This window comes from Euphorbia lathyris, chromosome 6, assembly GCF_963576675.1.
Source record: "Euphorbia lathyris chromosome 6, ddEupLath1.1, whole genome shotgun sequence".
In the NCBI taxonomy this organism is placed as follows: Eukaryota; Viridiplantae; Streptophyta; class Magnoliopsida; order Malpighiales; family Euphorbiaceae; genus Euphorbia; species Euphorbia lathyris.
Genome location: NC_088915.1, coordinates 19581295 through 19653383, shown reverse-complemented (window position 1 = coordinate 19653383; position 72089 = coordinate 19581295). Strand labels below are relative to the sequence as shown.

Below are 72089 nucleotides of genomic sequence, written 5' to 3'. Positions count from 1 at the left end.
GAAGCTACCTCCCGATTCACGGTAGAGAATTTAAAATTCTCGGTATGAACAGAGAAATCCGAACCTGTTTGGACTATTCTTAAAAAGGGGATTCTCAGCAGGGAATTCTAAATTCTCGGCAGAGAATTGCCTGAAACTTCAAATTCATCTTAATTTCCTAAAAATTAAATCTAAAATCATGAAATAGAAATATTTTATGCATTAAATCATAACATAAAGTCATCTAATTATAAAAATGGCATTTTGGAAAAAATAAAATAAAATAAAATAAATGAACAAAAATATAAAAACAATAAAACAAAATAAACTGTGTAAGATAAACTGAGTAATTTATACGTCAGATAATCTTGTTACGAACGGAATTTCAATTTGTGAAATATTTTCGTAATAGATTTTACATCGATTACCATTAACTTTGAATCGAACTCCGGTAGGACTTTCCAGTTCTAAAGAACCATAATCGAATGTTTTGACGACTAAATATGGTCCTAACCATCTGGACTTAAGTGTTTGACTTTAATTTTGGCATCGTGCCATTTTTTCACTTTTTCTTTATAAATCTTTGCATTTTCGTAAGATAGATGACGTAACTCATCTAACTCATTCAAATTGAGCAAACGTTTCTTACCTGCTTGTTGTAAATCAAAGTTAAGTTCTCTAATAGCCCAATAGGCTTTATGTTCTAATTCGACTGGCAAATAACATGCCTTCCCATACACTAAGCGGTACGGAGTCATTTCTATTGGTGTTTTAAATGCAGTACGGTATGCCCATAATGCATTATTGAGTTTAGAAGACCAATCTTTTCTAGAAGATGAAACTATTTTCTCAAGAATCCATTTGAGTTCTCGATTTGATATCTCCGCCTGACCATTTGAATGAGGATGGTACGGCGTTGATGCGCGGTGGCGTACTCCAAATTTTTTCATAAGCATTTCAAAACTCTTGTTTATAAAATGAGTACCGCCATCACTAACGATAACTCTTGGACAACCAAATCTACAAAATATATCGTCAAGAAAATTAACGACAACTTTAGAATCGTTCGTCGGGGTTGCAATTGCTTCAACCCACTTTGAAACATAATCAACGGCAACTAATATGTAAGTTTTACCATTGGAAGGGGGAAAAGGTCCCATGAAATCTATTCCCCACATATCGAAGACTTCAACTTCTAATATGGTTGTGAGGGGCATCTCATCTTTCCTTCCTAGATTTCCTGTTCTTTGGCACTTATCACAACGAGTAATAAATGAACGGACGTCTTTAAACATCGTAGGCCAAAAAAAACCACATTCAAATATTCTATCTGCTGTTTTGGTAGCTCCATTATGTCCTCCATAAGAGCTAGAATGGCATTCCGATATTATGGATTCGTATTCATTTTCACCAACGCATCTCCTAATTATCCCGTCACCACAAGTTTTGAACAAAAAAGGATCTTCCCAAAAATATTGTTTAATATCGAAGAAAAATTTCTTCTTTTGTTGGAAATCTAATCCTTCCGGAACAATATTGGCTGCAAGATAATTAGCAATATCTGCATACCAAGGTGACATGGCACTTTTTATTTGATAGAGGTGTTCATCAGGAAAATCATCTCGTATACCGATAGTTTCACCTATAGGACCGTTTTCATCTTCAAGTCTCGATAGATGATCGGCGACAAGATTTTCTACTCCCTTTTTGTCTTTTATTTCTATATCAAATTCTTATAACAATAAAACCCATCTAATTAGACGTGGTTTTGCATCCTTTTTAGCAAATAAATATCTTAATGCTGCATGATCAGTATAAATAATAACTTTTGAACCTAATAAATATGACCTAAACTTGTCACATGCAAAAACTACGGCTAACATTTCTTTTTCTGTTGTGGTGTAGTTTAATTGTGCACCAGACAGTGTGTGACTTGCATAATAAATGACATGAAGTTTCTTATCTTTCCTTTGACCTAGAACACATCCGACAGCTAAATCACTTGCATCACACATAATTTCAAATGGTAAATCCCAATCGGGTTTAGCAATAACAGGTGCACTGACTAAAGCTGTTTTCAATGTTTCGAAAGCTTTAACGCATTCTTCATTAAAATCAAAGGTAGAATCTTTCATGAGTAGATTAGTGAGTGGTTTGGAAATTACAGAAAAATTCTTAATAAATCTTCTGTAAAAACCAGCATGTCCTAAAAATGATCTCACTCCCTTAACAATAGTTGGAGGGGGTAATTTCTCTATTACTGAGGTTTTTGCTCTATCTACTTCTAATCCTTTTTCAGATATTTTGTGACCTAAAACAATTCATTCGTCAACCATGAAATGACATTTTTCCCAATTTAATACCAAATTTGTTTCTTCACACCTAGACAAAATTTTATCCAAATTTTCTAGGCACGAATCAAAAGAATCTCCATAAACTGAAAAATCGTCCATAAAAACTTCCATGATATCTTCAATGAAATCATTAAAAATCACAGTCATACAACGTTGAAATGTTGCAGGTGCGTTACATAGACCAAAGGGCATTCTTCTATATGCAAATGTTCCGTAAGGACATGTGAAGGTTGTTTTATCTTGGTCATCCGGGTAAATGTATATTTGAAAGAATCCGGAGTAACCATCAAGAAAACAGTAGAAAGCATGACCAGCTATCCTTTCGATCATTTGATCAATGAAAGGAAGAGGAAAATGATCTTTCCTAGTTGCTTTATTTAGATTTCTATAATCTATACAAACCCTCCAACCAGTGGTGGTTCGCGTAGGTATTAATTCACCTTCTTCATTCCTTACAACTGTTATGCCTCCCTTTTTAGGAACACAATGGATTGGACTAACTCATTCACTATCCGAAATAGGATAAATAATTCCATTGTCCAGAAGTTTAGTAATCTCATTTTTTACTACTTCTTTCATGTTCGGATTTAGGCGTCTTTGCCTATCCGCTTTAGGTGGCTTATCTTCTTCTAAGTGAATTCTGTGCATTACAATACTTGGATTAATACCTTTTAAGTCTGAAATTTGCCAACCCATATTTCCTATCCTATTTCTAACAACTTCTTTCAATTTCTCTTCTTGGACTTGTGTTAATTTGTTAGAGATAATAATAGGTAGAGAATCGCCTTCGCCTAAGAAAGCGTACCTCAAATGACTTGGTAATTCTTTAAGTTCTAATTTAGGTGGAACTATAATTGAAGGCGGAACTGGTCCATCTTCTCGAATCAAAGGTTCTGGGTCCTTATCTTCTAGTTCCTCACTCATTATAGGTTCTATTATTTCTTCTTTTTGAATAATGTCATTTACACATTCTTCAATTAAATCAAGTTTCATACAAGCGAAATCCTCCATAGGATATTTCATCGCTTGATTCATATCAAACTCAATCTTATCATCGCCTATTCTTAAAACTACTTTCCCTTCCGACACATCAACTAGAGCACGTCCCGTGTTCATGAACGGTCTACCAAAGATTAGCGAACAGTTTACGTCATAAGCAAAATCTAAAATAACGAAATCGGTAGGAAAAATAAATTTGTCAACTTTAACTAAAACATCCTCAATTATACCGTATGGTCTTTTAGTGGTTTGGTCCGCTAATTGCAAAACCATATTGGTACGTTTGATGTCTTCTTCTAAGCCTAACTTATTAAAAATAGATAATGGCATCAAGTTAATGCTTGCTCCTAAATCACAAAGACAACTTGGGAATTCAATATCTCCCAATTTACACGGAATGGTAAAACATCCGGGATCCTTGAGTTTTGTGGGCAAATTACTTGACACAATCGAACTACAATCTTCAGTTAGTGAAATGGATGAAATTCCTTCCCAACTGATTTTCTTTGAAATTAAATCTTTGAGGAATTTACCATAATTGGGAATTTGCGTAATCGCATCCATAAACGTTAAATTAATATGCAAATTCTTAAGTTTGTCTAAAAATGTTAAAAGTTGTTTGTCATAGTCCTTATTGCGGACTTTGTGTGGAAAAGGTGGTTTGGGTACAAAAGTTTTTGTACTAGAGTCAATCGGTGCATCTTTTTGTTTTAATGTATCTTCTCTGGGCTTCGATAAATCAGTTCCAGGTAAGGTCGAATTTCCGAGCATTTCCGGGCCTAAGTAATTTTTCCCTGAACGAAGAGTGATAGCCTTAACATGCTCTTTCGAATTTTCTTCCATATGGCTTGGAAGACTTCCCTCTTTGCGGGATGGAATTGATTTAGCGAGTTGTCCAATTTGAATCTCCAAATTATGGATGCTGGATGATTGGTTTTTAATAAGCTGATCGAATTTTTTCTCGATCCGTTTAAAACCATCGTCGTGATTACTTATTTTTCCGCTCATAGCATCAATAAATTTGTCGATTTTAGAAGATAAAGTGCTAATCGTGTCTCTGGATTGATTTTGATAATTAGTAGTACGATTTTGATTAGCATTAGCATTATTATTATCTCTCCAGTTAAAGTTAGGATGATTTCTCCATCCAGGATTATATGTATTGGAATAAGGGTTATTATTTTGGTTTTGCCCTTGGACAAAATTTACCTGTTCAATTTCACTCATACCTTCGTAATCCACATCCGTTTGGATTGGTTGACCATTAGGATCACACGGTGCCATAAACCTATCAATTTTGTGCGATAAGGCAGAAAATTGGGCTTGCAACATCGCTACTGGATCAAGATTCATTATACCTTTAACTGATGAAGTAGTTGAGGATGATGGTTTCGCTGATGGTACGTGTCCACGTTCCGCGGGCCACATATTGCTGTTGATTGCCATTTCCTCCAAAAGTTCTCTTGCTTGGGCAAATGTTTTCTTCATGAATAACCCTCCAGACATAGCGTCCAATGAACCTCTAGTTGTAGGATTTAGTCCATTATAAAATGTTTGCATTAAAAGTTCAGCGGACAATTGGTGGTGTGGGCATAAACGTTGAAGTTCTTTAAAACGTTCCCAAGCCTCATAAAGAGTTTCACTATCATTTTAAGAAAAAGATGTTAACTCTTTAATGACTCTTGCGGTTTTTGCTAAAGGAATTTTTTTTTGATAAAAATGCTTGGGCTAATTGCTCCCAAGTCTCAATTGATGCGGCTGGCATAGAAGTTAACCATTCTTTGGCTCGATCCTTCAAAGTAAAAGGAAAAAGGCGAAGTTTGATTGCTTCTGCAGTTACATCAGTAATTTTAAAAGTGTCACAAATTTCTAAGAAATTTGTCAAATGGGTATTAGGATTTTCGTTAGGTAACCCGTAAAACGTTACATTATTTTGCAACATATTAAGCAACGCAGGCTTAATTTCAAAATAATGTGCATTAATTTGGGGTCTAACTATACTGTTTGTTACACCGGCCACTCGTGGCCTAGCGTAATCCATAAGTGTGGCCATAACTTCTGGCTCGGTAATTTTAGTTTTTATTGGGGTTTTGTTTTTCTTTTTCTTTTCTTTCTTGTTCTTTTTAAGAGTTCTTTCAATTTCTGGGTCAATAGGATCTGGTGACGTGCCTGAACTTCGAGAACTGCGCATGAACTTGAAATTTCGCACGAACCGAAACTACCTACAAAACAGAATTTGAAAAATAAATATATTAGTAACCTGATATAATTAAAATATAAAAGTTTGAATAAGTATAAATAAACCTAGATTCGAAATAAAATACGAAAAATCTAAATTTTTGTCAAAAATTTTGGCGTTCCCCGGCAACGGCGCCAAAAACTTGTTGAGCGATTTCCGCAAGTGCACGGTATACGCTTGTAGTAATAAAAGATATCGATCCCACAGGGAACGTTTTTCAACAAAACTTATTTATAATCGGTTAAATTTACTTTAAAGGTTTATAATATGGAAAATCGTTTAATCGGTTTTGGTTTTGAAATTGCTAGAATGAGAATTAGATTAGAATATGAAGATGTTAGAAAATATTCTGATTTAAAAATGAATTTGCAAAACAGGAACGTTTTAGTACTTTAGAAAAGTAAACAAGTATATTTGTTTGCATTAAGCAAAGAAAACAACTTTAAACTTTGTACGAATTATAAAAATGAAATAAATGACGGAACCTCTAATTAATTGGCTTTGAACGCGACAAAACCCTTTCGGGATAGTTGCCCTTAATCAAATTAAAACTCTTTCGAGATAATAATTTGCCTAAGTGTTCAACAAAGTTTTCTTGTAAAAATTTTGGATTAAATACGTTTTAATGAAAACACCAGCAGTCACTTTAGTGGATTGGTTACCATAAGTGCTGCATAAAAATCTATCGAATAGAACGAACTTTATTAGATGAAATATAAATTGATACAAGTTTACAGAGAACATGGAGCATTGAATTCTTCGACGGCGTGCAAGTGAACGGGTTGTCAATCCTTTCCTTGGGTTTCGTTAGAGTTTGTCAGGCTCAGGGGCGAATCCTCTACTCAATCTTCTCGTTGAATCTTCGTAATAGAGACTGGGTCGGTCTACTACCAAAATGAAAACTAAACTGGAACAATGTCTAAACGCTACTGAGTTTGTTATTATTTAGTAAACAATGTGTGTACATCATATTGCTTTTTACAGAATCGAAATCTAACTTCTGAATCACTTGACTCGGAATTTCTGCATAAATTCTACACTAATCTCTTTCTTCTACACATATAACATTATTTTTCAACTCTCCATCAACTCTTTATTTATAGATGTTGAAGAGTCTTGACTGAAGTGTCGTGTCCGTTGTGAAGGATCGTGTTCGCTGCGAAATGACGTCTTTATCCACCCGAACGATCGCGTTTCGTCGAAAACGAAAGTGTGTAACTAGGCTTCTAAAATCTCCTGCTCGTACCGAGAATATTAAATTCTCTACCGAGAATGGGGGAGCAACAATTTGTACTTCGGACGAAGGGAAGGAGGGCTGCGGGACGCGTGCCGCGACCGTGAATATTGGGGGCCGCGGTCACGGCACGGAGCGTTTTTCACCTCTTCGGCTCTCGTTCGTGTCCTCGACTTGGCGTTATTAATTTTTGTCGTCTTCGACTCCTTTTGTAGGGCTTTTCTTCTATTTTTGAGCTCTTTTTACTCCTATTTGGATTTTACCAAATATTTATGTACCTTGCAAGAAAGAAACATATTCGGGAGTAAAAGTATTCTAAACAGGTATAAATAGCATAAATTCGTAGCAATATTGATGTAATTATTGATGATATTTTAGGTATATTTTTGGCTTAACAATCCCTCAGGGAGTATCTGTGTTGTTTGGTTCCCGGGAAGGAAACGAGTGCTATTCTCAGCCATTTATCGGGATCAGCTCAAGATAGTTATATCTTTGAGTAGTGAGCTTAGGCTCTGATACCACTTGTTGGTCCCGTGTAATTAATCTTGCTGACTTGATAATTTGGTGAGTTTATTAACTCAGCTTTTTGGTCAGCTTGGCCGATCTTAGTGTAAGACAGCTTTAGTCAGATGTTGACTAAGACTGTTTCACTTGTGAGTTGAGAATTGACACGTTAGTGGTCAGCTTCCAACTCAGCACTCTAATTTACTCAGTGTCAGCTTTAAACAGTTTATAAGCTGAGTAAATACAGCAAGCAACACATGCACATATATATATTTTAAGAGAGTTAGAAATTACTCAGTATCACTTATCCTGGTTCGACCTCTCCGCCTACGTCCAGTCCCCAGACTTCTCCGGGCTTTTGGAATCCAATACTGAGCTCTTTAAAGGTAGAGCACAAACCGGTTACAAGGCAGTTGAATATGCAAGAGTACCTTCCTCTATTCGTCTACTCAACTCCTACTAAGTGCTATAACCCAACACCTAGATTTCTCTACCACTGAGTATTTACAACCAAATACTCAGCACAACACTCTTAATTCACAATTGATACAATTTGCTCTTTTTCAACTAAAGAACACTTTAGATGATTACAAAACAATCAATCTAGCATTTACACAGGAATAAAAAGTTGGTGTAAGATTTCTTTCTTGTTTTTGAGTGCTTTGAACTTGTATTTTTCTCTCTTGTATTTTCTGTAATTCGGCAATGATCCAAGAGGATTGCTTGTCCTTTTATAGTTGAACTTTGAGGATCAAATGATTTGAATTTGATTTTTCCGTTGAATCCAAAACGGCTCTTTTGGGGGACAAGCTTCTGGTCAGCTTCAGATGTGCTGGCCAATCATGTTTTCAGATTTCTTCAGATGTAAGGCTTGTCTTTTTCCTTCAGGCTTTGTCTTCTTGCGGCAGTTTGTCTTATAGCAAAGAATAGTTGACCCATACACCTCGAAATTTGGCTTTTGCGTAATTCCAAGGCTTCTATTATTGGTGCAGACAGTTGTCGAATTTGTCTTTTAGCTAACGGATCATTCTTGCTGTCCTGAAGATCACTCAGCTTCACTTCGATAGTCATTATCTTTTATTGTCGCCAATTCTCATACTGAGTTCTTTTTCACTCAGCTTCCATGGTCAGCTTCGTTCTGCAAGATCTAGTTCTGAAGCAAACTTCTTTTATGATGAGTTCCGTTCCACTCAGCTTCTTTGATCAGCTTCTTTGATCAGCTTCTTTCTTGAGCTGTTGTTTTGAAGATGACTTATCTTCTCTTATGCTGAGTCGCTCTTCACTCAGATTGTGTTGTGTTCTCATGCTGACTTTGACCTATCTTAATTTTTATTTCCTTTTGCATTTATACTCAATATTGAACAGACAGATTAGTACAATTAAATCAAAGCACTTAAATTTAATTGTCTCTTAATCATGGATTAAACTTAAATGATTTTGTCAAATCAAAATCTTGTGGAAAGGTGTTTCAACAGAGAGAACCAAGGGAAGGTCCAAAGTTAGACGGTCAGATAATCTTTGCTAGACAGGCCAATAAGGTATTATCAGATTGCACTAATATGAGAGCAGGGACAACTTCAGGGAGTTGCAAGGAAGGTTGGATAGGGACGACATCAGGGCCCAAGAAAGTTAGCCTAAATCCTCAAACCCTTGAGAAAGCGGGTAGCTTTGTTTGCAACTCAGAAGACTCTGACACTGATATGATATTTGATGAACATTTGATCCTTGAACTCCAGGAAGAGAAGAAAAGACGCAGAGAGACACCACCTCTCAACACATCTTTACCCCAACTTGAACCTGTTTTGACCCCTGTCAATCTAAATTCCTCTACTAAACAACATTCTGGAAACCCTGATGGCTCTATTTCCTCGAATATGGATTTGCCCCCATCAACTGAATCTGAAGCGGCGAGGCATGGAATCCAGGTCCGCCGAGTGCTATGAGTTGCCTCAGCTGGAACTGCCGAGGGTTGGGGAACTCTCGGGCAGTTCGGAGTCTCGTTGAGATTGTCAGAACCTATTCCCTATCCATTGTTTTTTTGATCGAAACACTATGCGATAAACAAAGAGTGGAGTTTGTTAAACGTAAACTTAATTTCAGTAATTATTTTGCAGTTAATAGTCGAGGACACAGTGGGGGACTTTTCGTTCTATGGAAGGAGAACTCGAACTTCTCTATCACGGGTTTCTCGAATCGACATATTGAACTGCAAGTGCATGATTTGCAGAAAGGAGACTGGAGACTTATTTCTTTTTATGGTTATGCGGATAGAAATCAACATCATCTATCCTGGAATTTGATACGGCAACTAACGGAAACCTCCATCCTCCCTACTGTCATCATTGGTGACTATAATTGCATCTTGGCTCAGCATGAAAAGAAAGGAGGCCTTGGTTTCCCTCAATCTCTTATTAACAGTTTCGAGGAAACATTGACGAGTTGTAATCTTCATGATCTGGACTTGCAGGGAGAGAGTTTTACTTAGGAAAGGGGTCGTGGATCTGGGAATTGGATTAGAGAACGCCTTGACAGAGCACTTGCCACCGACCAATGGCTGTTCAATTTTGAGAATCACCAATTATCTACAGCTATTTCAGCCTACTCTGATCACAAGCCATTACTGCTGGAATTTGAACATAGACATATATAATATCTGGAAACAGCATCGCTTCAGATTCGAATTAGCTTGGCTACAGGTCCCAGAATTCCCTGATATTGTGAAAGAAGGTTGGCAAGGGGGCTGAGGTAGGGAGCTGGCGTCACGGCTGGACGAGGTTTCGATTAAAATGGAGAATTGGGGTCGCAAATACCACAGGCGGTTCACCAGGCAAGTAAACCAATGCAAAGCGGTTCTGACCAAACTTCAGAACAACGAGGATCCGAGGGCGGTTGAGCGGTTCCTTGAGGCTAGAAGACAGCTAAACATTCTCCTTGAGGAGGAAGAAGTCTTTTGGAAGCAGAGAGCCAAATCCTTTTGGCTAAAAGAGGGGGACAGCAACTCAAAATACTTCCATGCGTGCCTAAAGGGTCGAAGGAGGAAAAATCAAATTAAACGCATTTGGGATGGGAACGGTCAGTTCGTGGAGACTCAATCAGAAATGGAAAGAACAGTTCAACCGTACTTCATATAGGTTTTCACCGCTTCACCGTCGGTTGACTTATCCCCGGTAAACGCCCTTAACACTGTTGTTACTAATGAGATGAATGATCTATTAATGAGCCCTTTCAACCATGAGGAGTTCAAAGCGGCAGCCTCCCAGATGTATCCAGATAAACATTATCAAATTTTCAAGTTCGAGTCAATTTAGTCCAAATCAATTTTCACCATTATAAAATTCAATGATTTATACTTTTTAGTAATTTTAATATATTTTCATATTTTCTTATAAATGGAATTCTATGAAACAATAATAATAAAATAGGAGATTAATTAAGAAATATATTATAATATAATAAAAAACTAAAAATTGGATTAGACTATAATTAAAATTAAATATTATATCTATGATACAAAAGAATTACAATTTATTGATTCAAAAAAAAAATAATTACAATTTATGTTAAACAAAAATTAAATTAAACTACAATTAAAATTAAATACTATATCTACGATACAAAAGAATTACAATCTATGTTCAAATGGAAGCAACATTAATATGTTATGCTATAAACTGTTATCATCAATAATTTTCTAATATTACACATGAAGAAACTTTATAAATTCTATATATTACATATAAAAAAATAAATTCATAAGAATTAGTCACAAATTCATTTTGATGATAATCATTTTGCTTGATGGAATTTCATGATCACCAAGTGATCGAATTCAATTATTCATTATGCTACAACAACTCAATATATCCAATTGAATCAGTTTAAGGTGATGATTTGTCTTATTTTTATCGCGTAATATCTCATCAAGACATTCAATCAATTTGTTTTTCATTCTTTCACTTTATAGAATATCAGTCACGCTCGTAGATATCACTTATTTGACTTTATTAATTAATATTTTTTAATAATTATATATTTTTGAATTTCGTAACCAAGAAAAACAAACAAAAGAATAGAAAAAAATGAAGGGCTAAAAAAGATAATTAGGAGAGAACTATCTTCCTCTCGTAATTTATTTTTTTTTTGAAAATAAGAGAGAATGTAAGATATAAGCATATAAAGAGGAGAGTGGAAATTTTTTTTACCCATTAATTAAAAATTTTATTTTTTCTTAATGAAGTATTAAGTCCATAAATTAACTTTTAAACAAAATTCTAGAGACAAGAATTCATAGATAATTTATGGAAATGAGGAGTAAATCAAGGAAAAATCAAATCTGCCTGATTCAAGAAATTAATTAATTAGTGTTTTGACTAATTTAAAGAGTAAAAGAGCCGTTTGAGTCTCTCCTTCATGGAGTGTTTTTTGTCTTCTCTATGTGAGATGCAGCCCTAAATCTAGTTTTAAATCCATAATCACAAATTATCCTTATCTATTCCTGTTCAATCACCGCATATCACCCATTAGAAAACATACTTCTATTCTTTTGATTATACAATTTTAAACCTAACCCTATTCCTTTGATCACCGCACATCATCCCATCCACCTAACCTATTCCTTTGATTATCCCTGTTCAAATAATTTCTGATTATACTGTTAAAATCGAAACCTATCCCTTTGATTACCGCACACCATTCCATTGCAGCCATATTCAGATTTACTGTAAACCTAACACCTAGCCTTTCGTTTTTCGCCATTCACCTGTTTTTTCAAATAAAAAACACATAGTGAAAAATTATCATGGAGACTGCTAAGCAACTCACAGCCACGTACGCCAGATTACAAATTAATCCGTCTGAAACCGACGAACTAGAGGTTGGGGATGAAGCTGTAATTAATAAGGAAATACAATTCTGGTTTGTGGTGGGAAGATTTCTGACTGCACGTGCAATTCACTTTGAATCTATGAAAAATACATTGGCTTCAATGTGGAGGCCAGTAAAAGGAGTTACCATTACTGAAACTGGTGAGGAAGGACGATATCTGTTTCAATTCTATCATGAACGTGATGCTGCTAGGGTGTTAAATGATGGACCATGGACCTTTAACCAAAATGTATTGATCATCAGAGCCCTGGACATACAGGAACAAGCAACACAAGTGGATCTATCAGAATTGATAATATGGGTGCAAGTATCAGACTTGCATATTGGCTTCCAAACTCTGATGATATGTACTATACTGGGAAATAAGTTAGGTACTTTTATAGAAGCAGACCCAAGAAACTTCACAGGTCAGCGGAGAAGCTATCTTCGAATCAAAGTTGCTATTGATATTACTTTGCCTATCCGCACAGGTCAGAAGATGAAGAGAAGTGGAGGAACCTGTTTTTGGGTAGACTTTCGATATGAAAGATTACCACAGTTCTGTTTTTACTGTGGAGTTATTGGAGATACTGGCAAATTTTGTAGCTTGTTGTTTGATAACCCTGACAATCCTACAGAAAGAATGTATGGCACTCACTTACGAGCACAATTGAGGAAGACAGGAGTGCAAGTGGGTCGGGAATGGTTGAGAGAGAAACCTTCAGATGGAGAAATGCATTCTAAACCTGATGGAGAGGCACAAAATCGGAGCCAAAGTGATAAAGAAATGGAGGAGGCTATAACTATTGATCCTAAACGAATTAGAAGAGATGGAAATACAAGTAACAACACCACAAACTATATCGTACAGTTAAAACACGGTCAAGTAGCGGGTTCTGGTGATCAGACCCGTGAAACCTCATGAGTTGTTTAAGCTGGAACTATCGTGGAGTGGGCAATCCACGAACAGTAAATGTGCTACGGGACTTAGTTCGAGCCCACAAACCGTTGATTCTATTTCTTATAGAAATAAAGGTTAAATCGGAGAAAATAAAAAGAGTATGCACCCAATTGGGATTTCAACAATGTTTTAGTGTGGATAGTCAAGGAATTGGAGGGGGTTTAGCTTTGATATGGAAAGATTCAGTATCAGTACAGATTTTATCCTCTACACAGAATTATATTGATACACTAATCTCCACACCTCAATTGCAATCGTGGAGGTTGACTGGTTTTTATGGATTCCCTGAAAGAAACAGAAGGCGAGAATCATGGGATTTATTGAGATCTTTAAATTCCAATACGGATCAAGCATGGTGTTGTATTGGAGATTTTAACGATCTTCTATCACTTGATGACAAGCGTGGAGGTAATCGACATCCGAATTGGTTATTTGAAGGATTCCGTAATGCTGTTGCGGATTGTCAGTTATCAAGTTTGAATATGTATGGTCACCCATATACGTGGGAAGTAGGGAGAAACACAAATCACTGGATTGAGGAGTGACTTGATAGGGCTTTGGTTAATCCGGCTTGGAAGGAACGGTTTGCAGATTCGAAATTACACAATCTGACCATAATAGCATCAGATCATTCAGCCTTATTTGTTGAAATAAGAACATGGATACCAATCAAAGGAACTAAACGTTTTCATTTTGAAAATGGTTGGTTACGTGAATAGCATTGTGGCGAGGTAATTAAATCGACATGGGAAAAACTGGGTACTGCAGATTTACAGACCAAAATCAATGCCTGTCAGGAAGCGCTACAAACATGGAGCCGAAAATTGGCACTAAATTTCTAAACTGAGATTGACATATGGCGACGTCAAATGGAAAGGTATCGGGGCAGTAGGGATCGGTATGGAGTTGAACAATACAGAATCGCATCAAAGGAATATGATAGAGTGATTCAACAACAGGCCGATTTCTGGCAACAGAGAGCAAAGTTATTTTGGTTACAGGGAGGAGATACAAATTCCAAATATTTTCATTTATATGCTTCATCAAGACAGAAACGAAATAACTTCACTCAACTACGTGATGATAATGGTGAATGGCGGGGATGGAATACCGGAATGCCGTAACTGCTCAGCGATTATTACAGTGATATTTTCACCTCTCGGGGCTGTTCAGACACCTCAATTCTCCCATTAATCTCGTGTAAGGTTACTAGGATGGATAATGAAGCCCTTACTGCAATAATTACTGAGGAGGAGATTAAAGCAGCCTGTTTTTCCATGCATCCAGACAAAAGCCCAGGGCTTGATGGGTTGAATCCGGCCTTCTACCAACACTTTTGGGGGATAATCGGGAATGATGTAGTCAAAACTTGCCAGATGATACTACAAAATACACACATGCCAATGCCGATGAATGATACATTAATTGTTCTAATACCAAAAAAAGTGGCTATTGACAAGGTAACTGATTTACGCCCTATCGCTCTATGTAATATTGTTGTTCGGATTCTTTCTAAGGTTCTTGCAAATCGCTTCAAACAAGTTTTGCCTAAGCTAATTTCAGAATTTCAAAGCACTTTTTTATCTAATCGGTTGATTACTGATAACATCATTGTGGCATATGAAGTAATACATAAGTTGAAAGGCATGAGGCAAGGGAAGCATGGTATTGCTGCCCTTAAATTAGATATGAGTAAGGCTCATGACAGGATAGAATGGAAATTCTTACAGAATATGTTGGAAAAAATGGGTTTTTGTACAGAATGGATTAATTGGATAATGATGTGTGTCAGTTCAGTTAGATATACTATTACTCATAGCGGTAATGAGATTGGGCCAATTATACCTTCAAGAGGTATACGCCAAGGGGATCCTTTATCTCCTTTTCTATTCTTGGTTTGCACTGAAGGTCTATCCGCACTTATCCAGGCAAAAGAAAATCTAGGCGAGCTTCATGGATGTCGAATTGCTAGCACTGCACCGTCAATATCTCACTTATTCTTTGCTGATGATAGTTATCTATTCTTCTGTGCAAATTCTCAAGAAGCTTCTGTTATACAAGGAATTCTCCAAGTCTATGAATCTGCATCAGGTCAAAAGGTTAATTTTGATAAATCTACACTCCTTTTCAGTCAGAATTCAAGTTCTGTGGAGAGAGGAATAGTATCTTCAATTCTTGGAGTGCAGGAAGTAACAGATATGGGTTGCTACCTGGGTGCACCAATATCAGTTGGCAAAGACAAACTACGAGTCTTTAAATACTTGACAGAACGGATATGGAACAGAATCAATGGATGGACAGAAAAATTTCTTTCTCATGCAGGCAAAGAAGTCTTAATTAAATCTGTTATGCAATCTATTCCGGCTTATATTATGAGTGTCTTCTTAATGCCAATAACAATATGCTCAGATATTAACCGTATGCTCAACAAATTTTGGTGGCAATCGTTTGGCACATCACAATCTGGTATTCACTAGCAGCGGTGGGAAGTACTGTGTAGGCCTAAATGCAATGGTGGAATGGGGTTCAGGAATTTACACACATTTAACTTAGCCTTGTTAGCCAAACAGGGTTGGCGAATATTACAATACCCATATTCTTTGGTTGCACGACTGTTACAGGCTAGATATTATCCTAACGCTTCTTTTTTATCAGCAGATTATGGTCATAATCCATCGTATGTATGGCGGTCATAATCCATCGTATGTATGGCGAAGCATCATCGCAGGTCGCGAACTGCTCCGTAAAGGAATCCGATGCAAGGTTGGGAATGGTAGATCGATAAATATATGGATGGACCCATGGTTACTGGATCCAACGCACCCGACTCCAACAAGTTTAATCCCCATTTCTGATCCACCAGAAACGGTACACAGTTTATTGCTCAACACAGGACAATGGAATCAAATGCTTCTTACTCGGCATTTTAATGAACGCGACAGGCAATTGATTACGTCTATTCCGCAAAGAAATATGGCCCGATCTGATGGTTGGTACTGGATGTTTAATAAAAATGGAATGTACACGGTTAGTAGTGGTTATCATATCAGTAATCCTTCACTCACTACTACACCACAGCCAGTAGATTGGAATGTATGTTGGGCATTGACAGTACCTCTGCGAGTAAAAAACTGTATATGGCATTTTTTCACTAATATGCTTCCTACGGTTTCTAATTTTAATCGCAGGCATTGTGCAATTGATAACATCTGTAATCGATGTCAATCAATTGGTGAAGACGACGAACATGTATTCCTCCAGTGTCCAGTTACATCGGATACATGGAGGCTATTCTTTGGAGATGATCGTATGAACAGAGTGGGAGCAATACAGATCTGGCTGGCCACAGAAGTGAACAGATTGAATAAACCGACAATTGAAAGAATAGCAATGGTGTTTTGGTCTTTATGGAGAGCATGTAATATTTATGTTTGGGAAAGAAAGATCACAACCCCAAGTCGTATTATAAGTGAAGCTCGGTAGGAATTGGAAGGTTGGCGGAATGCGCAAATCAGTCGAACAGTATCAGCGAGATGTCCAACAGCAGCGAATATGTCCTGGCAACGACCACCTGAGAATCAATGGTACTGTAATGTCGATGCAGGTGTCAGTAAGGAGAAGGATTTTTGTTCATTTGGCTTCTTACTCAGAAATCATCAGGGGCAATGTGAATATGCAATGCATGGTGCAATTGAGGGGCATTTTGAACCAATTTTAGCCGAGGCTATGACTATACGTGAAGCTTTGTCTTGGTTGAAATCAATTCCGCATAGACGAGTTACAATACAAACCGAATGTTTATCAGTTGTTATGGCAATCACACAACCATCGGTGCAATTTTCTTATTTATCTGATATTATTCATGATTGTCTTTCTATTATGCAAGATTTAGATTATATAGCTATCTCTTTTATTAGACGTTCAGCGAACCATGCCGCTCATACACTAGCTAGGGCAGTCGGGTCTATGTCTGTACGTAGTGAGTGGGACAGTCCTCCCGCTTTTCTACTTGATGTTCTTTGTTCTGATTTAAGTTTAATATAAAGTTCTTTAGTTTCAAAAAAAAATCCATAAATTAATTTTAGTTAAATAGAATTAAATCGCAATTATAACTACTCAGTACAAAAAAAAACGTTTTATAATTAATATGTGAAATTGATTCTATTAATTAAAATCATTATGCTCAATATTTGAGAATTTGAAGAGATTTAAATAATAATATTTTTTAATTAATATTTTCCAACAACTTTTATCATGTTTATGTTTCATTTTCATCTGTTAAAAACTCTTGAAATACTAACAATTTTGTATAAACCACAATATAATAGTTAAAAACTATATGACCAATGTTGCAAAAGCAAGTATCTCAATATCCCATAATTAATGTACATTTTTAGGATTTTGAGCATCAAAATTTATTTTTATTTACCTTCATTTTGAATTCGTATCTGGCATAATCCAAATTCTTCGATAATAAACATCTTATCAAATGTATTAGACGCTTACAATCTCTTTATCGAGAGAACTGGGAAAAAATAACTCCTTGAGAATTGATAACAACCCAAATTATTCTAGAATCATGAATAATGGAAAATTAATAAAAATAATGGCAAACCATTATTCCTTCTTAAAGAGAGATTTATGCATGATTAATATGGAATTAATGACAATTATTGCAGGATTAATGCAGGGGTGAATATGCAAATAATGAAGAAAAGGAAGGAGTTTCTAGCATTATGCCCCACCACGTGGACCATGGCAAGATACGCCATAATGAGATACGCCCGATGAGAGCGAGTAGTGGAGACCCGCCATAGCTCTCAAAGAGAGCGTACATACGCCTTGACAGATCTAAGAATACCAAAAGACGCCTTTATTACCATCCATGAATGTGAATAAATACAATTAAATGGCAATTAATAGCCATTAAAGGGGAATAAAGACTTGACTGTTCGAATACTCCAACTCTGAGGGTTTCAAGGATAAATGCTGGGATTAATGGAGAATTGATAGCAATTAAAGATAAGTAATGACATGACTATTCATCTACATCTCCATAACATCCAAATATCATACATGGGGAAAAAGGATAATTAGATAAAGAATGAAGGATCCGCCATCAATACTCTTATGGATAAGGATCCACCGACGAATCTCCAGATGGCGTATAAAGCAAGACTCATAGGTGGCGGATCTATGAATTCCTCAACACGCCTCAAAGGGTCAAACGCCTTGGGAGACCGGCCGTCAAACATCGATACGCCCAAGGAACGGCCAAGCCGATTCCCAATAAAGGCAACTAATAACCCATTAATGAGCTAACGGTCATACTTGAATAAGATCAGTAACCGCCATTAATGAAGCATTAATGGAGACTTTCTAATTACCAAGAGTTACAGCTATATGACTATAAATAGCTTGCATCCCAAGCTATTGAGGTACACTTACTGATTCTCTACTTTTGTGCTTACAGTTTATTCTCAGAAATATTACTGACTTTGGAATCAGAGTGTCCCCGGCCGATCCCAACGGCGCCTCACAGGGAAGTGTTCCGATCAAGGATTTTTCCCAAGTTATCAATTGGTGCGGTGAACGTGGATCTCTAACAAACAGGAGATCACAAAATCTTGATTGTATAGAGTTTCACAAAGAACAAAACAATGGAGTCAACGAAATAGAAATCTCAATCTCAAACCTTGGCTCAATCAGTAGAAACAAATCTATCCAAAGATAGGCTTCTCTACAGATTGGTGGGAAGAGTTTTCTACATGAAATCTGGAATTTTATGATAAATAAGATAAGTTTCTTCTCCTTTCTTGTTCCATTTTAATTAAAGAAATTTGAGATTCTCCACCCTTATAAAGTGCTATGAATATCATATATGTTATTATGATAAATCTAATAAATTGCGAAAGATAAAGTCATAGACACAAATCTTTCATTTAAATCTTGCATGCTTACTATGCCCTCATATTTTTATGCATGACAAGTATAATATGTCATTAACATTGAATTAGTACAAGATGCATGTATAAGATCCGTAATCTTGGAATTTTATAAAAAATTCATCCATTCAAGGTGATTTTATCACTTAATATTAAGATTTCATAAAAAGCTCGTGTAATTACAGATGATTTAGGTCTGATCAGTCTTTTGGATGAACATGCATATAACTATTAGAAGAAATTACAAAAAATCATATTTGGTTTTTCTTGTACAATTCACCATCTATGTATGGCTTTTCTCATATATAGTACTTTTAATATCAGAAATTCTTATTTTTGAATATTGTTTTGTCAAACAGTTATTTCATCCATTTTTTTACAAGGATGTGTTTATTCATAATAAAAAATGTTTATCTGACATTGTTAGAATTTCTTTTAGCAACGTAAGAGACTTGAACATATTGAATCTATTTATGATTATCCAGTAATTGTCCTTAACTCTTAAGGCCATTATGAGATGATGAATTACCAAATTGGATAAACAAAACTTTTATGTCCTGAGCTAACTACAAAATAGTGCAAGTGTCAGTTTCGGATCAGAACATTAATTTATGCAAAGTTCTTAGGATATACATGAGAATTCCTTAAAGATTGTTTGGATAATTGTATATGAAGGTAGGTGATGGTGAATTTTGAGTAATTTTCCTTACACCCGAATTGGAGGGGAATCATGGTACACGTATTTTTCTTCCAAAATTACACTTTGTATTTTATTTTATTTATACAAATGAAAGGATATAAGATTAATTTTATATGTAACTATATTATTAAATCATCACTTACCTTACTTTAATTACACCTCATTCAAATGAGGCCTTAATGATCTCTGAATGTCATTAATGAATGGATGCACAATATTAAGTGATGTTTAAAATATAGAATGTCATAACTTTTATGATGTTTAAAATAAATATGCTATCTTGGATATTACTGCGCATTGAAATACAAAAGGACATTGTTCTTAAACCATTCTCATTATGGTTATTTATTAAGAATTCATTATGATATTTATGTGCAGTAGTAATCTGTATGGTTATGACCATTATATGTGGTATTATTAACACAAGCATGAATAAAATTCTATTATGAATTTGTTTGACATATAATATTTACTCGGTTTTATCCTTTGACTAAGTTCATTCTAGAGTCAGGGACCAACGTGAAGGAATTATTTAGTTGATTCCAAGATGAACTAAAAATTCCATAAAGAGACATTGCATCATACATGATATTTGCCAACAAGGCCAATGCAAACAGTCTTTTGCTATGAAGTATGTTCCATGGATCAAGCCATTGATCCCCAAGGTAAGTGAATATAACTTTTATGCCTTACCACAATCTTTTAAATGGATAGGGTATGCCCCGCTTCTGGAGTTCTTTCAGTACTAACCCACAAGTACAAGGGAATTGCTAATACTGCAACCAGTGCCAAACACTGGCATGAAAAATAAAGCTCAATCCAGAGAAGTGTATATTCGGAGTCACTTCAGAAAAATTCATTGACTACATCATTAGCCAAAGAGGATTTAGAGCAAATCCAGATAAAGTAAAAGCCCTACGAGGTAAATGGCGAAAAGAGCGCCTAAATAAAAGCCCTACAAGGAGAAAGGTGAAAAGAGCGCCTAAATGAAAGCCCCATAATGGGTGAGAAAGATCCAGAGGTTGAACATGCGGGTCATCGTACTAGAAAGATTGTCAACAAGCATATCAATGTATAAAACAATTCCTAGCAGAACCACCCTTGGTGAGCAGACCAATCTGAAGGGGAGACCTACATTTGTATCAATCTATCATGGATAAAGCTATGTGCACCGTGGTTATTCAAGAAGAAGAAGGTCAACAGTTCACCATCTATTATGTTAGCAAAATGTTGAAGGATGCGGAGACAAGATATTCGAAGCTAGATAAAATGGCTTTGGCGGTTGTGACAACATCCATCCGCATTAAACTATAGTTCCAAGCATAACTTCAACATGATCTAGATCAAGATCAAGAGCCAGCACCACCACGGTTCAACATTGAACACACGGATGATGAGATTGAAAGGCGAGTGCATGCCGCTCTAGATAGACAAGAGAACAATGCAGAAAGATACGCCATCCAGTTAACAGAAATTCGCCATTCACAGCACGAATCTTGAGGTACGAGGCGGACAGAATGTTTAAAGCTTCCAACTTGCCACAATATAAAGGAGAAGAGTCAATATAAACGGGACATTACATATCCCGAACCCAAAGGAGGGGAGCATGTAACCATTGGAAGAAACGCCAAAGCGTACTACAGGTTCCATAGAAGAAATGGCCACCACACTGAAGCTTGCTGGGAGCTAGCAAACTAGATAGATTCGTCCAGAATAACAAATAACAAGACGACAAGCAGAAGACAGAGCCCAGAAAGAAATTCAAAAGTGTCATTAATGTCATAGCAGATGGACCAGTGTATCAGCCACTCGTGAAAAAAGCAAAAATAAAAATATCCGCCCTGGATAAAACATCCCTCAATTGCCCCTTTTGCAGAAACAGGTCCAGTAATCCCTCCACATGCAGATGCTCTAGTTATTACTATGGTGGTGGAAGGTTGGGAAATGAAGCGAGTAATGGTGGATACGTGCAGTTCTTGCAATGTCATCACCAGAGGTCACACTATCTAGACCAAGGGCCAGGTAACTTTGGAATGCAAGCTGGCGGATGATGATCAAGCGTGGATTGGTGATCTAGAGTTCTCTATTATGGATGGACAATTAGCTTATAACATCAGTCTTGGGCGGCCATTCATCTCAGAGGTTGCAGCCCTAATTTCCATCCGCCGTCTGGAAATGTACATTCCCACCAGCAAAGGAGGAGTAATGATTAGCAGGAACCAAAAGGTGGCTCAAGAGACCTACTCGGCGTCACTATCGATCCGCCCACAATCCAAAGATGATGAAGGTGAGGAAGATGAACTTGTCACTACAGCTTTGGGCGACACAGAAATGTTCCTTATTGCTGATGGAAAGCGGGTGCAGATCGCCAAAGGATTAAAACCTGAGATCAAGGAGAATGTTATGAAAGTTCTCATTAAGTCTGAAAGCGTATTTGCATGGGAGAATGAGATCCCCACAGGAGTAAGCCCAGATGTGATTACTCATAAGTTAAACATCATTGAGGATGTGATTCTAGTTGCTCAGAAAAGACGGAACCATGGGCCTAAAAATCAGTATTTTTACGTATTCTTATATGTGCATTAAACTGTTATAGTATCCTATATTTTATAATTTATTCTTTCTCGCCATACTTCTTATATTCATTTGCCTAGTTTTGTTCTATATCTTTCCAAATTCTATAGAAGAAGAAATAGCAAAGCTGAAGAAGGCGAATGTAATCAAAGAGGTGATATACGTCCAGTGGCTGTCAAATGAAAAGTTCCACAGGCGGATCAATTACCTCAAAGATAGGACAATTGATCCCCATCACGGGCGGATCCCCTTTCCACAAATATAAGAAACACAGACCCTCAAGAGCTTTCAAATGAGCTCAACTCTCTCTTCAAAGATAGGAAAAATATTGGTCACCATCAAAAGCGGGTTAAAATTATCTCAAACATGAGAAAATTACACCCTAAACTTTCTCCTCAAAGATAGGAGAACAATAATCTCAACGGCGGATCGATCTACCTCAAAGATAGGAAACGATTGATCGCCGTTAGGGACGGGTTAAAAAATTCTCAGACGTGAGATCTTTACACCCTCAAGTATTCTTCTCAAAAGGAGAGTATTAAGACCCGCTGGCGGATCGATTTACCTCAAAGATATGAAACAATCGATCACCTGGGGAAGTTTAACTTCCTCACCAGGAATAAAAGCTTATAGCCTTAAAAAAGGCTCATACTCCGAGGTATGGCTGGCCACCTACCTTGAACAAACAAAACAAATCCTAAACCAGATTCTAGAAAATTACTTGCTAAAAGATATAATGCATAAGTAAAAATAGTTCTGGAAAGAAAAGGATTCATCCAAACAATGAAGCCTCGTCTTCATCCAATTAATGAAGCCTCATCTTCATCAAAGCAATGAAGCCTCGTCTTCATCAAAACAATGAAGCCTCGTCTTCATCCAATTAATGAAGCCTCATCTTCATCAAAACAATGAAGCCTCGTCTTCATCCAAATCAATGAAGCCTCGTCTTCATCCAAACAATGAAGCCTCGTCTTCTTCCAATTAATGAAGCCTCGTCTTCATCAAAAGCAATGAAGTCTTGCTTTCACAAATGCAAAGTAAAAACACTTTGGAAAATGAGTAAAGGCTAAAAACGCAAGTGCCTAGAGTGTCAAAAACCCCCACAAAATGCGTAAAAGTCCCTAAATGGCTGAGCATTCTTACTGATCCCTAAGGGCGGGTCATTCTCCTCAATATGGTAGAACTGAAGAAAAGTAGTCCCTAAAGGCGAATCATAATCCTATGCGGTAGGAACAAATGGTCCCATAAAGGGCGGGTTATTCCTTTCTAAAGGAAATATAACTCTCAAGAAGCCCCTAGAGGCTAACAATGGATATAGCTGACTACCTATCCATGAAGAAGAAAAAACCCATAAAAGCGCATCATATCCATATATGATCCCATCTAGGGCGGGTCCACTTTCCTCCAAGATAGAAAAATAAAACACCCTTTAGACAGACCTAAAGAGCTTTTTATACCTTTAGGGGGGGCTTCTGATAACAACCCAAATTATTCTAGAATCATGAATAATGGAAAATTAATAAAAATAATGGCAAACCATTATTCCTTCTTAAAGAGAGATTTATGCATGATTAATATGGAATTAATAACAATTATTGCAGGATTAATGCAGGGGTGAATATGCAAATAATGAAGAAAATGAAGGAGTTTCTAGCATTATGCCCCACCACGTGGACCATGGCGAGATACGCCATAATGAGATACGCCCGATGAGAGCGAGTAGTGGAGACCCGCCATAGCTCTCAAAGAGAGCGTACATACGCCTTGACAGATCTAAGAATACCAAAAGGCGCCTTTATTACCATCCATGAATGTGAATAAATACAATTAAATGGCAGTTAATAGCCATTAAAGGGGACTAAAGACTTGATTGTTCGAATACTCCAACTCTGAGGGTTTCAAGGATAAATTCTGGGATTAATGGAGAATTGATAGCAATTAAAGATAAGTAATGACATGACTATTCATCTACATCTCCATAACATCCAAATATGATACATGGGGAAAAAGGATAATTAGATAAAGAATGAAGGATCCGCCATCAATACTCTTATGGATAAGGATCCACCGACGAATCTCCAGATGGCGTATAAAGCAAGACTCATAGGTGGCGGATCTATGAATTCCTCAACACGTCTCAAAGGGTCAAACGCCTTGGGAGACCCGCCGTCAAACATCGATACACCCAAGGAACGGTCAAGCCGATTCCCAATAAAAGCAACTAATAACCCATTAATGAGCTAACGGTCATACTTGAATAAGATCAGTAACCGCCATTAATGAAGCATTAATAAAGACTTTCTAGTTTCCAAGAGTTACAACTATATGACTATAAATAGCTTGCATCCCAAGCTATTGAGGTACACTTACTGATTCTCTACTTTTGTGCTTACAGTTTATTCTCAGAAATATTACTGACTTTGGCATCGGAGTGTCCCCGGCCGATCCCAACGGCGCCTCACAGGGAAGTGCTCCGATCAAGGATTTTTCCCAAGTTATCAAGAATAATAATAATAATAATAATAATAATAATAATAATAATAATGATATAACATAATTTATAAAAATAAACTTCATTGTAAGCATAATTTATGTCTCAAACTTCAATGAACAACTATTGTGTGAAACTTTATATCTATTTGTACCAAAATGCATGAAAATAAAAAATACAATCCATATCGTTTAGATAAACTCAAACTAAAAAAAATAAGTGGATTTCAATAGGTTCCGAATTAGAAAAATTAATTTAACTTCAATTAAAGCTAACAATTGAGTTCATATAAAGCCGAAAATCTAAATTTTAGACAATTGAAACGATAACACCCAGCAACATATACTAAAAAAGAATGCAAATATATAAAATCTTTAGTTTATTCATTTTGAAAAAAAAAGACAAATAAAAACGAAAACATGGATAAGGTAGCGAGAGGTATAGAACCTGGGTAACGGTAAAAATGGATCTGAAAGATGAAACTATAACAACTATTGTTTAATAAAAATAAAACAACAACACAATTGAGAACAAAATAACTACAACATATGAAAAAAAATCGAATAATTACCTTCAGAAACATAATACTATCTATCATGACCAATGAATATAATGGTGGAATACTATCTATTATGTTTTATATAGAAGTTTATTTGTTGATTTCCTTTGCTTTGTGTTTTTTCATCTTCCTGTAACTCTTACTTTCTTTTATTATTTTAATTAATGAGCTAATAATTGTTTAATATATTATAAATATAAATCTATTATTTTTAATTAATTAAATCTTTTTAATTTTGATTTTTTAATACGTTGACAACTCATCAAAAAGGCTTCTAAAACACTTCTCCTCATTTCTCTCTGCTTCCGCTATTATATATAATAATAATAGATATAATAAGCAGTGTTGGATATAATATGTCTTAGGCACTCTTAAATCACAAAGAGTCAATTATTTATATTATTTTTAGAGATTGCATTAAGAGTCTCCTTGAGATACTCTAATGCGCAATATGACATAAACATGATTTTTTCTAGACAAAGCAAACATTCAAAACGAATTGAAAAGCCTTAAAAGAGTTATTAAAAGCCTAAATGTACTTAGAAAAGTTAAGTAGGAGGTCGATGGGTTCACCAGGTTATTTTGGGGTGTTTAATAAAGGTGCACGTTTTCCATCCACAAATCTGCCAAAGGAAGTCAATTGAGGTAATTGGATTGACGATGAGTGAAAATAGGAGAAAAACGAGGCTAATAGATGTCCAATTTGGCAATAAATGGAGCTTGTGTTCTTCCTTTTATGATCACCATAAGCCAAATCAAACAATCAATCTATCCATAGTTAAATTCAACAAAATTATTGCTTATCTCGTCTAATTGGTGCCTACCGTCTTCAATTTCATGTTTTTTAATTGTCAGATGTAATTAAACCAAAAAACAAAACGAACACAAAAGTATATAAACAGTACATAGAAATAAAAATAAGAGAGTTAGACAAATCTGAGGTTGTATTAAGGTGTTGATAACTTTTTACAGTTGATATCTGCATACAATAAATAGCCAATGTGCCTTGAACCTTCCTTGTGATAGTATTCTTTATTTTATGTAACATGTTGGTTATGGTTATGAAAATTCATACATTTCCATAATTGTTTGTCCAATTCCTAATCATCAATTTAGATTAATTCTGTCCACTAAACAATTTGCCGTTCTTGTCTTCTTCATTGGCTTCAAGCTCCAACTCACAAACTGAGTCACTCAAAACTTTCCAATTGATCAAAACACCCAGAACCAATCTTTTATCAATTATGGATCTCAACATCATAATTCTCACCAAACAACTATTCTAATCAACACTTTTCCAAAATTTATTCCGGCTTCCACCAGCCACAATTCCCAACGAAATCAATCTCAATCTTTTTTTTAATATCCAATTTATATGTCTCAGTTTTTATTTCATTCAAAACCTTCTCAAATAGCCTTCATTTTCTCACTTGAAATCTGCCCCTCTTCATTCGATTTTCCTTCAAATAGCTGTTGAAGTTTTTGTTCAATTTCCGGCTAATATCAGCATTAGCCCTTCAACTGATAAAAATTCCTGTTTAACTTAGATAAACATTGTCCAATTTTCAAGCTCGAGTCAATTTAGTCCAAATCAATTTTCACCATTATTATATCCATCTCGGTTTGGTCCTTCTATTGATTGCTGTCCTATTCTGGTGATAATTTCTACTCTAAGTTTCTACTGTAAGCTGGTAGATGATAGCCAATAACCGCTAAATATATCTTATAATAAGGAATTTCTTAATACATGCCTTGGAACACTGTGTATGACTTTGGGTTAGTCGGTCTTGAATTTCTGTAATTTCATTTATATTATTCCTGAACAATATTTTTATAATGTTATTGTTGTTATTTCAGTTTGGTTTGTCTTAATTAAGGAAAAAGTTTCTTAAATTCTCATAAACTGTTTTTAATATAATAAAATTAAAAATGAAAGTAGTAGTACGTAACAACTTAATTAATAGATAAAAACAAGAAAATGAAGAATAATAGATAAAAATGTAAATTGCTCCTATCCAATGGATGGAGTTAATTTTATTGAATAAAAGTAGTAGTGGATCGAGTTTAAGAACATGGAAATTTATCATTATAATAAGGGGTATGGAGAGATGCACATAAAAACAAGAAAATGAAGAATAATAGATAAAAACGTAAATTGCCCCTATCCGATGGATGGAGTTAATTTTATTGAATAAAAGTAGTAGTAGTAGTATACAACTTAATTAATATTAAGGAGTATACTAGCTAGTAATTATTCATGAAATAGTAGTAGATAGGGATGCTATATATAGCATCAATACAACAAGTAAAGGAGATCGAGTTTAACAACTCGGAAATTTATCATTATAACAAGGGGTGTGGAGAGATGCACATAAGAAGGTATTCTTCAAACACGGGTCACCAAGATTAGCTATTATCTTGAGTGAAGGAGTAGTACCGCATATATATTCTATCCCACCGCACTTATCCTTATTTTCACAACCACAATCTCCAGCATCAGCAACAACAGGATTTATTCCGATTGGATTTGCATCGGCCATTGTTAATTAATTTGGAAAAATGAGATAATATGTTTTTTTTGGTTGGGTTGAGTCTAAAACATCCTATCCTATCCTTGTATATATACCTTATAAATGATATAAATTCATCCGCCTGATCTCATTTTTAATGTTTTCATTCTTATAAACGTTTTAATCATTTTCAATCTTATAAATGTTTTCAATCATTATATGATCATACTGCAACCCTATTAACTAAATTAATTCAGTTTTAATTTATAGTTTGTGTTATTTAATCCATTTTATCCACAACAATGATTCTGAATAAACGAACCAATTTTAGATAAATTTCATCTCACCACCATTTAGATACCTATAGTTATATAAATTCTTTAATTTCGTTCAATTTAATCCTCTTTAATTGGTTTTCAATTTAATTAATTGCTTAGTTTTTAATTGTGTTTCATATATCTGATTCAATAAAAAAAAAAAATTCTGTTTCATATATCAATAAACTTTTCTTTTTACTTTTATTTATTTATATTTTTTAATAACTTTCTTTCCAATCATTTTAATCCTTAAGTTAAATATGTTCTTTTACTTCATTTTAATCCTTAATTTAGAAGTTTTTATTTTATTCGTTTTAATCCGTAATTTAATAATTTTCTATTTTTTCACTTTAATCCTTAAGAAAGTTTGCTATTTCTTTTGATTTGGTCCCTAAATAAACTTTTCAATTTAGTCATTTTTATCCTTTTTTACATCATAATTATTTGTATAATTAATTGTACTTATTTAATTGCTTTTGAGTTGTAATATTTGTCACTATTGGGAAATATAAGGATCATTAATAATTTTAAGGCTTAATACATCATTTGCCCCTTGAACTTGTCCAAAAATCTTAATTGGTCCCCTGAACTTTTATAGTGTTCCTATAACCCTTTCAACTTGTATAAAATGTTCAGTTAGCCCCCTACTTGCGTAAAATGTAATCAATTGATCACTCGGTTGCAAAAAAGTAAGTTAAATGCGGAAGATGTATTGCAAAAATCTTCAAAAAAGTAAAACGACCAAAATCGGGGTATACGGTTCTAATATTAGAAAAGACAAGTTGTATAGTTGAGCAAAAAATAACTTCATTTTTAATCTATTTTTGAATTATGTAATAACATTCTAAAATGCGTGTAATATATCTTCTGCATTTAACTTACTTTTTTACGACCGACTAATCAATTGATTACATTTCATGCAAGTTCGGGGGCTAACTAAACATTTTATGCAAGTTGAGGGGGCTATCGGGACACTTTGAAAGTTCGAGGAGCCAATCATGCTTTTTGGACAAGTTCAGAGGGTAAATAATGTAATAAGCCTAATTTTAATAATAAAATAATAAATTAAGAGTGAACTAGACATGTTCATGGGCTCACGTTTAGATACATATTCAATGAACTCAATCCTTTTATTTCTATGAAATTTTATATAATTTAGATAAATAAATAAATTGATATATTCACTTTTAAATAATTTTATATTATGCTATGAGAAATTTTTATATTATGTATATTTGAAATTAGTATATATTTTTTTATTGATAATTCAAATCAAATTAAATTAATTTTAAAAATAATTGATTAATTTTTTTTATAGAATTTTAATTGAAGGTGAATGATTTATTTATTTTTGTAAAATTCAATGATTTATACTTTTTAGTAATTTTAATATATTTTCATATTTTCTTATAAATGGAATTTTATGAAACAATAATAATAAAATAGGAGATTAATTAAGAAATATATTATAATATAATAAAAACCAAAAATTGAATTAGACTATAGTTAAAATTAAATATTATATCTATGATACAAAAGAATTACAATTTATGTTAAACAAAAATTGAATTAAACTACAATTAAAATTAAATATTATATTTACGACACAAAAGAATTACAATCTATGTTCAAATATGGTAAAAACGAGAAAAAAAAGGACAAAAAAATTGTGAAAATGGTAAAAACGAGAGAAATGGTAAAAATGGGAGAAGCCAGAAAAAGGATAAAAACAAGAAAATATATAAAAACATGGAAAATGAGAATTTGAACAAGCATTTTTCTTGGCAGTCCGAAGTCAACCCATAAAGTAAACCTATTATATTAATAACTCCCTAGTCAGTTAAAGTAAATTTTTCAGAGAACCAAATTAAATTTTGGAAAATCATAGAGATTCGTGTCCCTCGAGAGTGTCCTAACTCACTTTTGCGAACTCAATTTGAAGGTCTGATGAGGAAGTTGCGACTCGGTGAAATTTCGAGTGAAATTCGAAACCAAATTGTACAATAACCTTAGATAGCGTCATTTTTATCCACAGGTCATGCACAAAAAAAGGCTCGTTGAAACGAGCCCAACAGAACAAGAATCATCAAAATCAGAGATCGAAGGGCATTCTCGGACCATAAATCCACGAAAGAGAGTTTTTTTTAGGGGAGGACACGTGTCGACACGTGGATGGCACACGCCAAACACGTGTCTGTGTTCTCTAGGTTGTGCACATCACACACCAGATGCTTATGGCACATGTGTCGTGGCATGTCTGGTGCTCCTCATGCGTGTTGGCAAGCTGCTTGCCAGCACGTCAGACAGTCAGATGTGCAACAACCTGCTGTCTCTCCCTTTTTGCACATTAGGTTTTCTGAATTTAAAGACATTAAAGGCTTGAAAATCCCCTTTTTGACCTTGCTTTATTCTCTTTTTCTAATTGAAACCCTAAAATCCTAATTAAGCCTATAAATATTAGCTCTTAGACCGGTCTTTAGGGGCTGAAAATAGACTGCGTATAGCCAAAACTTTGTCGAAACAACCCCAACAAATTCTAATTTTATGATACATACAATACGTGGTCCATTAGTCGTGATTTTCTAAAAATCTCGTAACATAAATGTTTCTGAGGGAATATATCATGTTTACAATAGTCTTTTATTCAAAAATTGTGTATCGTAAGATATACATTGTTCATCTTTTCCTTTATTCTAAATTAATTTCAATTTTAATTTTCATCAAAAGGTTGTCAATTATATTTTGTTTGTGTATATTTTATTCCTCCAAATTTATTCAAATTAACCCATTTTTTGTGCTTTTATATTTGAATCTAATATTATTGATATTACAAGTTAATATTATTTATTTAATCGATTCATCTTATCCATAAAAATGATTCCGAATAAACGAAGCAATTTTAGATAAATTTCATCTCACGACCATTTGGATACCTATAGTATCCAAATTCTTTAATTTCGTTCAATTTAATCCTCTTTGATTGGTTTTCAATTTAATTAATTGGTTAATTTTTAATTATATTCCTTTTTTCTAGTAAAGGTTGGGACGATTGAGGAGAACTTGGACATCCCAGCTAGGCTGAGACCCCCGGGTTCGGCCCCAAAAACCAAAATAAAATAGAATAAAAAGAAAATGTCTTACAAGCGGACAAAGGAAAAAGTTAAATCAAGTAAAACGAAATTGGACATAATTAAAGTCATGACAGAACACTCAAGCTAAATTCCACCATTGAATGTCAGTGGCCAATACCCCGAACCACAAGGTTTATTTTTGTATTTTCCCCTTATATATAATAGTGGAAGCATAAAGAAATTAACGATGAGAGTTTTAGAGGCCTTTTTTATTTTTTTTTTGTCAAAATAGTAATAAAGGAAAATTATAAATATTATATCTAATCTAATATATATTTAATAGATATAATAAAATAACTTACAAAATATCTCAACGAAAAAAATTAGATGACGATAAAAAATATGTAAGGATCCATTCAAATTCCATTTATTTAAATTTAATAAATAGCATTAAAACCAATATTACTGAAAAAAGTTTATATTTATATTTAATAAATTAGATGACGATAAAAAATATGTAAGGATCCATTCAAATTCTATTTATTTAACTTTAATAGAGATAATAAAATAACTTACAAAATATCCTAACGAAAAAAGAATTATATAACGACAAAAAATATGTAAGAATCCATTCAAATTCACTTTATTCAACAATTTCCAAAATCTATTGTCAAGCAATTAAAGATATGTTTATTAATTTATTTACAATTTTTTTGGTTCGTAAGGGTATCCATCGCCGGCAGCAATGACTATTCTTTTTCACAGATGGTTTGCACCTCTATGGGTGGGACTGCTGGCCACGGAAATTCTTTCCATTCCCAAAAAAATTATTTACAATTTGTAAATTTAAATTATTTTAAAATAAAATATTAATATCACTATAGGTAAATGATATAAAATTTAATAATTTTTTTTTTTTGAATCAAAAAATGAATGAATAAATTAATGTGCCATCAAATGGCAAGAATGTAAAATATCAGCAGTAATGAAACTCGGTAAAGAATTAAAGACAATTGGACAAGTGTTGGTACGGGATGACCGTGCCAGTGCATGAGCCGCCTCGTTTGCTTGCCTTCGGATCCAAATGACTGAGTAAGAGTCATTAACTTCAAGAATTGCTTGACATTGACGGATTAAATCGCCGAACTCAGAATCATCCTGTGCGTTGGAATTAATAGCGTCAACGACTAACTTCGCGTCAGATTCGAATCTAACGCCCCTGTAATTCTGGCTATTCACCCATTCCATTGCGATGATAAGAGCCGCGGCTTCGCATTCATGAATCATCGGACAGCAAGCCAATTTAACTGAACGGCCAGCGATGAATCTGCCACTGGAGTCCCGTAAAATGGCACCAAGCCCCGCGCTGTCGGTTTCTTCAAATCGCGCTGCGTTAGTACAACAAGAAATTTTCCCGGCATTTGGGGTGTGCCACTGTGTACAGTTTCCGCCGCCTGCAGGGATGTTCGATGGGGCCGTAACAGGTGGTCGTTTGAGTTGCTGAGCGCAGAGCCAGTCAGACCTGCAGGAATCCGCAATGACCGAAATCTGGGTAGGAGTTGAGACGGAGTGCTTCCACAGTCTCTCGTTTCTGGCATGCCAAATGCTCTACAGCCGCATCGGAAATGCTTCGAGACTACCTGCAGAAATATCCCGTAAAACAGAATAGAACCAGTCAGTAAAATTCACTGCATTCAGTGCAGCGCCAGTAACCACATCCAGGAGCCCAGCCATATGCCAAACATTCACAGCACACAAACATTCAATAAATACATGCCAGTCATCTTCCCAAGGCCCATTGCAGACCACACAACTGTAAGGAACCAGAATACCACGACGTTGGAGCTTCACACGAGTGGGGAGGCAGCCCCGTGCAAGTTGCCATGTAAAGTATCGCACTTTGTGCGGGATTTCAACGGACCACAACTTCCTCTAGTCCCCCTCGACATGATATCTATCTCCTCCTTCGAGAGCCGTCGCTAGGCGGTATGCACTCTTTACTGTGTACCGACCAGACGGGTGGGCGTTCCATATAAGACTATCAACACTAGTCGATGTGCGGCCAGGCAGTTTATTCATCTCTCTAATATCTCTGCCCTCAAAAATTTCTTCAAGTAGCTCAGTGTCCCACTCTCGAGAGTTCGGAATGAAGAGGTCGCATACTTTAAGGTGCTCCAGACCCGCAATCATCGGGGTTTGGATAAAACCATTTGTTATGTCCCTCAACAATCTAGTATTCCACACATTCACATTGGTTCCATCCCCAATCTTCCACCTTACTCCCTCTCTAATAACCAGTTGAGAGCTCCAAATGCTACGCCAGATAAAGCTGGGAGAATGCCCCAAGGCAGCTCCCATAAAGTCCCCCCGAGGGTAATATTTTGCTTTGTATATTTTGCTGACAAGCGAAGCAGGGTTGGAGTAGAGCCGCCACCCTTGTTTTCCCAACATGGCAAGGTTGAAGGCCGTAAAGTTTCGAAATCCGAGTCCCCCAAATATCTTAGGGGCACATAACTTATCCCAACTCATCCAGTTGAGCCCCCTCTCTCCCGATTTCTTATTGCCCCACCAGAAAAAGTTTAATATTAAGGAGTATACTAGCTAGTAATTATTCATGAAATAGTAGTAGATAGGGATGCTATATATAGCATCAATACAACAAGTAAAGGAGATCGAGTTTAACAACTCGGAAATTTATCATTATAACAAGGGGTGTGGAGAGATGCACATAAGAAGGTATTCTTCAAACACGGGTCACCAAGATTAGCTATTATCTTGAGTGAAGGAGTAGTACCGCATATATATTCTATCTCACCGCACTTATCCTTATTTTCACAACCACAATCTCCAGCATCTCCTCCAGTAGCAACAGCATCAGCAACATCAGGATTTATTCCGATTGGATTTGCATCGGCCATTGTTAATTAATTTGGAAAAATGAGATAATATGTTTTTTTTGGTTGGGTTGAGTCTAAAACATCCTATCCTATCCTTGTATATATACCTTATAAATGATATAAATTCATCCGCCTGATCTCATTTTTAATGTTTTCATTCTTATAAACGTTTTAATCATTTTCAATCTTATAAATGTTTTCAATCATTATATGATCATACTGCAACCCTATTAACTAAATTAATTCAGTTTTAATTTATAGTTTGTGTTATTTAATCCATTTTATCCATAACAATGATTCCGAATAAACGAACCAATTTTAAATAAATTTCATCTCACCACCATTTAGATACCTATAGTTATATAAATTCTTTAATTTCGTTCAATTTAATCCTTTTTAATTGGTTTTCAATTTAATTAATTGCTTAGTTTTTAATTGTGTTTCATATATCTGATTCAATAAAAAAAAAAATTCTGTTTCATATATCAATAAACTTTTCTTTTTACTTTTATTTATTTATATTTTTTAATAACTTTCTTTCCAATCATTTTAATCCTTAAGTTAAATATGTTCTTTTACTTCATTTTAATCCTTAATTTAGAAGTTTTTATTTTATTCGTTTTAATCCGTAATTTAATAATTTTCTATTTTTTCACTTTAATCCTTAAGGAAGTTTGCTATTTCTTTTGATTTGGTCCCTAAATAAACTTTTCAATTTAGTCATTTTTATCCTTTTTTACATCATAATTATTTGTATAATTAATTGTACTTATTTAATTGCTTTTGAGTTGTAATATTTGTCACTATTGGGAAATATAAGGATCATTAATAATTTTAAGGCTTAATACATCATTTGCCCCTTGAACTTGTCCAAAAATCTTAATTGGTCCCCTGAACTTTTATAGTGTTCCTATAACCCTTTCAACTTGTATAAAATGTTCAGTTAGCCCCCTACTTGCGTAAAATGTAATCAATTGATCACTCGGTTGCGAAAAAGTAAGTTAAATGCGGAAGATGTATTGCAAAAATCTTCAAAAAAGTAAAACGACCAAAATCGGGGTATACGGTTCTAATATTAGAAAAGACAAGTTGTATAGTTGAGCAAAAAATAACTTCATTTTTAATCTATTTTTGAATTATGTAATAACATTCTAAAATGCGTGTAATATATCTTCTGCATTTAACTTACTTTTTTACGACCGACTAATCAATTGATTACATTTTATGCAAGTTCGGGGGCTAACTAAACATTTTATGCAAGTTGAGGGGGCTATCGGGACACTTTGAAAGTTCGAGGAGCCAATCATGCTTTTTGGACAAGTTCAGAGGGTAAATAATGTAATAAGCCTAATTTTAATAATAAAATAATAAATTAAGAGTGAACTAGACATGTTCATGGGCTCACGTTTAGATACATATTCAATGAACTCAATCCTTTTATTTCTATGAAATTTTATATAATTTAGATAAATAAATAAATTGATATATTCACTTTTAAATAATTTTATATTATGCTATGAGAAATTTTTATATTATGTATATTTGAAATTAGTATATATTTTTTTATTGATAATTCAAATCAAATTAAATTAATTTTAAAAATAATTGATTAATTTTTTTTATAGAATTTTAATTGAAGGTGAATGATTTATTTATTTTTGTAAAATTCAATGATTTATACTTTTTAGTAATTTTAATATATTTTCATATTTTCTTATAAATGGAATTTTATGAAACAATAATAATAAAATAGGAGATTAATTAAGAAATATATTATAATATAATAAAAACCAAAAATTGAATTAGACTATAGTTAAAATTAAATATTATATCTATGATACAAAAGAATTACAATTTATGTTAAACAAAAATTGAATTAAACTACAATTAAAATTAAATATTATATTTACGACACAAAAGAATTACAATCTATGTTCAAATATGGTAAAAACGAGAAAAAAAAGGACAAAAAAATTGTGAAAATGGTAAAAACGAGAGAAATGGTAAAAATGGGAGAAGCCAGAAAAAGGATAAAAACAAGAAAATATATAAAAACATGGAAAATGAGAATTTGAACAAGCATTTTTCTTGGCAGTCCGAAGTCAACCCATAAAGTAAACCTATTATATTAATAACTCCCTAGTCAGTTAAAGTAAATTTTTCAGAGAACCAAATTAAATTTTGGAAAATCATAGAGATTCGTGTCCCTCGAGAGTGTCCTAACTCACTTTTGCGAGCTCAATTTGAAGGTCTGATGAGGAAGTTGCGACTCGGTGAAATTTCGAGTGAAATTCGAAACCAAATTGTACAATAACCTTAGATAGCGTCATTTTTATCCACAGGTCATGCACAAAAAAAGGCTCGTTGAAACGAGCCCAACAGAACAAGAATCATCAAAATCAGAGATCGAAGGGCATTCTCGGACCATAAATCCACGAAAGAGAGTTTTTTTTAGGGGAGGACACGTGTCGACACGTGGATGGCACACGCCAAACACGTGTCTGTGTTCTCTAGGTTGTGCACATCACACACCAGATGCTTATGGCACATGTGTCGTGGCATGTCTGGTGCTCCTCATGCGTGTTGGCAAGCTGCTTGCCAGCACGTCAGACAGTCAGATGTGCAACAACCTGCTGTCTCTCCCTTTTTGCACATTAGGTTTTCTGAATTTAAAGACATTAAAGGCTTGAAAATCCCCTTTTTGACCTTGCTTTATTCTCTTTTTCTAATTGAAACCCTAAAATCCTAATTAAGCCTATAAATATTAGCTCTTAGACCGGTCTTTAGGGGCTGAAAATAGACTGCGTATAGCCAAAACTTTGTCGAAACAACCCCAACAAATTCTAATTTTATGATACATACAATACGTGGTCCATTAGTCGTGATTTTCTAAAAATCTCGTAACATAAATGTTTCTGAGGGAATATATCATGTTTACAATAGTCTTTTATTCAAAAATTGTGTATCGTAAGATATACATTGTTCATCTTTTCCTTTATTCTAAATTAATTTCAATTTTAATTTTCATCAAAAGGTTGTCAATTATATTTTGTTTGTGTATATTTTATTCCTCCAAATTTATTCAAATTAACCCATTTTTTGTGCTTTTATATTTGAATCTAATATTATTGATATTACAAGTTAATATTATTTATTTAATCGATTCATCTTATCCATAAAAATGATTCCGAATAAACGAAGCAATTTTAGATAAATTTCATCTCACGACCATTTGGATACCTATAGTATCCAAATTCTTTAATTTCGTTCAATTTAATCCTCTTTGATTGGTTTTCAATTTAATTAATTGGTTAATTTTTAATTATATTCCTTTTTTCTAGTAAAGGTTGGGACGATTGAGGAGAACTTGGACATCCCAGCTAGGCTGAGACCCCCGGGTTCGGCCCCAAAAACCAAAATAAAATAGAATAAAAAGAAAATGTCTTACAAGCGGACAAAGGAAAAAGTTAAATCAAGTAAAACGAAATTGGACATAATTAAAGTCATGACAGAACACTCAAGCTAAATTCCACCATTGAATGTCAGTGGCCAATACCCCGAACCACAAGGTTTATTTTTGTATTTTCCCCTTATATATAATAGTGGAAGCATAAAGAAATTAACGATGAGAGTTTTAGAGGCCTTTTTTATTTTTTTTTTGTCAAAATAGTAATAAAGGAAAATTATAAATATTATATCTAATCTAATATATATTTAATAGATATAATAAAATAACTTACAAAATATCTCAACGAAAAAAATTAGATGACGATAAAAAATATGTAAGGATCCATTCAAATTCCATTTATTTAAATTTAATAAATAGCATTAAAACCAATATTACTGAAAAAAGTTTATATTTATATTTAATAAATTAGATGACGATAAAAAATATGTAAGGATCCATTCAAATTCTATTTATTTAACTTTAATAGAGATAATAAAATAACTTACAAAATATCCTAACGAAAAAAGAATTATATAACGACAAAAAATATGTAAGAATCCATTCAAATTCACTTTATTCAACAATTTCCAAAATCTATTGTCAAGCAATTAAAGATATGTTTATTAATTTATTTACAATTTTTTTGGTTCGTAAGGGTATCCATCGCCGGCAGCAATGACTATTCTTTTTCACAGATGGTTTGCACCTCTATGGGTGGGACTGCTGGCCACGGAAATTCTTTCCATTCCCAAAAAAATTATTTACAATTTGTAAATTTAAATTATTTTAAAATAAAATATTAATATCACTATAGGTAAATGATATAAAATTTAATAATTTTTTTTTTTTGAATCAAAAAATGAATGAATAAATTAATGTGCCATCAAATGGCAAGAATGTAAAATATCAGCAGTAATGAAACTCGGTAAAGAATTAAAGACAATTGGACAAGTGTTGGTACGGGATGACCGTGCCAGTGCATGAGCCGCCTCGTTTGCTTGCCTTCGGATCCAAATGACTGAGTAAGAGTCATTAACTTCAAGAATTGCTTGACATTGACGGATTAAATCGCCGAACTCAGAATCATCCTGTGCGTTGGAATTAATAGCGTCAACGACTAACTTCGCGTCAGATTCGAATCTAACGCCCCTGTAATTCTGGCTATTCACCCATTCCATTGCGATGATAAGAGCCGCGGCTTCGCATTCATGAATCATCGGACAGCAAGCCAATTTAACTGAACGGCCAGCGATGAATCTGCCACTGGAGTCCCGTAAAATGGCACCAAGCCCCGCGATGTCGGTTTCTTCAAATCGCGCTGCGTTAGTACAGCAAGAAATTTTCTCGGCATTTGGGGTGTGCCACTGTGTACAGTTTCCGCCGCCTGCAGGGATGTTCGATGGGGCCGTAACAGGTGGTCGTTTGAGTTGCTGAGCGCAAAGCCAGTCAGACCTGCAGGAATCCGCAATGACCGAAATCTGGGTAGGAGTTGAGACGGAGTGCTTCCACAGTCTCTCGTTTCTGGCATGCCAAATGCTCTACAGCCGCATCAGAAATGCTTCGAGACTACCTGCAGAAATATCCCGTAAAACAGAATAGAACCAGTCAGTAAAATTCACTGCATTCAGTGCAGCGCCAGTAACCACATCCAGGAGCCCAGCCATATGCCAAACATTCACAGCACACAAACATTCAATAAATACATGCCAGTCATCTTCCCAAGGCCCATTGCAGACCACACAACTGTAAGGAACCAGAATACCACGATGTTGGAGCTTCACACGAGTGGGGAGGCAGCCCCGTGCAAGTTGCCATGTAAAGTATCGCACTTTGTGCGGGATTTCAACGGACCACAACTTCCTCTAGTCCCCCTCGACATGATATCTATCTCCTCCTTCGAGAGCCGTCGCTAGGCGGTATGCACTCTTTACTGTGTACCGACCAGACGGGTGGGCGTTCCATATAAGACTATCAACACTAGTCGATGTGCGGCCAGGCAGTTTATTCATCTCTCTAATATCCCTGCCCTCAAAAATTTCTTCAAGTAGCTCAGTGTCCCACTCTCGAGAGTTCGGAATGAAGAGGTCGCATACTTTAAGGTGCTCCAGACCCGCAATCATCGGGGTTTGGATAAAACCATTTGTTATGTCCCTCAACAATCTAGTATTCCACACATTCACATTGGTTCCATCCCCAATCTTCCACCTTACTCCCTCTCTAATAACCAGTTGAGAGCTCCAAATGCTACGCCAGATAAAGCTGGGAGAATGCCCCAAGGCAGCTCCCATAAAGTCCCCCCGAGGGTAATATTTTGCTTTGTATATTTTGCTGACAAGCGAAGCAGGGTTGGAGTAGAGCCGCCACCCTTGTTTTCCCAACATGGCAAGGTTGAAGGCCGTAAAGTTTCGAAATCCGAGTCCCCCAAATATCTTAGGGGCACATAACTTATCCCAACTCATCCAGTTGAGCCCCCTCTCTCCCGATTTCTTATTGCCCCACCAGAAAGAGTTTAACATTTTCTATAATTCGTCAGATGTGGAAGCAGGAAGAAGGAACACACTCATGAAGTATATAGGGATAGCCTGACCAGCCGACCTGATAAGAGTAGCTTTACCGGCTTTAGAAATGCCTTTACCTCTCCACCGTTGTAAGCGCTGCCAGAGACGGTTACGAAAATGTGCGAAAATAGCTTTTTTAGTCCTACCCACCAGAGATGGCAGACCCAAATATCTACCTGTGTTCAGAGGCTTGTCTATCCCAGTAATAGCTGAGATACCCTTTGCCAACTCAGGAGCCACATTCCGACTAAACATGATACTAGTTATCATTTCATTTCAGTAGCATTTAATTTAATTTAGTTCAGTTTACTTAATTTCAATTAAAAATAATAGCCTTATATCCTTAAATATAATCAAATCCTGAAGCTCCAGCGTACTAATTCATCAGCTTAATCTTTAGAAAACTAATCATCCTTAAAATTAAGGCTTAATACATCATTTGTCCCTGAAATTGTTCATGAAATTTGATTGGTCTCTGAACTTTTAAAGTGTTCCGGTAGTCCCCTGAACTTGCATAAAGTGTTCAGTTATCTCTCTGAACTTGTATAAAATGTAATAATTTAATCAGTCGGTTGCAAAAAAGTAAGTTAAATAAGGAAGATGTATTGCACACGCCTTGTAATGTTATTATATAATTCACAAAAATAGATTAAACAAGAAGTTCTTACTTGCTCAACTGTAAAACTTGTCTTCTCTAATATTAGAACCGCATACTCCAACCTAATCATTTTACTTTTTTTAAGACGCGTATAATATATATTCCGTATTTAACTTTTTTTTTTGCAAACGAGTGATTGATTGATTACATTTTACGCAAGTTCAAGGGTTAACTAAACATTTTATACAAGTTCATGTGGCTATTAGGACATTTTGAAACTTGAGGGGGCAATCAAGCTTTTTGGACAAGTTCAGGAGGCAAATGATGTATTATGCCTAAAATTAAACATCAACATCCTTACATAAAACACACTTTAAGAAACTAGGAATAGAAAAGGTAATAAAATGATTAGCATTGGAATGAGAATGACGAGCTAACTCATGAGCAATTTCATCCGCTAATCGAGGAGCAAATGTGACCGAACAAATCGGGCCATTCTAAAGAAGTTTCTTTATGTCTTGAACTATTCCACCATGCTCTGTAAGATCCTTGTAGCTCGAGCATAACTATTCACCACTCCTTGTGCGTCAACTTCAAATTCGATATTATTGTAACCTAAGGTAGACGTCCAAGCAATGTCGTATCGTAACACCAACACTGTCGTAATGCCTTGAATTAGTATATCTTGTTTCCTATTCAGAGTAGTATTGGGTTTCGGATTCCTAGTTGGATTAGGATCATGGGTTCCTAGTGGGATTAGCTTAGATTGAGTATTATAAATACCCCATTATGTAAACCTAATCATTGTAATCTGATTTTTGCCTCCTAATAATACTATTCTCCTTCTGCCCGTGGACTAGCCAACACAACGTTGGTGAACCACGTAAATCTGTGTTTTTCGATTGTTTATTATTTTATCTTTCATTAATTCCACACAACAAACTGGTATCAAAGCTTTCGGTTTCCGATCGGGGTTTTGTTTTCTGGAGAGAACGATGTATGCGATGAACGTGAAAATCGAAAAGTTTATTGGGAGAAATAGTTTCAGTCTATGGCAGATCAAGATGCGGGCTTTGTTAAAATAACAAGGTCTGTAGACGTCGTTAAAGAAGGCAACGGGAGAAGTCACATCTGAGATGATGATTCTGGAAGAAAAGGCACATTCAACAATTATGTTGTGCCTCGCAGATTACGTCATCACTGAGGTCTCAGACGAAGAGACTGTTGCTAGTCTGTGGATGAAGTTAGAGAGCTTATATATGACGAAATCTCTAACGAACAAACTTCTTCTGAAACAACGTCTGTTTGGCCTGCGAATGCAGGAAGGTACGCAACTTAGGGATCATTTAGATCAATTGAACACATTATTACTAGAATTACGTAATATTGATGTGAAAATTGAAGATGAAGATTCTGCTTTGATTCTTTTGGTGTCTTTACCACTTTTATATGAGAATTTTGTTCGATCATTTATTGTTGGTAAAGATTCTGTGACCCTGGAAGAATTTAGGTCATCTCTTCATAGCAGAGAGTTGCGCCATAAGGCGAGCAATACAGGTGCAGATAATCAGGCCTCTGGACTGTTTGCCAGCGGCAGTAAGGGAAACGGAAACGATGGAAAGAAGAAGTCTAAGAAGTCGTTCTCAAAGGGTCCCAAGCCAGACGACACCTGTAATTACTGTAAGGAGAAAGGACATTGGAAAACTGATTGTCCAAAGAAGAAGAAGAAATCAGAAAATCAACCAGTTCTGCTGCTGTAGCAGATGGCGACAGCAGCTCTGAAAACGATATTGCTCTAGTTGATGATGGACACACTCATCACTCTGATGTGTGGGTTCTTGATTCAGGAGCATCTTATCATATTTGTCGAAGGAGAGAGTGGTTTTCAACTTATAAGCAGGTAGATGGAGGTAGCATTTCAATGGCTAATAGTCATGTCTGCAAAGCAGTTGGAATAGGCTCGATCAAGTTGAGGACACATGATGGTAAATTCTGCACGTTGAACGAAGCCAGGCATGTTCCATTGATGACGAAGAATCTGATATCTCTGAGTCTGTTAGACAGCAGGGGTCTCAGCTGGTCAGGAAAAGATGGAGTTCTACATGTCTGTAAAGGTTCTGATGTGATTTTGAAAGGTGTGAAGCATGGTACTTTGTATTTCCTGCAAGGTTCCACTGTTACAGGTTCAGCTAATGCTGCATCGTCAGGGATTGACTAGGAGGATATGACAAATATATGGCATATGAGACTTGGTCATATGGGAGAAAGAGGGATGCAGATTCTATCAAAGGATGATCTTCTTGATGGTCATAAGGTCAAGAGTCTGGAGCTTTGTGAACACTGTGTCTTTGGGAAACTACATCGCAGCAAGTTTCCCAAAGCTATTCACATAACAAAAGACACACTTGATTACATCCACTCTGATTGTTGGGGTCCATCTCGAGTTGAGTATTTGGGAGGTCACATATATTTTATGTCTCTGATTGATGATTATTCAAGGATGACTTGGGTCATCATGATGAAGCATAAAAGTGAAGCTTTCAAGAATTTCAAGTAGTGGAAAGCATTAGTGGAAAACCAAACAGGCAAGAAGATAAAGAGGCTGCGAACTGATAATGGCCTGGAATTCTGCTCGTCTAAGTTTGATCAGTTCTGTAAGGATGAAGGGATTGCTCGGCATCACACAGTCAGGAATACACCACAATAGAATGGTGTAGCTGAACGAATGAACCAGACATTACTAGAGAGGGTGAGGTGCATGCTCTCTAACGCTGGGTTAGATAGAAGATTCTGGGCTGAAGCGGTGAACACAGCATGTTATCTGATTAACCACGGATCACACACCGGCATACAGCTCAAGACACCTACAGAAATGTGGTCAGGAAAGGTTGCTGATTACTCAAATTTGAAAGCTTTTGGGTGCACAGTTTACTATCATGTTAATGAGGGTAAGCTAGAGCCAAGAGCCAAGAAGGGAGTGTTCGTAGGCTATAGAGATGGAGTTAAAGGCTTCAGGATCTGGTCTCCATCAGAGAAAAGGGTCATTTTGAGCAGAAATGTAGTCTTTGACGAAAAATCTGTGCTTAGACCCATTGTGAAGCCTACAACTGCAACAGAAACTGATAGCATTGATAAACAGGTGGAGTTTCAGGTCATAAAAAGTGAGAGTGGCTTGAAGGAACAAGAGTTAGAAGCAGAAATAAAGCTACCAGAATCTACACCATCAGTTTCTCAACCATCTGAATCTCCACATTGTAGCTTAGCTCAAGATCGACCAATGAGGGTTGGAGTTAGGCCACCTAAGAGGTATGAGGACATGGTGGGCTATGCACTACAGGTTGCTGAAGAGGTGGACACTCATGAACCATCAACTTACCAGGAAGTTGTTTCAGGCGCCGATTCTGAGAAATGGCTTGCTGCTATGGGAGATGAGATGGAGTCCCTTTATAAGAATCAAACATGGGATTTAGTCATACCACCTCCAGGGAGAAAGATTATTACTTGCAAATGGGTTCTCAAGATGAAGGAAGGGATATCACTTGCAGAGGGAGTCAAGTATAAGGCTAGAGTTGTTGCTAGAGGTTTCAATCAAAAAGTGGGAGTGGATTATAATGAGATATTCTCACCAGTAGTCAGACACACCTCTATTAGAGTGTTGCTAGCTATAGTTACACATCAGGATTTAGAGCTTGAGCAACTTGATGTAAAGACAGCCTTTCTGCATGGAGATTTGGAGGAAGAGATCTACATGACCCAACCAGATGGTTTCCAGATTCCTGGAAAGGAGAATTATGTTTGCAAGTTGAAGAAGTCCTTGTATGGACTTAAACAGTCTCCCAGGCAGTGGTATAAGAGGTTTGACAGCTACATGATGCAGCTGGGCTACACCAGGAGCCCATATGATTGTTGTGTCTATTACAATAAACTAGAAGATGAGTCCTTTATCTATCTGGTGTTATATGTAGATGACATGTTGATAGCTGCAAGGAAGAAGCACGACATTCAGAAGTTGAAGGGTCTTCTCAGCGCAGAGTTCGAGATGAAGGATTTGGGTGCAGCTCGGAAAATTCTGGGAATAGAGATTTACAGGGACAGAAGCAAAAGGAAACTTTTTCTATCACAGAAGGGCTATATTCAGAAGATCTTGTCAAGATTTGGCATGTCTACCGCAAAGCTCATAGATACTCCTAGTGCTGCAAGTGCACATCTGTCTATTGCTTTTGCACCTAAGTCTGCTGAAGAGAAGGAGTACATGTCTCGAGTTCCCTATGCTAGTGCAGTAGGAAGCTTGATGTATGCAATGGTCTGCACTAGACCTGATCTTGCACAGTCTGTTAGTGTTGTTAGCAAGTTTATGGGTGAACCTGGCAAGGAGCATTGGCAAGCTGTGAAGAGGATCTTTCGGTACCTAAAAGGTACATCTGACGTTGGTCTCATTTATGGAGGTGATACAGAGTGTTTGGTGATAGGTTTTTCAGACTCTGATTATGCTGGAGATGTTGACAGTAGAAGATCTATGACTGGTTATGTTTTCACTCTTGACGGTTCAGTTGTCAGTTGGAAAGCTACTTTACAGCCTACGGTTACTTTGTCTACTACGGAAGCAGAGTATATGGCACTGACTGAAGCTGCTAAGGAGGGGATTTGGCTTAAAGGACTGGTTAGTGATCTTGGTCTACATCATGATCAGGCTACAGTGTATTGTGACAGCTTGAGTGCAATCTGTTTAGCCAAGGATCAGGTTCATCATGAGAGGACCAAGCATATAGATGTGAGGTATCATTTTCTGAGAATTGAGAAGAGGGTCAAGGTGAAGAAGGTAGGCACTGTTGACAACCCGGCTGACATGTTTACCAAGTCTGTTCCACAGAGCAAGTTTCAACACTGTTTGGACTTACTAAACGTCAGAGATTATTAGTTGCCCTGTGGGGGCGACTCTGAGGCAGAGGGAGAAGTCTGTTCATTTGGCACTGTCATGGGTGCATCTGTTATGTTTTCAGGAGGATTCAAGTCAAGGTGGAGATTTGTCGTAATGCCTTGAATCAGTATATCATGTTTCCTATTCGGAGTAGTATTGGGTTTCGGATTCCTAGTTGGATTAGGATCATGGGTTCCTAGTGGGATTAGGTTAGATTGGGTATTATAAATACCCCATGATGTAAACCTAATCATTGTAATCTGATTTTCGCCTCCTAATAACACTATTCTCCTTCTGCCCGTGGACTAGCCAACACAACGTTGGTGAACCACTAAAATCTGTGTTTTTCGATTGTTTATTATTTTATCTTTCATTAATTCCGTACAACAAACACTTCAACCAGCTTGGGCAATATCAAGTCATTCAAGACCTATAACAAGCTAGAAACATGCATTCGTGATTACGTAGAACAGCACTTATATTAAAATGAGAGAATGCTTGAAAAATAGTTGCATCTTGTCAGAGATTAATATAAGATCTACGATTAGGTCTTAACTATTAGCTTGAGCTTTTAGTTCAATTGGTTCGATGACATGGTATCAGAGTCACTTAGAACCCAATGGGCATTTGCGTGTGGGGTCGGGCAAAAATTAATATAAGATCTACAATTTGACCTTAACTATTAACTTAGCTTTTAGTTCAATTGGTTTAATGACACATCTATGTTGCGTTTCACCCACCCTTCTAGTGGGTTTCTCCAGAAATTCTACCTCTGCTCACTGTTTAAGTCCCCAATCAGCCAAATTCAATATTGGTCCTCTGTCGTTGCTGTTAATCATGTATAACTGCATCGAACTTCTTACACCAAATTAATTGCAAACGATACTCACCTCCGAAAATTTTGATTACCTAATATAAAACTTAAGAAAAGGTCAAACCTTTTATTTTTTAAGTTGGGTAAATTACACCTACATCCATTAAACTTTACTCATTTTTCCAGTATAACCATTAACTTTCAATGAGTTTTTAGAGAGAGAAAGCTTCAGAAATTGTGATTTTGAAAAAACAAAAAGTAGTTTCATGATAAATATCGTTCTAAACAATCTTAGTTTGAAATCATTAACGATCATTTTGAAACGTTAATTAAAATTTTGTGGGCATAATATTAGAAAGTTTAATTTCATCTGAACCATCTTCAAAGAAATGGAAATGTTTTTTGAAACTAGCTGCACAACAGATATGTATCACATTGGAAATTTCTATTACATCACAACAAAATACACTCTGAAACTCATAATTTACACCACTATGTCAATCAACAATATTAGCTAGAGCTGGTTCAACACTTACAAAAGGTTAGCATTTCTTCTCCACAGATTAATACCTCTCTAATTTTTCAAGGCTCATTGTCATAGTTATATGCATATCGGGGCGGGGAGGATGGATAATACATATAACGAGGCGGCGAGGATGGAACATAGACATGTTGCGGCGGAGAAGAAGAAGGATAATATACGTGTTCCGGAGGAGGAGGATGATATTGATGTGGTTGGGAAGAATGCGTAGATGTTTGATGGGGGCGGAGACGGGGAGCTAAGTTCACTAGTAACGTCGGATTGATGTTTGTCCTTCTCCGATTGCACTTCAACGAGCTCTTCTTCCTCGAACGAATGGAATATCGGGGGCAAGTAAGCATCAGCCAAATCTGCTTTTAAGTTCAGCTCAGGTTCTGAGGTCCGGTCTGCTATATCTTTCGCCATTGCTTCCTGTTCGGTACAAGAGGAAATGAACATTTTATCACAACTTCATAACTGTAGTTCTATCAAACTAGAAAGTGTGCAAAATGTACGTACCTCGAGCGGATACTTTCGAAATGCAGGTTCGAAACGATGCTTGCAGTACTTGTGGAAATACAAGGTCAATACAGGCAAAATAACGAGCAAAGGAGTCGACTTGGCAGCTTTTTTCGTACTCAGTAAACCCAATAATAGCAGCTGGGATATCAATAAGCTTGCTATTACACGGCTATGGAAATGCGGCCAAAACGCACCAGCACTCTCGTATTGTTGATTGTAGACGTTTATTATCTGCTTCGATAAACAGGCGTAAGATACAAATTCACAGAAACCGCATAATAGCATCATAAACATGACTAAAATCACATTACAAACATGAATTCAAGCAGCATAAACAAACGAACCTGATGGCGGTAAACCAAGTATGCAAAAGCGAAGAATACTAGTATAAAGGGAAGTAAGATCGGAGTAACGACTGCATAAACAATGCCCAAAAGGAAGTAGAGCTGCAGACTAGGGAGGGTCTCGGGGAAGTCAACACTTCCCGGGTTCATGGCCCTTTCTCTATCTCTATCCGTTTTTACCAAAAACATGTTCTTAAGATGGAATATGACCAATGGTTTAAGCCGGAGGATCTCACTGGCAATACCAGCCCACCCGTCCACCATTATATATGTAATGAAAAACGTAGCCTTCATTGGTATCGAAACTCCAATCGTTCTTGGAATCCTACAACATAGTTACATATGGTGCATTAGCATATAGAGTGAAAGAGTGTCGTTCTTTTTTGACGATATGAATGTCTTATTCGTTTGCTTCCGATTGTTCGGTTAACATACATCAAGAAGGTCAAATTCAATTTGCTATTTCATCAAAACTTAATAAGAAACCATAGGATAAAGAATATTACTGAGTTGGTGATTGGTGAAGGAAAGAATCGAGCTGCTCAAACGCTGTTCCGGTAATGATGCTTCCCAAAAACACATTCACCAGCATAAAATAGTAGTATTTAGCTGCTGTTCTACGTTCTAGAGCTGAAACCGCAATGTACCCCTCTATTTTCGACATTATCATCAGAAGTGCCGGTAGAAAGTGCAAAAAGATTTTAAGAGCTAGACCGGGAAGGAAACCCTGTAGGAATGACTTGATGAATTTCCTGCACAAATCAATTCATATAGAACTCAAAATCAGTAATTCATGACCAATAAAGCTGCATTATGGATCGGTGTTGATTAGTTCGTTTGTGAACGTGAAATTGAGAAAAAAAAAATGCAATCAAGAACACAAAAGACTTTGCGTGGTTCGAGCAATTTGGCTACATAGGAACACATAATTCACTAGTCACCAGCAGATTGGTACAACAAAAGGAAATCAGATCCTTTATCGAAATCTCGACACTCAAAGCTCGTATATATGATGTGAACTATGAAATATACAAAGTAAAGAATATGATGAGTTGAGTATACTTACAGCTCTATAACTGGTCTTAAGAAAGGAGCAACTCTTTCGAGACCCTCTAAATTTGCGAGTGATTGCACGAAAGCAGTGGGTATCAAGTAGAAGAACACCAAAGCAAACACGGATATGGATATTATAAGCTTCCTAATGGTCAATGAAACAAATGGTATAGCCAAATTACGCCAATATATATCACGAGGTTCCGGGGCCCAATTTATTAACCAAAATGTTGGATTCTTGCTTTGCTGGGTCTGTGCACAAACAGCAGCTCCCCAACGCGAATTAAATGAAATAAAAGCCACTGGCAACATAGATTTTGTATCTTTGAGGATTTTCTCTCGCTCCAAAGTCATCTGTAATAAAGGATGTTCGATAAACTCAGTAAGCACATGACTTAGAATACTTCTAACAAAACTAATCTTATCATCTTGAATAATCTGCAACAATATGTTGGAGATGAAGGAAGTTACAGGTGAATGAAAAAGAAATTACAAAGAGAAAGGGGAAGATTACAGAGGATTTGAGAATAGGAGATGAGCAATGGAAAACTTAACTTAACTATTGTAAACCTTGCTGTGGCTGTTATATAGACCAGCACCATGAGTTGTTTCTTTCTTTGTTACCGTTGACAAGTGAAGCGGTGCGGTTTGCTCAACATGAAACGCATTCGTTTCTATAGTTTGTTACCCCCCCTCAAGCTAGGCATATATGGAAATTAAGCCGAGCTTGATGACATTTCGTTGGAAGGGTCCTGATGCTAATGCTTTGGTGAATATGTCCGCAGCCTGGTTGTTCGTTGTGACTGGAATTGGCTTTATAATTCCTTGCTGGAGTTTTTCGCGAATGAAGTGGCAGTCCAATTCAATGTGTTTACTCCGTTCATGGAATGTGGAGTTCGTAGTTAGATATATGGCAGAAAGATTATCACAGAACAGGGGTACTGGGATGTTGTGATTGATCTTCAGTGCATCTATGAGGTATAATATCCATTGTACTTCAGCCGTTGCAGAGGACATGGCCCTGTATTCTGCTTCTGTGGAGGATCGAGACACGGTGGCTTGCTTCTTGCTTTTCCAGGAAATTAGAGCATTTCCTATGTAAATACAGTAACCAGTAATGCTGCGTCTAGTATCGACACATGTAGCCCAGTCTGCGTCTGAGAAGGCCTGTAGTTTCTGAGTTGGTGCGCTTGAGGGATAGAACAGCCTTTTACCTGGATCATTTTTAACATAATGCAAAATCCTATGTGCTGCTTTCAAGTGAATGTCAGTGGGTGTCTGCAGAAACTGACTAAGAGTGTTGACACCATACATTATGTCAGGCCTAGTATTGGTCAGATATACTAATCGGCCAATCAACCTTCTATACACAGTGGGATCAGGAATAGGGACGCCTACATCTTTACTAAAACGAGCAGTAGGGTCCATGGGGGTTGTAACTGGTTTCGAAGCTAGTAGACCACTATCCTCTAGCAACTCTAGAGCATATTTGCGTTGGGAAATGCAAATTCCCTTTCCTGTTCGAGCTACCTCAAAGCCTAAGAAGTACTTTAGAGTACCTAGATCCTTTATCTTAAATTCCTCATCTAAATGCTTTTTGATGCTTTCTATCTCAACTAGATTGGTGCCTGTGAGTATTATATCATCGACATATACGAGTAAGACAGTGATAAGATTATTATTGTACTTTATAAAAAGTGAATGATCTGATGAACATTGAATGTAATTGTGTTTAAACAGAAATAATGATAACCTTTCGTACCATTGCCTACTCGCCTGCTTCAAACCATAAAGTGACCGTTGTAACTTACATACAAGATTAGGATTAGAAGTCTTCATGCCAGGAGGAAGAGCCATGTACACTTCCTCATGTAAATTACCATGGAGAAATGCGTTGTTAACATCACATTGGTATAAAGGCCAATCCTGTAATGCTGCAATTGCAAGTATAATTCTCACTGTAGTTAATTTCACCACAGGAGAAAATGTGTCTAGGAAGTCCACACCCTCTATTTGGGTATAACCCTTTGCGACAAGCCTTGCCTTATATCGTTCAAGGGTCCCGTCAAAGGTCCATCTACAACCTACCTTTTTCTTTCCTTTAGGTAACTCAACAAGTGTCCAGGTATGATTAGCTTCTAGTGCATCTAATTCTTTCTGCATAGCTTCTTTCCAACAATTATGTTTCATAGCCTCTGTGTGACTCTTTGGTTCAGGCACAATGGTCAAATTCATGACATAATTCCTATGTGGAATGTTTAACATTTGATAGGATAATACACTGGAAATGGGATACTTGATACTAGTGTCTATTTCATGCCTCATAAGTTGATTACAGTGGTAATCAATAAGATAAGAGGGTCGCTTCTTATTTCTAGACGATTGCCTAGTTCCTTGAATAGGTATATCAACTAATGTAGTTGCTTGTGTGTCTTGACTTATGTGAGTATGAGGATGATTGTCAGCACTATCTATAGCGCTAGTTTGCTCAACAGATCTAAAAAATTCAGCAGGAACCTCAAGGGTTGGTATAGTTACAGATGGCGTTGTAAGTGATGGACTAACAGGGACATGATTTTCTATCGTTACTGCAGAAGACTCTAAAGATGACAAACTCTCAATAAAGGAATTGCTCAGAGTCTGATACTCAGGTATTGGCTTATGATCCAAAAACTGCGTATAAGGAAAACACTGCTCAACAAACTTGACATCTCTTGTCAAGGTATATGTCTGTGTGTGAAGACTAAAGACCTTAAAGCCTTTAACATTAGGCTTATATCCCATAAAGATGCCAGGCGTTCCCCTATTGTCCATTTTGTGTTTCCCTAGCCTAAAATTGTAACTGTAAACCAAACATCCAAAAGTTCTTAGACTGGTGTAATCAAATTGAGTTGAGTACAACATGCTATGAGGAGAACTATTGTCTAATAATGGTGTAGGCATGATGTTTATCAGAAAAGCGGCATGCATAATACAGTCGGTCCAAAAAACTAGAGGTAAGGATGCTTGTATTCTAAGTGTTCTAGCAACAGCAAGCAAGTGCTGATGTTTCCTCTCAACAGTACTGTTCTGTTGGGGAGTATAAGGGCATGAAAATTGATGTTTTATGTTGACCTATCTCAAGATCTTGATGATTTCCTTCAGGGGAATAATCCGTAGACACGTTAGCATTGTGGTTGCTATTATATCCTCCTGTGTTATACCCACTACCGCTGCCCTTCTTTTTGGTGAATTTAAACCCTGCCGGAAAACCATGTTTTTTATAGCATTGGTCGATGGTGTGCCCAGGTTTATCACAGTATGTGCATTTAGGCCCTTTCTTTCTATTGTCTTGATATTGCCCTCTAGCCATGTTGACTGTAGACTCAGTAGAAGTAGGTCCTATTTGCCTCTCTTGCTGTGTAACCAAAGTTAAAGCAGTGGTAATATCTGGTATGGGTTTTATAAGAAAGATCTGAGATCTAACAGCAGCAAAGTCAGGTCCTAAGCCTTTGAGGAAACGAATTACACAATCCTCTTCCTGATACTTTTTATACTCTAGTAACCATTTAGAACAAGAACAAGCAGGTGTACAATGACAAGTGTGCAAGGGTCTATAATTGATCAACTCTTCCCATAACGTCATCAATTTCGTGTAATAGTCTGTGACAGATAACGAACCTTGGGTGAAAGAAAACATCTCTTCCTGCAACTCAGCTATCTTCAACGAATCACCTTGAGCAAATCTAGATTTTAGATTCTTCCAGACATCAGACGCATTATCAAACCATTGGATGCTTTGAGCAATGGAAGGGGTGATAGATCTTGTAATCCATGAGAAGATCATGGTATTGCAACGATCCCAAGCTGCTTTGTTTGGATCTGCTTCAGCCGGCGAAGGAAGCGTGCCGTCGATGAAAGAAATGTTGTTCTTGGCCCGTAAAGCCCTTTGAATTTCTCTACTCCAAGAATGGTAATTGCTTCCATTCAATAGCTGTGCTACCAAAACTAAACCTGGGTTCTCTCCTGAATGAAGATAATAGCAGCTTGAGGGGTTTTGTGAAAGATCGGGAGTAACGTTTGTAGCAGTATTTTCTGGTGCCATTTTTCTGATTTTCTGGTAAAAGGAAAGAGGGATCAGCAAAAAGATTGACTGAATTTCTTCAATCAAGAAAAGAAATTGATTGAAATTTTTCAATCAAGAAAGTAATGTTTCAATCCTGATCTTGGAATGAAACAGAAGAACGTATGAATGACTGAGAACTCTGTAACGAAAAGATAATCGAACGCAAAGCGTGGCTCTGATACCATAACAAAACTAATCTTATTATCTTGAATAATCTGCAACAATATGTTGGAGATGAAGGAAGTTACAGGTGAATGAAAAAGAAATTACAAAGAGAAAGGGGAAGATTACAGAGGATTTAAGAATAGGAGATGAGAAATGGACAACTTAACTTAACTATTGTAAACCTTGCTGTGGCTGTTATATAGACCAGCACCATGAGTTGTTTCTTTCTTTGTTACCGTTGACAAGTGAAGCGGTGCGTTTTGCTCAACATGAAACGCAGTCGTTTCTATAGTTTGTTAACTTCTGATATCAACAATTCTCACACAAGCAAAACTAAGTCCAAATAAGGATATAAACCTATGTTGCACGGACACTTCTCTTTAGTAGTGTTTCCGCGTTTGGTGTCCATGTCTGCTTTTGTTTGAATTCTGTTTTATGAAGGTTATGTTTCAGAAATAACGTTGCTGGTGTCCGTGTCCATATCTGTTTTCGTGTCCATGCAACATAGATATAAACTAAGGAATAATGACAGATAAGTACAAGAAACACGCATATGTTTGAATATGAAATGGTAATTATAACTTACTCTTTTTTCGAAGTCCTGCATTTGATGTTTGTAGTAGTCGATCGAGTCAACTCTTTCGCCCCACAGTCCCAAGAATCCTATCTGGTATGGAAGCACTTAAGATCATCAATCTTTCATCAGTTTATACATTTCTTTTTTGTAATTCAATCACAATTAGTAGGAGATCACAAAATAGTACCCCAATTGTATAGCGTAAAATATAATTAAGCTAAAAATGCCCCGTCCGATCACTTAATAAATGGCCTATATTTGAAATACATGATCTACATATATGGCATTATGTAGATTTTATGCCTAAACTAGTTAAAGTTGACCCATATGCAAATATAGAAGTTAATAATCTCATAATTTTGGCAAACCATGTTATTTTTTAAGAAAAAGTTACCTTTCGGGTCGGCCTCTTATCTGGATGCCTTTCAAACTTAAGCTGGTTATAATCCAGCCAATTTTGAAGCCTGTCTCTTTTCCTTACAAGTTTTGCAAACTTATTTGCATTATAGACTGCCTGAAAATATAAATAAAAATCAGATTATCATATAGCAATTGTAGAATCCATATGAAAGGTAAAGAAAAACTAATACTCAATGTCTAGATCATTATGAAACTGTTTTACCTGCTGACAAAGATACGTATTTGGGTGATTAGTTTTGAAAAATTGATCCACAGTATCCGATAGTGCACGACCAGAAACATATGGCACATTCCTCACTACTACCTGCAGAATTTATATATGCATAATATCAGCATAGACAACTTGTCCTGATTAAGTTTTCTGGGAACTTTAAAGGATTCATCCTTGCCTTATCGATTTTATCTGCTTATGATGTGCATCATCATCTTTCGGTAATGTAAGTTTTTGGGTTCATAACAAATATTAGCTTCTAGCTTACCGTGAACTGTTCAGCACGCCTGCCTTGCGAAGCCAAGAAACGCAATCTCATTGATGCTATGTTATCATATTCCTTGTAGAGCATGAAGCAAATCCACACAGTGAACAAGTATAAGAAGACTAGGAGATGCATACGTGGAAGAGTAAGATAGATAAAGATGCATTAAGGAAGAAGAGAAGAAGACTCGGAGAATGATCGTTAGTATAAGAAGACTAGGAGATGATACGTGGAGACAGAGTAGAAAGAGTATCAGAGGATATGATCTATGGAGGAAGAGTACTCGAATGGAAATACGAGTTTATAGGAAAAGAATTTTTCAAAACTTCAAAAACCCTTGAAAAGTACTTTTGCTATCGTCAAGGAATGGAGTTTATAATTGCAGCGCAAGTAAATATCTTTAGTCGAAGATGCTCAAGTTGTAGATTACAAAAATAGCAAAGTGATTGTCGAAGTTGAAACCATCTCCAGTGAGAAGCGAACAACACGAAAGCTCAATCAGAGTTAAAATGCAAGCGGAGATCTGTTGGAAACAAGAATGTCGATAGCTTGGTGGAACCTCAGTAGCATTCAGATAGAAGTGAATCTCTCACAACAGGATTTGAACCCGATCAACGGGGACGTTGATCCTCTGAGCGGGGGAGAGTGTAAAAGGGGGAGTTTGGCCATATGCAAACTCAATCCCAAGCATTGGCAAAGCTACGAGAAGGATTCAGCATGGAGTGGCGAATGGGACATGCCAACGTTCGCTGATGGAAGAGGCAGAGTTGGCATAAGGAACACAATAGGGTCAGGGACTACCCTGGTGTTGGATCTCCGCCACCCCCTGGATCAGTAGTCAGAACTGGCTTACGCGATCCACCCTCATCTCATCCATTAGGGATAGAAAAGTCGGGCATACGTCCTTCGTGAAGGGAGACGGATGTTTCCATAAAGGGGAACTATATGGACAATTTGGGCGGACCGAGCCCATAGTGTGTGCCTCTTTCTAGGGTGAGGATTAACCAAAGGGATACTCTCCGGGACGGAATACCGACATATACATTGGCGGGACCCTTCGGTAGGAGTTGGCTGTCCCATACTTGGGAAAAGTCGAGGCGCCACAGACGGTTTTGGCCTGGCCTAGAGTTGGCCCCGTGACACACAGCACGCGCGTGACACATGTGTCGCGACGTGTCTGGTGCGCCTCATGCGTGTTGGCAGGCTACTTTCCAGCACGTCAGACAGTCAGATGTGCGGCAACATGCTGTCTCCCCCTTTTCGGACATTAGGCTTTCTGAATTTAAATTGATTAAAGGCTTGGAAATCCCCTTTTTGACCATGCTTTATTTTCTTTTTCCAATTGAAACCCTAAAATCCTAATTAAACCTGTAAATATTAGCTCTTAGACAAGTTTTTAAGGGACTGAAAATTAAACTGTTTATAGCCAAAACTTTGTCGAAACAACACGAACAAATTCCAATTTTTTGATACATACAATTCGTGGTCCATTAGTCGGGATTTTCTAAAAATACCTTGACATAAATGTTTCTGAGGGAACATATTATATTTACAATAGTCCTTTTTTCAAAATAATTGTACGGTAAAATATACATTGTTCATCCTTTCTCTTATACTAAATTAATTTCAGTTTTAATTTTTATCATAAGATTGTCAAATATTACAAGTTAATAGTATTGATTTAATCGATTCACTTTATCCATAACAATGAATAGAATTTGAAAAAAATTACAAGTTAATAGAATTTGAAGAGGGTGAAAAAAATTTGAAGAGAGAGAAAAAAATGGAGGGAAGAAGATGAATAGATGGAGAGATAAGGGTATATAAGTGATTTTATATTAAGTGGTTGGATTTTTTTACTTTTTGACAGGTCAAAGCTGAGGTGGCGCGTTGACTGAGTGTTGACCGGTCATTTTTACCTGCTGTACACTATAGTGGGAGGTCACCTATAAGTTCGTACACATTAGTGAGACAAAATGAAGGTTGTACACCAAAGTGTGAAATGGAGCAAAGGTTGTACACCATTGATGAAATTTATCCGGCAAAATATACATTGTTCATCCTTTCTCTTATACTAAATTAATTTCAGTTTTAATTTTTCTCAAAAGGTTGTCAAATATTACAAGTTAATATTTATTGATTTAATCGATTCATTTTATCCATAACAATGATTCTGAATAAACGAACCAATTTTAGATAAATTTCATCTCACGAGTGTTTAGATACCTATAGTTATCCAAATTCTTTAATTTCGTTCAATTCAGTCCTCTTTGATTGGTTTTCAATTTAATTAATGGGTGAATTTTTAATTGTATTCCATATATCATGTAAACTTTTCTTTTTGCTTTTATTTATTTATATTTTTTAATAACATTCGTTTCAATCATTTTAATCCTTGATTTAAATATGTTCCTTTAATTCATTTTAATTCTTAGTTTAGAAATTTCTATTTTATTCGTTTTAATCCGTAATTTAATAGTTTTCTGTTTTATTCACATTAGTCCTTAAGTTGAAGTTTGCTCTTTCTATCGATTTGGTCCCTAAACAAACTTTTCAATTTTAGCCCTTTGTCCATTTTTACTCCATAATTAATTATATAATTATGTTACTTATTTCTAATATTATTGATTTAATCGATTCATTTTATCCATAACAATGATTCCGAATAAACAAACCAAATTTAGATAAATTTCATCTCACAACCATTTGGATACCTATAATTATTCAAATTGTTTAATTTCGTTCAATTTAGTCCTTTTGATTGCGTTTCAATTTAACTAATTAGTGATTTTTTTTTGTAGGAAAAACTAATTAGTGAATTTTTAATTGTATTTCCATGTATCAATAAACTTTTCTTTTTACTTTTATTCATTTATATTTTTTAATAACTTTCTTTTTAATAATTTTAATCCTTAATTTGAATACGTTCTTTTAATTCATTTTAATCCTTAATTTAGAACTTTCTATTTTATTCGTTTTAATCCATAATTTAACAATTTTCTATTTTATTCACATTAGTCCTTAAGTTGAAGTTTGCTGTTTCTTTCAATTTGGTCCCTAAATAAATTTTTCAATTTAGCCATTTGTCTATTTGTACACCATAATTAAATGTATAATTATGTTATTATTTCTCACATACTATTTTACTTGATAGAAGTATTGTTTTGGTGCGGATTGAAAACCAGGCTAATACATGTCTCGGAACACTGTGTATGACTTTGGGTTAGTCGGTCTTGATTTTCTGTAATTTCATTTATAATATTCCTGCAACTTAAGTTTAATAATATTTTTATAATGTTATTTGAGTTTCGTTTGTCTTAAGAAAAATGTTTTTTCAAATTTTCATAACCGTTTTTAATATAATAAAAATAAAAATGAAAGTAGTAGTACACAACTTAATTAATAGATGAAAACAAGGAAACGAAGAATAATAGATAAAAACGTAAATGGGCCCTATTCGATGGATGGAGTTAATTTTATTGAATAAAAGTAGTACTAGTAGTAGTATCCAACTTAATTAATATTAAGGAGTATACTAGCTAGTAATTATTCATGAAATAGTAGTAGATAGGGATGCTATATATAGCATCAATATAACAAGGAGATCGGAGTTTAACAACGAGGAAATTTATCATTGTAACAAGGGGTGTGGAGAGATGCACATAAGAAGGTATTCTTCAAACACGGGTCACCAAGATTAGCTATTATCTTGAGTGAAGGAGTAGTGCCGCATATATATTCTATCCCACCGCATTTATCCTTATTTTCACAACCACAATCTCCAAGGACTTTCGCATGTGGTCCAGCTACAGCTACAGCTCCAGCAGCAGCAGCATCATCAGCAGGAGCATCAACAGGATTTTCTCCGATTGGATTTGCATCGGCCATTGTTAATTAATTTGGAAAAATGAGATAATATGTTTTTTGGTTGGGTTGGTTGAGTCTAAAACATCCTATCTATCGTTGTATATATACCTCATAAATCATAAATTCATCTGATCTGATTTTTAATGTTTTTTGAATCTTATAAACGTTTTAATCATTTTGAATCTTATAAATGTTTTCAATCTTATAAATGTTTTAATCATTGGGTCATAATGTATATCATCATACTGCAAACCTATTAATTATATTAATTCAGTTTTAATTTTATCAAATGCCTAATTCAATGATTAATTGTTTCATATTTGGTTATAGTTTGTGCTATTTAATTTAGGGACTTCTAAATATTTAGGTATAGTTTGGTTCATAACTAATATTTTTTTTATCAAATGCCTAATTCTTTCTCTTTCGTTCGACAACTAATTAGTTTAAGAAAAATCCTTTTGATGATGAGGACATCTCTTATTCAAGGGAGAAGGAACCAAGTCATGAGGAACTTGGGCTCAGTGTTCGTGAAGGAGGGAGACACCAAGCCAAGGAGAACCATTTCCAGGACCTCACACACGCGGAGGGTGAGTTAGATCGCGGAGTGTGGCTGCCAAGCTCGAGGGAAAACCTATTTTTATTTCAAAATCATCCCTCTCATATCTATCGATCATATGTTTCACATTTCACGTGAAAAACGTAAAAACATGAAATATGGTAAAAAAGGAAAAAAGAAAAAAAAAGTGAAAATGGGAGAAGTCAGAAAAAGGATAAAAACAAGAAAATATGAAAAACAGAGAAAAAAATGTGAAAATGGTAAAAACGAGAGAAATGGTAAAAATGGGATAAGCCGATAAAAACTAGAGAACATGAAAAACAAGTAAAAGATAAAAATGTGGAAAATGAGAATTTGAACAAACATTTTTTTTGGCACTCCGAAGTCAACCTTTTATTTATCATACTTTGTTCTATTATACATATTTTTATTAGACTTCCCCAAAGTAAGGGTAAACAATCGTTTTTCAAACCGTTTACTTTGAAAAAAGTTTTGTTTCATAATGCACAAAACGCAATAATAATATTGGGGCAACTAAAGACACTAGAGTCGGAGCCCTTCAATGAAAATCTTTCAAGGATGTTTGGAAAATACAATAAAAAATGATCACGGAAAAATAACTCGTGAGTAAGTTAAAGTAATCCCTTTCCCATTTAAAACCAAATTTTTCAGAGAACCAAATTAAATTTTGAAAAATCTTAGAGATTCGTGTCCCCTAAGGGTGTCGTAACTCACTTTTCCGAGCTCAATTTAGGGGTTTAACGAGGAAGTTGTGACTCGGTGAAATTGTAGATGAAATTTGAAACCAAATTGCACAACAATAACCTTAGATCGCGTCATTTTTAGCCACAGGTCGTGCACAAAAAAATGGGCTCGTTGAAACAAGCACAACGGAATAAGAGTCATCGAAATCAGATATCGAAGGACATGCTCGGGCCATAAATCCACGAAAGAAGTTTTTTCAGCGGAATGTCGACATGTGGATACCACACGCCAAACACGTGTCTGTGTTCTCTAGGTTGTGCATAGTGTAAGGGGGGAGTTTGTCCATAGCCAAACTAAACCCCAAGCATTGCAAAAGCTACGAGAAGGCTTCGACATGGAGTGGCGAATGGGGCATGCCAACGTATGATGATGGAAGAGGCGGAGTTAGCATAAGGAACACTATAGGGGACATGGACTGCCCTGGCGTTGGATCTCTGTCACCCTCTAGGTCAGTACTCAGAACTAGCTTAAGCGATCCACCTCGTCCATTAGGGACAGGAGAGTCGGGCATATGTTCTTCGTGAAGGGAGGCGGATGTCTCCATAGAGGGGAACTCTATGGACACTGTGGGCGAACCGAGCACACAGTGCGTGACCCGTTCTGGGACGAGGTTTAACCATAGGGAGACCCTCCATGACGGAATACTAATAAATGCATTGACGGGATCCTTCGGTAGGAGTTGGCTGGCAGAGACTTGGGGAAAGTCGAGGTGCCAAATGGGGTTTTAACCTGGCCTAGAGTTGGCCCCGTGACATTTGGTATCAAAGCCTAAACTAAGCAAATGCCTTGTGAAGTATGTGGTAGTCTCTTAATTGAGCAAGACCTTTGTGAGGCAGGCGAGTAAGCTTTAACTAAACGAGTTCTTCGTAAAGTGAGCGTGCCAACTTTAACTAAGCGAGTTCTTCGCAGGGTAAACCAACAGTGTTTTAACTAAACGAGTTCTTCATGGTGTGAGATAATGTTGCTTAAACTAATCGAGTTCGTCGTGGTGTGAGCGAACATTGCTTCATCAAAGCGAGTCCTTTGAGATGTGGGCTAGCGATAGTAAAGATCCTAAATTTCCCTCAAACGAATTGACAGATGGAAATTTATGATGCTTTTCGGTTTGATTGAAGCCCGTGGTTTACTAGAGCCAGTGTTGTGAGACTTTACCCAGTGTGTGGGAATGCGGAAATAGGAAAAAGTGAACTAAGATCACTAATGCATGTGAATGCTAGACAATGAATGCATACTCCATACGGTAGTGGGCGATGGAATTGTACGTGATGCAGTCCCTTTAGGGGGGAGAATGCGTCATGGTTGTTCAGCATTTGACGCTCATGTGAACTGGCATGGAGATGATCTAGAGAATAGATTGTTGTCATATCCATATTATTGAGGCATAATCTGAATTCCGTCCTATCTGAATTCAGTAGAAAATTGTCTATGCCTTCTCAAGAGTCAAGGAAAACTCATTATAGAGTTATTTTCGGATTATATGGACACTGCCCATCGTACAGAAAAGGGGCCCTTTTGCAGGAAATTGTGGGTATCAATAGACATATTGGCCCAGTCTATCATGGCAGAGGATAGATATCAGATGTATTTACGAATATCGGGTGAGAACAACCTAGTGAAATGGTTCTTTGGCCATATAAGGCTTTGTGGAGATGAAATGACGGAAGATTCATTTGACTAAAGAAGGTCGTAGGAAGAATTGCAAAATTATCAACTGACCCATAGATGGTCACGAGATGAAATTGAGCAAATATTATGATTACAAGTAAATGTGAAAAATAAAAGAGAAAAAGAAAAAGAAAAAAGAAAAAAGGAAAGAAATGAAGGTCGTGATCACTCGAGAATATTCCCGCAGAAGCCAATGCCATGGGGGCTTAGTACAAATCCGATAGAAGCCGAGGCCATGGAGGCTAATACAAATCCGGTAGAAACTGAGGCCATGAAGGCTAATACAAATCCGGAAGTGGCCGAGGCCATGGGGGATTACGTTGAAGATGAATAGTTATACTATTAATGTCACGTCCGTGTCTAAATTTTTAAAATTTCTATTTTGATATTAGTATATATTATAATTATTGGTTGTGTGATTTTTATTTGGTGCTATAGGAAAAGTTTGGAGTTAATTCGATGATTTTATGTGTAAATTAAAAGTTTAAAGTAATTTTTAAAAGATTATATCAGCTTGGAAAAGCCCATAAGCAGCAAACATAGAATTAAACTGGTTTATATTAAACTTTGGCTGAGGCAATTTCCTATTAACATTGCCAGCTTTTGAGATTAATCCATCAAGTCTTCCTAATTCAACACCATATGAAGGTCCACCTGACTGCCATTTTAATTATTTCCATATCGTTGTTTAATTCAACCTCAACAAAATTATTAAATTGGACCATTTGATTACCATTTGTAATTTTGAGCATATGAATAAAACCTACTCGAATGTGGCCAAATGGTTTCAAAATAAAAAGAAAAAAACAAAAATAAATAAAAGACAAAAAGAAATTGGCAGAGACAGACCAGAGCAATAGCATCTCGTGTATCCATAGCAAGAATATCAGCACATGACACCTTATTTCTGCTACTAAGGACGACTTTCACGACTGCTTTAGCCTTAATCACGGTGTCGAATCCATCTCCGGCCAATGATAAATTATCAGAATGATCTTTCTCCGCTTTATTGTTCGGAGTCGAAGCAACTATCACCGAAGCATCACATCCCTACAAACATTAATTAATGAATGTATTTCTCAGTAACAAAACAAGAATTAATCAATAAATTAACAAATAATAATCAACTGAACAAAACAATCATAGAAGAACAGACGAACAGACGAACAGTAGCCGGAATAGTAACAAAAGTCTGCTGAAATTTCTTCACAATGTTCTCTACATTTGGGCATGTATTAGCGTAATAATTTCCTAACTAGCTTATAAGATTAGAGAGAGATGGAAGAGTTAGAGAGAGATTAAAGAGAAAATAAGAGAGAGATGAGAGATAGAGAGAGAATGAGAGTTAGAGAGAGAAATCATTTTTGAAAATGGAGTACAAAATAAAACACAAGTATGAAGGTTGAAGAGAGAGAAATAATTTTTTGAAAATGGAGTGGAAAGAAAATAAGAGTGGAGGTTGAAGAAGATGATTTTATAAAGGGTATAAAAGTAATGTTATATTTATTGGGTTAATTTTTTATTTTTAGAAAAGTTAAATTGCTGAGGTGGCGCGTTGATTTCGGGTTGACCGGTCACAATTACCTGCTGTACACTTTAGTGGGAGGTCACCAAAAGGTTGTATATTTTAGTGTGCAAAATTGAAGGTTGTACACCAAAATGTGAAAATAGGTAAAAGTTGTACACCACGTATGTAATTTACCCAAAGATGGAGGATCAAACATGATATTTGTGAAATTTGAGATATATATCTCAAAGGTTCCATGAGGTGCATTCGTGTTCTTTCCTTTTCTTTTCTTTTTTATTCCTTTGAGATTTATCAGTTTTTTCTGAACCGTTTCTCCACTGTTTCTTTGATTTACGGAGATTCGACTCCAAATCACTCGAAATTGGAACCACAGCATCCTTATGTATAGATTTAAGTCCTAACGGAAGAGTTTTTGCATTTCGGAAGTGTTTGGAGTGGAAACATCTTAGACAGAATTTAGAGGCGAATCGATCGGGTGTATTTTGTTCAATTAGTAGCCAAGGTAAGTAACTATCAACTATATTTTGAGTTTTATGTATATAGATATATATATAATCAAAGAATTTCCAGAAATTGATATTTTAGGGTTATGCCGGAATTTTGTAAAATTGAGGTTTGTCACAATCTTGCTTTTTTATTGTGAAATTATAGTTCAAATGAACTATTGACTATGTTTAAATGTGAATTACAAATTTTACTGGGTTATATTGATTTGAGGTTTCGTTGGTTGATTAATTTTGGAAATTTTATTTGATTAAAGATTGATATTTTGGAGAATTGAACACTTGTGAACTTGATTATGATCAAGTGAAGTATATAGATATATACATATATGTTTTTGGTTTCAATATATATATATATATATGGAATTAAATGTTTGGTATCCATTGAGAGTAGTCCGGTATGGTGGATTTAATTTTAAAGACCATATTTAGTGAGAAATATGGCCTGTGTACACAGTCTGAAGACCTATTGGGTATGGCAGCGAAGTGTTGGGTAAGACCATATGGGATAGGCAATGTTAAGAGACGTCTCGACTATATATGTGGTTATGGATTGATACTTAAGGGGAGAAACTCGAGGATGGATACAATGTTTTAAGTTCACTTGGATTATATTTTCGGTTATGATTGATTTTGATATAAGGCTTTATTGATTGATTACAAGTTGGTTTGATAAAATATTTATTTGATTACAAGTTGGTTTGATAAAACACTTATTTGATTACAATCTTTTATAAGGTTTTGATTAAATCCCTTGATAAATGTATATATGTAGCTATGTTAAATAAAGTTGGTTTTTATAGCTGATAGTTTCTTACTGAGATTTTTGTCTCACGTTTTTTAAATGTTTTAATGTTTTTAGGTGAGAAAGTACAGGATATAGAGAAGGTTACCGACCGTTTAAGCGGGGTTTGAAAGTTGGCTGCTTATTGTTAGAATTATGGTTAGAACTTTGGTATTGTAATTGTAATATAATGATATTGGGTTAAATTGGAGACTCATAAGTATTGATTATGATCTTTCTATTTCACGCCCGATGCCGATTGAGGTCGTCTAGGGTCGGGTGTGACAATTAATGTATTGAGGGGATGCTTGAGATAATTCATAGGTTTTATCCTTGTTTGTAATTAGCTCTGTGGAGGGGACGTCATAAACAACTCATGTACAAAAAGGACGTGTTTTGTGCAGGTATTGGCACCACAATAAACTTGAGGAAATGCAGAGCCTCAACAACAAAATGAACGTGGTTTTGTGTTGGAACCCCAACAAGCTTGAGGAATGTGAGGAGTCTCAACAACAAACAAGATATGTTCTCGACAGGACGTGTTTCGTGCAGGACACAGTTTCATACAGAACATGGTTTTGGTGTAGAATGTATTTCATGCAGGACATACTTTTGTACAAGATGTGTTTTGTGTAGGTAATTGAGCTCTATGAAGCTCGGGTCAGGCAAGCGAATTAAGCAAACAAGTCCAACATTTAATAAGTTAACAAGCAAAGGTTTTAGCAAACTGTGCACATGTCCAACCAAATCAGAGGCATTCTACTAGTTAGCTGAAACGTGAAACAGCCAGGAGATCCTATCAAATCCTATGAAGGCAATGATCGATGAAATACAAGCTTAACCAAATATTTGACAGAGGTAGATTGTAAGACCATCGATGGAAAACCCCACGATTTTTAGTTTTAGGTTTCAACTTTGACTTCGAGCTCATCTTGAGGGAGAATGCGAAGCAACCCAACGATGAAAATTGAGGCAGAACCAATGGTGACATTAGAGGCAGAAGTTTAATACAAAAGGAGGCAAGAGATGGAGCAAAGTTTGAACAAGTATTTGAATACTTGTAAAATCGTGTAAGGGTTCTTACCCTTTTATTGTGAATAATGATGGCAATATTATTCTCTTGATATTTTGCTTCCATTGTGAATGTTGGTAAGCTTACCTAAAAACTATTCGGCTACCAACATTCACATTTTCATATTACGAATACTACAGCTTTCCTTTTGGTCCTTATTGCAAAGTACGAATTTGGAAGAAAGAAAGGGATCAAGAATAGCGAAGGTGAACATGTAGACATTGAAGCAAATATCAGCGACTTCTTGTTTGGCTCGTCGACATCAATAGTCTTTATCGACGTTCCAAACCCCGCTCAACGGGGACGTTGAGCAACTGAGTGGGGGAGGGGAAGTGGGTCCCACATGGACCCCCTTTATGGTATATTATAGTATATTAAGGAAACAAGAATGTCGATAGCTTGGTGGAACCTCAGTAGCATTCAGATAGAAGTGAATCTCTCACAACATGATTTGAACCCGATCAACGTGGACGTTGATCCTCTGAGTGGGGGAGAGTGTAAAAGGGGGAGTTTGGCCATCTGCAAACTCAACCCCAAGCATTGGCAAAGCTACGAGAAGGATTCAGGATGGAGTGGCGAATGGGGCATGCCAACGTTCGTTGATGGAAGAGGCAGAGTTGGCATAAGGAACACAATAGGGGTCAGGGACTATCCTGGCGTTGGATCTCCGCCACCCCCTGGGTCAGTAGTCGGAACTGGCTTACGCGATCCACCCTCGTCCATTAGGGATAGAAAAGTCGGGCATACGTCCTTCGTGAAGGGAGACAGATGTTTCCATAGAGGGGAACTCTATGGACAATGTGGGCGGACCGAGCCCAAAGTGTGTGCCTCTTTCTAGGGTGAGGTCTAACCAAAGGGATATTCTCCGGGACGGAATACCGACATATACATTGATGGGACCCTTCGGTAGGAGTTGGCTGTCCCAGACTTGGCAAAATTCAAGGCGCCACACGGGGTTTTAGTCTGGCCTTGAGTTGGCCCCGTGACGCACAGCACGCGCCTGACAAATGTGTCGCGACTTGTCTGGTGCGCCTCATGCGTGTTGGCAAGCTACTCTCCAGCACGTCAGACAGTCAGATGTGCGGCAACATGCTGTCTCCCCCTTTTCGCACAGTAGGTTTTCTGAATTTAAATTGATTAAAGGCTTGGAAATCCCCTTTTTGACCTTGCTTTATTTGCCTTTTCCAATTGAAACCCTAAAATCCTAATTAAGCCTATAAATATTAGCTCTTAGACAAGTTTTTAAGGGACTGAAAATTAAACTGTTTATAGCCGAAACTTTATCGAAACAACCCGAACAAATTCCAATTTTTTGATACATACAATTCGTGGTCCATTAGTCGGGATTTTCTAAAAATACCTTGACATAAATGTTTCTGAGGGAACATATTATATTTACAATACTCCTTTTTTCAAAAAATTTGTAAGGTAAAATATACATTGTTCATCCTTTCTCTTATACTAAATTAATTTCAGTTTTAATTTTTATCATAAGGTTGTCAAATATTACAAGCTAATAGTATTGATTTAATCGATTCACTTTATCCATAACAATGATTCCGAATAAACGAACCAATTTTAGATAAATTTCATCTCACGAGTGTGTAGATACCTATAGTTATCCAAATTCTTTAATTTCGTTCAATTCAGTCCTCTTTGATTGGTTTTCAATTTAATTAATTGGTGAATTTTTAATTGTATTTCATATATCAATAAACTTTTCTTTTTGCTTTTATTTATTTATATTTTTTAATAACATTCGTTTCAATCATTTTAATCCTTGATTTAAATACGTTCTTTTAGTTCATTTTAATTCTTAGTTTAGAACTTTCTATTTTATTCGTTTTAATCCGTAATTTAATAGTTTTCTGTTTTATTCACATTAGTCCTTAAGTTGAAGTTTGCTCTTTCTATCGATTTGGTCACTAAACAAACTTTTCAATTTTAGTCCTTTGTCCATTTTTACTCCATAATTATTTATATAATTATGTTACCTATTTCTAATATTATTGATTTAATTGATTCATTTTATCCATAACAATGATTCCGAATAAACAAACCAATTTTAGAAATTTCATCTCAAACCATTTGGATACCTATAATTATTCAAATTGTTAATTTCGTTCAATTTAGTCCTTTTGATTGCGTTTCAATTTAACTAATTAGTGATTTTTTTTTGGTAGGAAAAACTAATTAGTGAATTTTTAATTGTATTTCCATGTATCAATAAACTTTTCTTTTTACTTTTATTCATTTATATTTTTTAATAACTTTCTTTTTAATAATTTTAATCATTAATTTGAATACGTTCTTTTAATTCATTTTTATCCTTAATTTAGAACTTTCTATTTTATTCGTTTTAATCCATAATTTAACAATTTTCTATTTTATTCACATTAGTCCTTAAGTTGAAGTTTGCTGTTTCTTTCAATTTGGTCCCTAAATAAATTTTTTAATTTAGCCATTTGTCTATTTGTACACCATAATTAAATGTATAATTATGTTATTATTTCTCAAATACTATTTTACTTGATAGAAGTATTGTTTTGGTGCGGATTGAAAACCAGGCTAATACATGTCTCGGAACACTGTGAATGACTTTGGGTTAGTCGGTCTTGATTTTCTGTAATTTCATTTATATTATTGCTGCAACTTAAGTTTAATAATATTTTTATAATGTTATTTGAGTTTCGTTTGTCTTAAGAAAAATGTTTTTTCAAATTTTCATAACCGTTTTTAATATAATAAAAATAAAAATGAAAGTAGTAGTACACAACTTAATTAATAGATGAAAACAAGAAAACGAAGAATAATAGATAAAAACGTAAATTGACCCTATCCGATGGATGGAGTTAATTTTATTGAATAAAAGTAGTACTAGTAGTAGTATACAACTTAATTAATATTAAGGAGTATACTAGCTAGTAATTATTCATGAAATAGTAGTAGATAGGGATGCTATAGCATCAATATAACAAGGAGATCGAAGTTTAACGAGGAAATTTATCATTGTAACAAGGGGTGTGGAGAGATGCACATAGATTGTTGTCATATCCATATTATTGAGGCATAATCTGAATTCCGTCCTATCTGAATTCAGTAGAATAGAAAATTGTCTATGCCTTCTCAAGAGTCAAGGAAAACTCATTATAGAGTTATTTTCGGATTATATGGACACTGTCCATCGTACAGAAAAGGGCCCTTTTGCAGGAAATTGTGGGTATCAATAGACATATTGGGCCACTATCATGGCAGAGGATAGATATCATATGTATTTACGAATATCGGGTGAGAACAACCCAGTGAAATGGTTCTTTGGCCATATAAGGCCTTGTGGAGATGAAATGACGGAAGATTCATTTGACTAAAGAAGGTCGTAGGAAGAATTGCAAAATTATCAACTGACCCATAGATGGTCACGAGATGAAATTGAGCAAATGTTATGGTTACAAGTAAATGTGAAAAATAAAAGAGAAAAAGAAAAATAAAAAAGAAAAAAGGAAAGAAATGAAGGCCGTGATCACTCGAGAATATTCCTGCAGAAGCCAAGGCCATTGGGGCTTACTACAAATCCGATAGAAGCCGAGGCCATGGAGGCTAATACAAATCCGGTAGAAACTGAGGCCATGAAGGCTAATACAAATCCGGCAGTGGCCGAGGCCATGGGGGATTACGTTGAAGATGAATAGTTATACTATTAATGTATTGAGGGGATGCCTGAGATAATTCATAGGTTTTATCCTTATTTGTAATGAGCTCTGTGGAGGGACGTAAAAAACAACTCATGTACAAAAAGGACGTGTTTTGTGCAGGTATTGGCACCACAATAAACTTGAGAAAATGCAGAGCCTCAACAACAAAATGAACGTGGTTTTGTGTGTTGGAACCCCAACAAGCTTGAGGAATGTGAGGAGTCTCAACAACAAACAGGATATGTTCTCGACAGGATGTGTTTCGTGCAGGACACAGTTTCATACAGAACATGGTTTTGGTGTAGAATGTATTTCATGCAGGACATACTTTTGTACAAGATGTGTTTTGTGCAGGCAATTGAGCTCTATGAAGCTCGGGTCAGGCAAGCAAATTAAGCAAACAAGTCCAATATTTAATAAGTTAACAAGCAAAGGTTTTAGCAAACTGTGGGCATATCAAACCAAATAAGAGGCATTCTACTAGTTAGCTGAAACATGAAACAGCCAGGAGATCCTATCAAATCCTATGAAGGCAATGATCGATGAAATACGAGCTTAACCAAAGATTTGACAGAGGTAAATTGAAAGACCATCGATGGAAAACCCCACGATTTTTAGTTTTAGGTTTCAACTTTGACTTCGAGCTCATCCTGAGGGAGAAGGCGAAGCAACCCAATGATGACAATTGAGGCAGAACCAATGGTGACATTAGAGGCAGAAGTTTAATACAAAAGGAGGCAGGAGATGAAGCAAAGTTTGAACCGTCAACAGACAAGTCCAAGATTGCCTTATGTTTCCTCCCCAGCCATAAACGACAATGAGAGGATATCGGCTACACAGTTGGTGTATCAACATCAATACTTCGGTAAATCATGTATTTGAATACTTGTAAAATCGTCTAAGGGTTCTTACCCTTTTATTGTGAATAATGATGGCAATATTATTGTCTTGATATTTTGCTTCCATTGTGAATGTTGGTAGGCTTACCTAAAAACTATTCGGCTACCAACATTCATATTTTCATATTACGAATACTACGGCTTTCCTTTTGGTCCTTATTGCAAGGTACGAATTTGGAAGAAAGAAAATGATCAAGAATAGCGAAGGTGAACATGTAGACATTGAAGCAAATATCAACGACTTTTTGTTTGGCTCGCCAACATCAATAGTCTTTATCGACGTTCCAAACCCCGCTCAACGGGAACGTTGAGCAACTGAGTGGGGGAGGGGAAGTGGGTCCCATATGGACACCCTTTATGGTATATTATAGTATATTAAGGTATATTATGGAAGAGTAAGATAGATAAAGATGCATTAAGGAAGAAGAGAAGAAGACTCGGAGAATGATCGTTAGTATAAGAAGACTAGGAGATGATACGTGGAGACAGAGTAGAAAGAGTATCAGAGGATATGATCTATGGAGGAAGAGTACTCGGATGGAAATACGAGTTGATAGGAAAAGAATTTTTCAAAACTTCAAAAACCTTGGAAAAGTACTTTTTCTATCGTCAAGGAATGGAGTTTATAATTGCAGCGCAAGTAAATATCTTCAGTCGAAGATGCTCAAGTTGTAGATTACAAAAATAGCAAAGTGATGGTCGAAGTTGAAACCATCTCTAGTGAGAAGCGAACAACACGAAAGCTCAATCAGAGTTAACATGCAAGCGGAGATCTGTTGAAAACAAGAATGTCGATAGCTTGGTGGAACCTTAGTAGCATTCAGATAGAAGTGAATCTCTCATAACAGGATTTGAACCCGATCAACGGGGACGTTGATCCTCTGAGTGGGGGAGAGTGTAAAAGGGGGAGTTTGGCCATCTTCAAACTCAACCCCAAGCATTGGCAAAGCTACGAGAAGGATTCAGCATGGAGTGGCGAATGGGGCATGCCAACGTTCGTTGATGGAAGAGGCAGAGTTGGCATAAAGAACACAATAGGGTCAGGGACTACCCTGGCGTTGGATCTCCGCCACCCCTGGGTCAGTAGTCGGAACTGGCTTACGCGATCCACCCTCGTCCATTAGGGATAGAAAAGTCGGGCATACGTCCTTCGTGAAGGGAGACAGATGTTTCCATAGAGGGGAACTCTATGGACAATGTGGGCGGACCGAGCCCACAGTGTGTGCCTCTTTCTAGGGTGAGGTCTAACCAAAGGGATACTCTCCGGGACGGAATACCGACATATACATTGACGGGACCCTTCGGTAGGAGTTGGCTGTCCCAGACTTGGGAAAATTCAAGGCGCCACACGGGGTTTTAATCTGGCCTAGAGTTGGCCCCGTGACACACAGCACGCGCCTGACACATGTGTCGCGACGTGTCTGGTGCGCCTAATGCGTGTTGGCAGGCTACTTTCCAGCACGTCAGACAGTCAGATGTGCGGCAACATGCTGTCTCCCCGTTTTCACACAGTAGGTTTTCTGAATTTAAATTGATTAAAGGCTTGGAAATCCCCTTTTTGACCTTGCTTTATTTGCATTTTCCAATTGAAACCCTAAAATCCTAATTAAGCCAATAAATATTAGCTCTTAGATAAGTTTTTAAGGGACTGGAAATTAAACTGTTTATAGCCGATACTTTATCGAAACAACCCGAACAAATTCCAATTTTTTGATACATACAATTCGTGGTCCATTAATCGGGATTTTCTAAAAATACCTTGACATAAATGTTTATGAGGGAACATATTATATTTACAATAGTCCTTTTTTCAACAAATTTGTACGGTAAAATATACACTGTTCATCCTTTCTCTTTTACTAAATTAATTTCAGTTTTAATTTTTATCATAAGGTTGTCAAATATTTCAAGCTAATAGTATTGATTTAATCGATTCACTTTATCCATAACAATGATTCCGAATAAACGAACCAATTTTAGATAAATTTCACCTCACGAGTGTTTAGATACGTATAGTTATCCAAATTCTTTAATTCCGTTCAA

The 72089-nt window shown here is 36.0% G+C and overlaps 1 non-coding gene and 2 pseudogenes across 1 annotated transcript; 1 reads left to right on the top strand and 2 right to left on the bottom strand.

Moving 5' to 3' along the window:
- Positions 1 to 4908: 4908 nt before the first annotated feature.
- LOC136234348 (small nucleolar RNA R71) lies at positions 4909 to 5015 on the top strand. The gene has a single exon (XR_010691235.1). It is a non-coding gene; the product is annotated as a small nucleolar RNA R71 (small nucleolar RNA).
- Positions 5016 to 46957: 41942 nt separating this feature from the next.
- Positions 46958 to 54894, bottom strand: LOC136232100 (CSC1-like protein At1g32090; annotated as a pseudogene).
- A 7170-nt stretch (positions 54895 to 62064) lies between these two features.
- LOC136233610 (peroxidase 51-like) lies at positions 62065 to 62880 on the bottom strand (annotated as a pseudogene).
- Between the last annotated feature and the right edge of the window lie 9209 nt (positions 62881 to 72089).